Genomic DNA, 72,089 nt, shown 5'->3' with positions numbered 1-72,089 from the left:
GACAGTGTATGGTGGGTCACGTCATTGTCTCGTATTCTAGAGCCACAGAATAATAATCTGTTGATGTCGACTTGCCTTATGCCCATTAGAGAAGGCAGTGTGTCATCCTTCTCTGGTCAAGTTTCTGTTTAACTGCAAACCCACGGCAATTTGCTTTACTATTTATTGTCCTGTGGAACAGCTGAACCAGCCACTCAGTTCAAGATCGGCATAACATCCTGGCCTGACCATGGCTGCACACATCCCGTGAGGGCAGAACAAAAGGAATAGTAGCTCCCTTCCTCTGCCTGCATCCCATATTCCAACGGCTCATTTCCATTAATGTAGGTAGCCATTCACTATTTTAGATGTATCTTTGTGATTGAGTCTCTTCCAAGAGTGATGTCCATCTCCATGGTCACCTCTGGTGCTGGTTCTTTATTAATGCTGACCTCCAGATGTAAGGATGTTTTTAAATTCTACATCAGTGGCAGTGCATTGTAAATGAATTGTTTCCTGTGTCACACAAAAGAATTGGAGCCAACTAAGTGAGGGAAAGGAATTATTGTGATCAAACCTGAGAGTGTTGCTGAGGCAGTATTTGGGGTATTGTGGACAGATTTTCTTTCCTTTATATGGAGTGATCTCCTTATCACAGAGAGAGTGAAGAGGAGTTCTACCAGATTAATCCCTGGGATGATGGCACCATGAGGAGTGACTGAAGGTTGATCTTTAGGGCTGTGAGAGAATAAGAGGTGATTGCATTGATCCTTGAGAGGGATGGACAATCACACCTTATATTCTAAACAGTCAATGAGAAGGTGATAAATTCCATGCCTGCTATTTCACTCAGGATGCATGATTCGGAACATTTTAAGTGTCTGGGCGGATGTTACGACCACCCACCCCAACCCCTACTCCCCATTGAGAGAGATGGAGAGTCCAAGTTTTGAATAAACTCTCCCCACATTAATACAGTGCAGTTGGTGTGTGATCCTGCACTGAATGTTATATTATCCACCACCCTGACAGCAGCCACATTACCTTCATTCTAAAACAGTTGACTATTTCCAACAGTTTCTGACCTTCATGAAGAACATGAATCTATCTTCTCAGAGATGCAAGGTACTTCCTTCCGGTTTAGACCAGAAGACTATAAGACATTGGAGCATAAATTAGGACAGTTAGCCCATCGGGTCTGCTCCGTCATTCAATCATCGCTGATAGGTTTCTCAAACCCATTCTCCGACCTTCTCTCCATAATCTTTGATCTCCTGGATAATCAAAAACTATCGATCTCCGTCTCACATATACTCAATGACCTGCCCCCACAGCCTTCTGTGGCAATAAATTTCAAAGATTCGCCATTCTATTGTTAAATAACTTTCTCCTTATCACTGTTCTAAAAGGTGTTCCCTTTCATCTAAGGCTGTGCCCTCTGATTCTAATCCAATGGAAACATCTTATCAACACCCACTCTCTCCAGGTCATTCAGTATCCTGTCTATTTCACATTCCCTCTCATCCTTTCAAACTTTATCAAGTATGGGCCCGGAGTACTCAAACATTCCTCATGCAATAAGCTTTTCATTCCTATGACCATTCTCGTTAGAATCTTCTGAACACGCTCCAGGACCAGTACATCCTTCCTGAGGTATGGAGCTCAAAAATGAGCACAATACTCCAAATGTGGTCTGACCAGAGCAGGATACATTCAGTTCTTATATTCAATTTTTCTCGTAGTAAATGCTCCCAATCATAATTGCAAATACTCTCCTAAGTGCTGCCTCAACCTGCAAGCTGACCTTGAGAGAACCCTGCACTAGAACTCCCAAGTCCCTTTGCACTTCAGATTTCTGAATTTTCTCGCCATTTGGAAAATAGACTATGCCTCTATTCTTCATGCTAAAGTGCATAGCCTCACACTTTCCAACGTTGGAATACATCATACGATCTCTTTATCTGACCAAATCCTTGATCAGCATCTCCGCTTCCTCAATATGACCTGTCCATGTGCCTATCTTTGTATCGTCTGCAAACCTAGCCAGAATGCCCTCAATTCCTTCATCTACATTGTTAATGTAACAAGTAAAAATTTATGATTCCAACACTGAGCATTCTGGGTCACCACTTGTCGCCGGCCGCCATCCTGTGAAGTACACTTTTATCCCCACTCTCTGCTTTCTGCCAGACAGACAAGCTTCTATCCATGCCACCACCTTGCCTCTAACACCACGGACCCTTATCGTACTCAGTAATCTCCTGTGTGACACCTTGTCAAAGGCCTTCTTGAATTCCAGGTGGATACCATCCATTGGCTGTGCTTGCTAGAGCCTGCTCATTTCCTCTTCAAAGAATTCCAATAGATTTGTTAGGCATGAACTTCCCTTGATGAAATCATGCCGACTTTGCACTATTTTACCAAACACTTTCAAGTATTCAGAAACCTCATCCTTCACAATGGATTCCAGGATCTTACCCACGACAGAGGTTAAACTATTCATGGTGGGTTTTTTTTTGTCTTTTTCCTTACTCCCTTGTTAAAAAGGGGTATCACGTTAGTGGGTTTCCGATGGTCTGGGATCGTTCCTTACTCTAGTGATTGCTGAAAGATCTCCACGATTGCCTCCACTCCATCTTCAGTATCTTCCTTATAATACTGGGATGTAGTCCATCTGGTCAAGGTTATTTAACCAACTTCGAGTCATTACATTTTTATCTAGCATGTTCTCCATGGTGGGGGCCATCATACTCAGCTCTGGCTCCTCAATCTCTTAAATGTTTAAGGTATTACTCGTGCCTTCCACCATGAAAACTGACACAAAGTAATTATTCAGTGCCTTTTCCATTTTCTCGTTCCCCAATACCATCTCTCCAGTATCATTTTCCAGCAGTCCAATGTTCATTTTTGCCGCTCTTTTGTACTTTATATATCGAAAGAAACTGTTACAGTCTTCCTTTACATTACTGGCTAGCTTACCCCCATATTTAATAATCTCCCTCCTTATTTGATTTTGTTTGCCCTCTGTTTTGTCTTTGTAAGCTTTCCAATCCTCAGGTTTCCCACTGCACTTTGCCACATTATATCATTTCTCTTTTGCTTTTATGCTATACCTGACTTCCCTAGTCAGCTATGGTTGTCCCATCCTCCCTATACAAGTCTCTTTTTCCTCAGGATAAATCTCTGCTGTATCCTGAATTAGTCCAAAAATCTCCTGCCATTGCTGTTGCACTGTCTTTCCTGCTGGGCCCGTCTCCCAGTCAATTCTACCCAGCTCCTCACTCATGTCTGTGCAATTGCCTTTATTCAGGTGTAATAACGTTACTTCTGAGTCTAACTTCTCCATCTGAAACTGCAGAGTAAATTCAATCATATTATGATCACTGTCACCTTAAGATCCCCTCATCTAGTCTGCCTGCACAAGCTGCTCCAAAAAGCCATCACGTAGACATTCCACAAATTCCTTTTCCTGCCAACCACTATCAATCTGAATTCCCAGTCCATCTGTAAAATAAAATCCCACATGATCACTGTAACTTTGCCTTTCCTACAGATCTTTCCAGCTCCTGGTGTATCTTACACCCCAGCTCCCTGTATATAACTCCAACTGCATTTTTTCACTTTTTTGATTCCTCAATTCTACCGACACAGATTCTACACCATCTGACCTTATTACATTTCTTATTATTGATTATTGATTCGATTCCAATCTTAATACTGAGACAACTCTATCTCTCTGCCCACCTGCCTATCTTTTCGGCAGGATGAATATCCTTGAATATTCAGCTCCCAATCCTGATCCTCTTGCAGCGATGTCACTGTAATGCCCACTATGTCGTACCTGCCAATTTATGGATGAGTTACCTTATTGCTTATACTGCATGCTTTCTGATATAATAGTTCAGTCCTGTATTACCCGTCGCTCTTCTCATTGTCATTTGTTTGTCCAGCCGTTGGTACCTACACGGACCCTGACCACTGGATCATTCCCCTCCCGCTCCAAGTTCTGCAACCCAGATGATATATCCCAAACCGAACACCATGTAGGCAACTCAACCATCAGGACTTATAATCCCAATCACGGAGAACAGTATCTATGCTTTTAACTATACTATCCCCAATTATCCAGCATTGGCCAGCATGGTGACACAGGAATGCTGCCTCACAGTGCTTGGGACTTGGGTTCATTTCTAATCTCTGGACCCTGTCTGTGTGGACTTTGTAGATTTACCCGTGTCTGCATTGGGAGCATTAACTCTTTTTTTTCTCTCCACAGTACGTCTCTGTGTTTGCTTCAGATTTTGTACCATCTACAGTATTTTTGCTTTTGTTCGATGGAGAAATGCAGCAAATGTGACAGGTTTTTGTAAAAGCAGCCGTGGTTCGCGGGTTCCTCTGGGTCTTTAGGAATCTTGCCCGGCAACTTGTCTGAGTGCAGTGTCACTGGATGCCCATTCCATCTCTCTCAGTTCCCGCAGTCCATCGTCACTACATGCAGCATTTCCTTGTGCCATCCCTGGGACTCCCCACACCCCATTGCCTGGCACTAGATACTCCCTTCGCAGGACTGTGCACACAACGACACTGGAAACTTTCTGACCAGCTAAGGATGCTAGGTAAAGACCCTGCCATTGAAAGGACCAGAATAACTAGAATCCAATTGAATAGCAAAGCTGAGTAAACAGGCGGAATCATATCCATCTGCTCTGACGTTTTCTAATCTTCTGTTTATCCTCGTCCATCTGCAAATAGATGGTCCATATGTCCGTCTTGTCAAACAGGTTTGGTGGCGGGGATAGATATCAGATCCGGTGGTAATTGGACTGATTCAGTGGTCTCACTTTCCTGACGTCACACTTAAGTTTTTATTATCAAATCTAACCAGTTTAAAAAAAAGGCCTTGCTGGAGTTGTGCTGAAAGGATATTTGAATTCTGGAGACATTAGAATATGTCACGTGCGAATGAGGTACGGAATCGTAAGGTAACACAGTTAAATACACGATCAAAGAGCTGGCAGCGGAGGCAGCACTTCCGATATGTGGATCATTGGGATTCCCGTGTCGGGAGGATATACACAAAAAGGACGGTATGATCCTGAACTGGCAGCAATTTATGAAATGTGGATTATTGGGATTCACGGGTCAGTATGATACACACAAGAAGGACGGGATGCACATGAACTGATAACACTCTCCGATATGTGGATCATTGGGATTCCCGGTTGATAGGATATGAACAAGATGGACGGGATGGACTTGAACTGGCAGCAACCTCCTGGCAGGCAGGTTTGCTATCGTCCTTTACGAGGGTTTAAACTTATGTGTGGCGGCGGTGGGGGAGGGGTGTGTGGAACTACAGCAGTGGGTCCACAGGTACAGTGACTGAGGAGGAGTTGGAGACTAATCCCAGTACAACTAAGACCAACAAAACAAAACAGTGTACTGACCACAATGGCCTGGCATGTCTGAAGTGTGCTGATTTTAATATGAGGAATCTGTTTGTTTGAACAGATATTTCGATGTCGCTGCATGTCAGAAAATAGGAAGAGATAATGGTTAATTGTCCACTGTGTCCTTCACTGGACCAGCTTGTCTCTCCAGGCACCAAAACTTGTTACTGTGGGTCAGAGAACTTCAGAATAAATACAACACAGAAGGAGGCCATTCAGCCCACCATGCGTCCATGAGCTCTCCAACTTGACAACTTGAAAATAGAGATAATGATCGGAGCTAGACTGAAAGGGAGAGAAATAAACAGAGAGAAAGACAGTGAAGTGAGATAAACAGAGTGAAAAAAGGAGCGACAGAGTGAGTGAGAGCAAGGGGTGTCAGACGAATGTGAAGTTAGATCAGGAGACAGCATGAGGAGAAATACACAGAAACTTTTCTTAGAAACTCTCACAGACTGTCTGGTGCCATACCCTGTGAGCAAAATGCTGATTCTGGCTGTCATCCCAGATCATTTGTCGCCAATAACATCCCAGAGCTGAGTTGCTGACAGCTGAACACAATCCAATAGACCAATAGATTGGTTCCAGGGAGAAGGTGGATTAATTTATATATTCTGGGCCAACAGGAACATATAGCCCCTGTAGACACTGCGTGAGAGGCAGGGTGGAATCTCAGTGAAGGGAATCACTGGCAGGGGGAAATCAGGATCTCAGCTGTGGGTCAAATAATGATTGATAAAGTTTCCACACCACTTCCATGGTTTTGTAATTCACATTATAATTGATATAGCTCCACATAGTAAGTATATTTTAACAATATCGTCTTTTGTAGTTTTCATATTTTGGGATGTACAGAAACGCTTTTTTATCTTTGTATTTTGTGTTGAATAAACACATTTTATTACTGAGGAAGAAAGGACCTGCTCCGATGACACAGTGGTCATCTGAACCGTGCTGAGACCAAGTCCGAGTGAATCCTAACCGGGGCTGCAGACAGAGCTTTAAACTGATTAGGAGTGTGTGTGTGTGTGTGGTGGGTGTGGTGGGGGGGGTGCAGTTATAAGGTTTAATTAGAAAAGCCGAATTAAAAGAGGAGGCAAAAGTACAGAACTCAGTAGAGGTTATTAAAATCTCCAGCACAGGCACAAATAGGATAGAGCATCTGGAAATGTTTAACATATCAAACTTCAGGCGCACTGCACAAATGAATGACAATGAGAAGAGGGACGGACAATGCAAGACTGAAGAGGTTACAACTGAATGCATGCTGTACAAGGAATAAGGTAAATTAGCTTCTGGCGCAGAATTAAATCAGCAGGTAAGAAGCGAGGGGCATCAAAGAGATGTGGCTGCAAGGGGAGCTGAATATTTAAGGATATTTATCCTATCGAAAAGATAGGCAGGTGGGCAGAGGGAGTGGATTTGCATTGTTATTTAAAAAATGAAATTAAATCAATAGTAAGAAAGGAAGTAAGGTCAGATGGTGTAGAATCTGCGTGGGTAGAATTGAGGAACCACAAAGGTAAGACAACCACAGTTGAAGTCTTGTACAGGGCTCCAAAGAGTAGTCAGGAGCTGGGGCAGAAGATACACCAGGAGATAGAAAAGATGTGTAGGAAGGCAAAGTACAGTAATCATGGGTGATTTCAGTATGCAGGGGAACTGGAACATTAGATTGGTAGTGGCTCGCAAGAAAACAAATTTTAGGAATGTTTATGAGATGGCTTTTTGGAGCAACTTCTGGTGGAGCCCACTCGGGAACAGATGATACTGCATTTAATGACGCAGGATTCGTGATGGAGATTAGGATGAAGATAAATTTTGGAAGCAATGATCAAAACATGGTTGAATTTATTCTGCAATTGGGAGAGAGAAGATAGAATCAGAGGTAACAGTATTTCAGCTGAATAAAGGCAACTACAGAGGCATAAGGGAGAAGCTGGGTAGAATTGATTCGGAGAGGGGTCAAGCATGAAAAACAGGGGAACAGCAATAGCAGCAGATTCCAAGATTAATTCAGGAGTCACAGCAGAGATTCTTGCCGAGGAATAAAGGCATCGTACAGGGAAGATGAAGCAGCCAGGGCTGACGACGGAAGTCAGGGATTGCATACAAGCAAAAGAGCAAGCGTATAATGCGGTGAGGGGCAGTGGGAAAGTAGAGAATTGGGAAACTTACAAAGATTAACAGAGGGCAAAAAAAAAGGACAGAGAAGATTAGATATGGAGATAAGCTAACCAGCAACAAAGGAGACTGTAAGAGGATCTTTAGATATACAAAGTGCAAAAGAGAGGCAAAAGTGAATATGGACCACTGGAAAATGATGCTGGAGAGACAGCAGTGGAAAACAAAGAAACGAATGAGGAACTTTGCATCAATGTTCATGGTGGAAGACACGAGTAATTTCCCAAAATTGAAGAGAGTGAGAGGGCAGAGCTGGTATGGTGATCATCACCAAGGAGAACATGCTAGAAAACAGAACGGCCTGAATTTGGATAAATCACCTGAACCATATGGACTACACCCCAGCATTGTAAGGGAGATAGCTGAAGAGGTAGTGAAAGTGAAAGTAGTAATCTTTCAGGAATGACTAAAATCAGGAATGGCTGGAAAATTGCTAACGTGACACTCCATTTAATAAGGAGAGTTAGGCAGAAGATGGAAAATTACAGACTGATTAGCCTAACCTTGTTTGTGGGTAACACCCTGGAATCCATCGTGAAGGATGGGATTTCTGAATACTTGGATTTAGCAAAATAGTCCAAAGTCAGCATTGTTTCATCAATGGGAGGTCATGCCCAACTGGAATACTTTGAGGGAGTAACGAGCAGATTTGACCAAAGAGAACCAGTAGATGTTATCCACCTGCTTCTATAAAATCCTTTGATAAGGTGCCACGCAGGAGGCGATAGAAAAAGATTAGTGCCCCTGGTGTTACAAGCAAGGTGCTAGCTTGGATAGATGCATGGCTGTCTGACAGAAAGCAGAGAGTGGGGAGAAAAGTGTCCTTCTCAGGACGGCATCCAGTGACAAGTGGTATTCCTCAAGAATCAGTGTTGGGATTACAAAATTCGCTTTGTGCATTAATGGTCGGCATGAAGGAACTGAGTGCATTCTGACTAAGTTTTCAAACAGTGCAAAGATGGAATAGAGGGATAGGTAGCATCGAAGAGGTTGTTCAGCTGCAGGAGGGTGCAGTAGCACCGTCTAGCAACCCTTCTGATGCTCGGCTTCCAGACCACCAACCTCAGGATACAACGCATCATCCTCCGCCATTTCTGCCACCAACAGTAAGACCACACCACCAGAGATATACTTCCCTTCCCAAAGCTATCAGCATTCTACTGAGACCATTCCCTTCACGACTCCCTCGTTAGCTCACGAGTCCCACCTTCCACACCCCAACAAGCCACCTTCCACTCCCAGCACCTTCCCTTGTCATTGCAAGAGGTATGAAACCTGTGCCAACAACTTCCTCCTCAGTTCAATCCAAGGCCCAAAAGGATTCTTCCACATCAGGCAGAGAAGATCCTGTGCATCCAAACACCTCATCTACTCTGTCCATTGCTCCTGGTCTCCTCTACACTGGGGAGCCAGGGCGTCAACTTGCAGAACGGTTCAGGGAACACTCTCCGTCACATACCCAACAACCCCACTTCCCTGTGGCTGAATACTTCGCCTCTCCCACCACACCTCCAAGGACATGCAAGTTCTTGGCTTCCTCCACTTCATTCTAGCCACCAGACGTCTGGATGAAGAGCGCGTCGTCTTCCAACTTGGAACCCTTCAACCACATGGTATCCAGCGCAATGTCACCAGCTTCCTCATCTCCTCTCCCTCCACCTTATCCCAGATCTAACCCTCCAACTGAACACCGCCTGTTGAACTGTCCTACCTGTCTATCTTCCTTCCCATCTATCCACTCCACCTTCCACTCTCACCACTCACCTCGATTTAGACATCGTCTTCCAAGCTACCTTCCTCCCAGCCCCCTCCCATTCATCTCTCAATCCCTTCCCGCCCACCCGCTTCATTCCCGATAAAGGATTTATGTCTGAAACGTCGAATATCGTGTTCCTCAGAGTCCGTCTGACTGGCTGTGCTTTTCTAGCACCACATTTTTTGACTCTGATCTCCAGCATCTGCGGTCCTCACTTTCTCCTGCTGAAGGATTTGCACAGGTTAGGGGAGTGAGCAAAAAAGTGGCAGGTGGAGTATAACGTGGGCAAGTGTGAGGTCATGCAGTTTGCCAGGAAAAATAACGGCATGGACTATTTTCTAAATAGCGAGCTAGTTCAGAAGACTCGGGGCGGGGGGGGTGGGTGGGGGGGTGCTAGTTGAAAGGTAAACCTGCAGGTTATCAGCAGTTGGGAAGGCAAATAAAATGATTCCATTTATTTCAAGAAGGCTTGAATATAAATGCAGGGATGTACTTCTGAGGCTTTATAAGGTTTTGGTCAGGCTACATTTGGATTATTGTGCACAGTTTTGGGTCCCATATCTCAGGAAGGATGAACTAGCCCTGGAGCATTTTCCAATAAGATTCACAAAAGTGGTCCCAGGCATGAAAAGCTTAAGATATGAAGAACATCTGAGGGCTCTGAGTCTATATTTGATAGAGTTCAGAAGAATGTTAGGAGGTCTAATTGAAACTTATAGAATAATGAATGACTTGAACAGGGTGGATTTTGGGAGATATTTCCAATGGAGGGGAGACTCGGACCCAAGGGGGCAGAGTAAAGAGAAGACCTTTTCAAACACAGATAAAGATGAACCTCTTCAGCCAGAGAGTGGTGAATCTAGGGAATTCACTGCTACAGAAGGCTGTCGAGGCCAGGTCATTGAGTATATTTAAGAGTAAGACAGATAGGTTCTTGATTGTAAAGGGGAAGAAGGGTTACAGATAGAAAGCTGAAGAATGGTGTTGAGAAGCTTAACAGCCATCATTGAATGGCGGAGCAGGCTCAATGGGCTGAATGGCCAAATTTCTGCTCCAATGTATTCTGGTCGTATGGTTAATATTGGATCTCCTCACTCCTCATTGGAGATGCATCCGGCAATTTGATTTTCTTATGATTTATAAAGAGTAACATCCCAATACTGATGACTGGGAAATATCATGTTCCCTCCCTCCAGTCTCTGCAGCCATGTCCCCAATAACATAATCACACTGAAATTGAAAACCAATGCATGGTACTTAATCACAGTTGATTGACATCGACAACATTAACAGCATGACACTCACATGCCCTCTCTGATCCTCGACTAACCATCTGAATTGTGTGTCATATCATATTCTCTGCTAACACATCGATGCCATTTGTCTGTTATACTTCATGTTGTCGAAGGCACATTTGCCTGTCAGATTATGGACTAGAAAAGTTCTCTCCATATTTTACTGATATTATAATCACTGATCAGTAGTTACAGACTGTATGATTCCATTTATAAACGGAGAAACTTGTTTATGTTCTGACAATCCTTTGACATTACTCCCATATCCAAGGCAGATTGAATGATTACACGCAATCAATCTACCATCTCCAATATTCCTTCTCTCCGCCACCCCTACATATCCCAAGCTAAATGAGTAAATTTTAAACGTTCTTTTAAATTTTAATAAAATCAATATTGAACTCAAAGAGGTTAAATTGAGTTATTTGTTCAGTGACCGTGATTAATGTAAATCTCCGTGGATCCTAATTATCCAAGTGGAGAGTTTCCATCGTTGGAAGATAAATGGGCTCTGTTCAATGTGCTATTCCATAGTGTGAGTAGGAGCATCACTTACAGCACTAACAGGGATCAGCAGCTCGAGAGAGAGGGAGGGGAGAAATCAGAATCTGCGAACATTAGACAGGAACGCTACAATAACGGTTCATAATCTGAGGACAATGGATTAGAATGTTCCAACAATGGATCCGAATCTGAGAATATTAGACTGGAATGTCCAAACAATGGACAGGAGTTTATCCGAGGGTCTTTATTGGCTTTCTCAGCCTTGGATATCATTAGCATGGCGGATCCAGGATATCCTTTGTATTATTCAAGGTGGTTACTATCCCATTCTCGCGATAATTGGTGTTCCTGGTAAGTCTTTATATTTGTCTACTAAACTGGGTTGAACTGAATTTCAGCTCATGATATGTATATTTTGGAAAGTGCAAGTCAATATCTCCAGTTCCAAACAAAAATTCATTTCCTTATATATTATAACCATCAAACTACGATTTTTAAATTACTCACTGATATGCGAGAAGGAACCAGACTCTTCTCAAACTCCATAATCCATTTTGTCCTTCACAGATTTACATCTCCATGTCCTCCCAACTCACCAATCCTGTCCAATACCACCATCATGATATTCCAGTCTCGTCCTCGGTCTCAGTGCAATATCTGAATAAACCATTTGTGCCTTTGTTCAATCCGGATGCAAAAGTTTCACATTCCTAGTAACCATGTCCGTCACTAAATAATTGCTATTGAGAATGTTTAACTTGTTCTCTGCACATAAGGGAAGACAGTTTATAGTGGTCAAGCCATTGACTCATAATCTAGAGCCACAGAATAATGGTCTGTTGATATCTCATGAAGGAAATTGGGGAGTTTAAAAAGCAACCAAGAAGTTGTAAATAGTCGTTCGTTTATTATTCTCTGTTATACTTTAAGAAACAAAGTTGTTATTTTTTACTTTAAATAGATTTGGACTCTAGAATTATCACAGATTACTGCATGGGATAAATTTTTTCTCTGTTGCTGGTTTTAATTAAGCAGGAAGATTTATCCTCTGTTGTGACACTAAAAATCCAAAGCTTTGCGTGTTACTCTTTATGGTACTGTGGAACAGCTGGACCAGCCACTCAGTTCAAGATCTGTATAAAATGCTGCCCTGACCAGGGCTTCATACATCCTGTGGGAGAAGAATAAAGGTAAAGAAAGCTCCTTTGTTCTGCTTGTTTTCTGTATTGCTACATCTTATTTCCATTCAGGTATGTGATCATCCCCTATTTTAGGTGTATTCAATCTCATTGAAATTCTCCCCGAGAGTGATGCACATCTCCATAGGAATCTCTGGTGCTGGCTTTATTGATGCTGACGTACAGATCTAAGGCATTTATAAATTCCATGTCAGTAGTTGTGCACAGAGAAGGAATGGCTTTTTGTGGCACATGAAATAAATAAAGTCTAAATGAGAGAAAAGATGTTTTTGACAATCCCTGAGAGTGTTGTTGAGGCAGTAATTGGGGTATTGTGGATAGACTTTATCTCAAGTTTAACCAGACTAATCCCTGGGATGATGGCACCATGAGCAGTGAGTGAAACTCAGTGAGAGAATAAGAGGTGATTACATTGAACTTTAAGGGGGGTGGACAATCACTCATGATGTTCTAAACAGACACTGATACAGTGATAAGTTCCATGGCTTTTTTCACTCAGATTACATGATTCTCGATAGTTTAAGAGCCTCGGAGAACGTTCCACCCAACCACCCCCACTCCCTATTTCAACTGAGACAGAGATAGAAAGAGAGGAGAGAGAGGGAGGAGGGGTGGTTTCAGGCTTTTGAATAAAATCTCCCAACGTTAATAGAGTTCAATTGGTGCGTGATCCTGCCATGAACGTCATGTTATCCATAATCCCGACAGCAGCAACAGTACCTTCATTATAAAAGTGTCAACTCTTTCCAGCATTATAGAAAGAAGGAAAGTCTTTTTTTATGCCACAGGAAAGAAACGGAGATGTCTAAGAGGAAAAAGAGTTATTGTGATCATCGCTGAGAATGTTATTGAGGCAGCATTTGGGACACTGTGGACAGACTTTCTCTCCTTTATAAGGAATGATGGCCTTGCCACAGAGAGTGTGCAATGAGGTTTGACCAGACTAATCCCTGGGATTATGGTACCACGAGAAGACAGTGAAGATTAATCTCTGGCGTTGTGAGAGAATGAGAGGCGATTGCATTGAAACTTGAGGATGAGGGACAGTCACTCACGATGTTCTAAATAGACACTGATACAGTGAAATATTCCATGGCTTCTTTTTTATTCGGGTTACATGATTGTCGATAGTTTAAGAGCCTCTGAGAATATTCCGCGCACTCCACACCCAATCCCCATGTCGCATGAGAGAGACAGAGGGCCAGTCTTTGAATAAACTCTCCCCACATTAATACAGTGCATTTGGTGTATGGTCCTGCACTGAAAGTCTCGTTATCCGCAATCCCTACAGCAGCCACAATACCGTCATGCTAAAACAGTTAACTATTCCCACCAGATTCTGACTTCCATTGAGACGATGGATGTGTCTTCTCGGCGATGGAAGATGCTTCCTTGAGACTTGGCACAAATCATTTGACTTCCCTCCTCATTGCCAGCAAACTATGTTAAAGCAACACACGTTCTACAGCAATGGAACCATGATTAACATCATGGGGCCCTCTATCAGTGCCGTCTCGGTTTCATTGTTTTGTCATATTGGAATATCAGTGACCCCCTCATGTTCCGTATTACTGTCTCGTAGGGATGAATAGCCTCCGCCTGGTCTCATGGAACAGGTTTTGGGTCTGATTGGGCTCTGCCTGTTCCTGTTTAACAGCTCGATGCACTGAACAGACCACTTTCCTTCCTGTCTAACAGGCAGGAGTATTGAACGTACGTCACTCTTCCTGATCCTGAATGCTATCTCATACCCGTGTGCAACCAGCTTGAGATGCTGAATGATCTCCTTTTCTAACTGTGGAAATGTGCAGTGTCTGGCCGTGCTGTTACATAAATGTTACCGACACTTTAACAGCACAAACCGGAATGCTGTCCGGGTGTTGCTGCACATGGACACAGAATGGTTCAGGAGCTGGTGGGGGACAAAATGTTCTGAACATTCTGTGATCTTCAGTCATCATACCTACTTCAGATCTTATGATGGGAAAAGACATTGATGGAGCAGCTGAAGATGTTTGTGCTGAGGGGGCTTACCTGTGGATCTCCTGCAGGGATGTACCGGGACTGAGAGGATTGTTGGCGACTGACCCCAAACCTCTTTATTTGTGTTCTGAAAGACTCCATCCAGTGGGAAGGTTACACCTGATCCACATTCAGATCAAGTAAGTAAGTGGCCCCGATGCCATTCTCAGTCAAATACTGCCTTGGTATCAAAGCCATTCGCTCTTTCCTGAGCCCCTGTGTTCGCCTCTTGTTCATATCAATAGGTATTGGTGCATGTGTAAGGAGGGCTTTCCTCTCACAGAAGGTAATCACTGTCAGGAATTATCTGGGCGAGAGGGTTAGGGGAGCTTTATCTCCGAAAGCATTTAAGGAGGGCGTAGATGGATTTTTGACCTGTCAGAGAGCTAAGGGGTGAAGAATTGGGCATTAAAGAGGAGTTACTGTCAACAGTGGATCAGCCATGATGTTATGCAATGGCTTGATCATCCAAATTACCTGATTCTGTTCCTTTTGTCCTCATATTCAGTAATTGCAAAGTTAATGGCTGTAATTTTCCTGAATGTTCTTTTATTGAATGTTGCAAACAGAGAGAGTAAAGTATTGTGTGAGTTATCTCTGGTTGAAGTATGGGGACTGTATTCACGGTGAATCTGGGTCTATAATATCACCAACAAATGAACCACAAGTTGCGGAGAGGAAACACTCTGTAAAGAGACCAGAAGCATCTGTGGAAACAGATAACATTTTCCAACCGACACCAAACCATGTGTGACAGTCTTGAGGGACTGAATGAGATTCTGTATTACTGTTGACCATGTATATGGAGCAAGTGGCCTCCATCTGTTCCTTGCAGGAGATGTGAGGGGTTGAATAGAACATAGCAACACAGGACTGAGCAGCAGGAGTGGGCTATTAAATACTTTTTGACCGCTTCATGTGCTTTTGCTCAAAGCAGCGCATTTCTGTCTGTATACCATTTTACGACATACCAAAACAAATTTGAATAAATGCAAACATCCAGGCACCACAATCCTCTGGGGAAGGGAATTTCCACTTGAACAGCCCTTTTAGAAATTCTCATTTGTGTTCCAACAAATGTTGGAGGGTCACTATGTCCTTTTTCAGTCCCACTTCTCCACTGGTTACACCCATTTTAAATGCAGCCAGTTTAGTGAGGTGGCCAATGATTTAGATTTCAGACTCCGCCATTTTCTAGAAAAATGTGAGACACAGAAAGTTGAACTCATAACAAATGGTAAAATGATAGAGTTCCCCAAAATGTTATTCTGCCTTTGAAGTTATTCTGATCACACCATCTACTGGTGGTGGGATTTCTTTCTGGAACAGTGGGATTTGGCTGAATTCCCTTCGTTTCAGGCAGTGGAGAGATTTAAATGAATCCTCACCAGGAATCCTTTACAAGTGGTAAAGGTGACGTGAGGATTTTATGATCTCACACTTTGCTATGGGGCGGAACAAAGTAAGAGAGAGGGGCCAATCGGCTGCTCCTTCTCAGACAGGGAACATATTTCTCCCTCTCTGTGTTGGAACATGCAATTTTGTCAACTGAACATCAAACTGGACCATGTGCGATCTCCTGGAATATTCTCTGGAAAACCTGATTCTGGATTATATGCAGGTGCGTCATTGCTCTTGTTGTACACAATTTCTTCCAATCGCACAAAAAGTCCCCACTTTATAATTTGAAGACATGCTTACATGTAAATATCAGTAGGTGTCTTTATAGTATGTGAGTTAATATCAATACATATATTTTTTAAAGTTTATTCTCTAGCTTTAGTCTCCCTGACAGGAGATAATATGCATCCAGCTGATACACTTTTCAGAAAGTCATGGATGTTTCAATACTATTTCTCAGCTGAGATCAAAACTGATAATCCCCCATAACAAAAGGCCGGCATTCCAGGAATGAGTAAAGGGAAACCTCTTTGAAAATCTTCGAAAATAATTATATCTTTTTATTTTGGTGTTAGGGGATCAATCCTGCACACAGGACATCGGGTGGGGTCTCAGCAATTCCCTGTCCAGATGCAGTAAAACATTCCTGTAATTAAACCTGATACCTTTTGCCAAAAACAGCATCATTCCACTTACTTTCCAAATGATTTGCTGCATCTGACTTCATATGATTCACGTCATAAGAACATGGAAACTGCCTGTATCACGGACTTCGGCAATCTCTCTCCATTTCAATTGTTTTCCATTGTTTCATCCTTCATGCCAAAATAGACAACTTACCTTATGTTATTTCTGCAGAAGGTTTGCTCACTAACCTTCCCTGCCTGCATCACATTGCAGACTCACTACCTCCATTTAACGACACATTGAATGACCATCTTGGTGTACGAGCTAATTGAGCTCCAAGCCATTCCCTCCCCTTCCTCCAGATCTGATCTCTGAGGCATTCCATCAGTTACAGCTTTGCAGGTTGAAAATAAACATTTATCTCTACTTTCTGTTTCCTGTAAGCGACAGCTTCCCTGTTCCCGTGTAGCGGCTCAGGTGGGTTGAATGGCCTCCTCCTGCTCTGTGTCGTGTACTGAATGAGCTGAATTACTTCATTCTATACTCCTGTGTAATACCTTAGAGGGGCTGAATGATCTCCTCCTGTGTCATTGTAACTATCCTGTCTGACTGAATGGAGTTTTCCCCAATCCTGTAACAGCATCGAGGGGTGGATTGAGGGAACAACACATGGGGTAGGGACAGCAGTATATCTCTGTAACAGCTTCGAGGGTGGATTGAGGGCACAACACATGGGGTAGGGACAGCAGTATATCTCTATAAGAGCCTGGAGGAGTGGATTGAGGGAACAACACATCGGGTAGGGACAGCAGTGTATCTCTGTAAGAGCCTCGAGGAGTGGATTGAGGGAACAACACATGGGATAGGGGAAGAAGTTGCCCATTCGGCTTTTCCATTCAGAATATTCATGGCTGATCCGAGTGCGTCTGACCATCCATTTCATGTCTGTTCCCAATAAACACTGACACTTCTGTCCAGTAAAGATCAGTCGATATCAGCCTTGAATATCTTCAATAACCGAGTCTTCACTGCTCCCTGAGGATGAGAACACCACAGGTAGCACAACACTACAGTGAAAGGGACGTCCTTATTTCATTGTGGGTCTGTTATTTGAAAACTGTGTTAACTGAACATCAAATCACCACCTCTTTTCAGACATAAGGACAGAATAATTAGGAATATTTAGGGACATAATCCATTCCGGACTCCAAACCTATTCCACATTCCCACTGCCACTTTCCAATGAAATAGGTATCGCACCCAGCCTCTGCTGCTGTCTCAGGAAGAGAATGCCTGATAGCATAATACCGCAGGAGCATTAAGGAAATGAGCAGATTGAGGCCATTCAGCTTATTGAGTCGGAACTTCAGTTCAATAATTTCTTATATGTACCTCGACCTCATTCTTCCGCCTTCTACCTGGAATCCTTGATCCCCTTACAAATCAAAAACATATCGAATTGTGCCTTAATGACACTAGTGTCTGGCCTCTGTGTATCTGTGTATGAGCAACTGTGTGTGTGTGTGTGTGTGTGTGTGTGTGTGTGTGTGTGTGTGTGTGTGTGTGTGTGTGTGTGTGTGTGTGTGTGTGTCTGTGTGTGTGTCTGTGCTTCTGTTTGTGTGTGTACCTGTGTGTGTGTGTGTGTGTGTGTGTATTTGTGTCCATGTGCTTGTTGTCTGTGTGTTTGCGTGTCTACATCAGTCTGTCTGTGTTTCAGCCTGCGTTTCTATCTATATTTGTGTCCATTTGTATGTGACTGCATATGTATTTGTGTGTTTATTCGTTTATGTATGCCTATCTCCTGGTAGGTATTGTGTGTGTTCATCGATGTCTTTCTGTGTCTGCATCTCTGTGCAGGGAGGTATCTGTATTTTTTTTGGAAGTGTAAGGATTGTTGTTGGAACTGTCAGTGGGTTTAAAATGAGAATCGTCTTTCACTGAACATTGATCCTTAACTGGTCAGTAGGACGTGGATGTTTCGGATACTCCACACGAGGTGTCCTGGTCCTGTCCACTATTCAAGAGTTCTCCCCACATGGAGGGGGAGGGGAGTAAGGGAACGGATATCGGATACTCCACTAAACGGCTTGGCCCTTTCTATCCTATTCAGGTTGTTTCGCCTCGAATGGGAGAAAGGGATGGAGAGAGAGAGAGTGGGAATGAGTGACCCGGCTGTTTGTGCTGGTATAATTAGGGGGAGTTGTGAGGTGTTTGGAATGAGTCAGTCGGCAGTTTTGAATCCATATGGTATGATTAGTTGCTGAATTCAATAGTGAGAGTGGTAGTGCCTGAGCCTTATTTGGAGACAGAGCGTGAACCTTGTTTGGGATTAGGTGCTATAACAGATATACAGTGAGTGTGAGGGAGCAGAGAGTATATGGTAACTCTTATCTTAACAGAGTGAGGAGGATATTGTTGCTTGTCCAGTATTGTGGGCCATTTCTTCATATCATCTCAGCGTCGAGGTAAGCATCCCTGAATGTCTTGTCCAAATCTGTCACTAATAACAACACAGACCTGTCCCTCAGCTTCCAGAGAATCAGTTTAGGTAGAGTTTACAGATAGCAAGGAGAAGCAAATATCGGTGTGTTATATATCGAAACCAAAACGGTAGCAGAAAATCTGAGCATCATATGCTCTGAAAATTAGATAGGCAAGTATTGTGGGTATCGCAGTCTTATTGAATGGTCTCAAGTTGCATCTAAGCTGTGTTGACTATGACAGCTGAAGCAGTGAGAAATAAGTTCCGTAAGTGTATATGAGGTGGGTTGAAGAGTATGTTGTGAAGCAAAGTAGAGAGCAGGTTATTTTGAATCTGATGTTGTATGGTCAGCATGATGAATTATTAACCTTGGTCTGAAGCAGCTTTTAAGAGATAATGGCATTTATAAGATGCATTTTACAAGGTGTCCGCATGCAATATAGAATGCTTGAATATTCTAGTCAAACATCATGGAAGACTGGAGGCTAGAGTGTCAAGATATCTTCAGTGAATTTGGAAAGTACAACATAACATTCAGTGGGAGACAAGCAATGGTTGTTAGAGTCATAGAGTCCGAGAGCATAGATACAGGCCCATCAGCCTAAACTGGTCCATTCCGACCAAAATGCCCATCCACGCTAACCCCATTTCCCTGCCATTGCCCCTTATCTTCAGATTAGATTAGATTACTTACAGTGTGGAAACAGGCCCTTCCCACACCGACCCACCGAAGCGCAACCCACCCATTCCCCTACATTTATCCCTTTACCTAACACTAGGGGCAATTTAGCATGGCCAATTCACCTGGCCTGCACATCTTTGGACTGTGGGAGGAAACCGGAGCACCCGGAGGAAACCCACGCAGACACAGGGAGAATGTGCAAACTCCACACAGTCAGTAGCCTGAGTCGGGAATTGAACCCAGGTCTCTGGCCCTGTGAGGCAACAGTGCTAAGCACTGTGCCACAATCCTTCTAATTCTTTCCTATCCGTGTGTTTTTCAAATGCCTTTTAAATTTTGTTAATGTATCAGCCTCAAGCACTTCTCATTCCATATGCGTAACAGCCCCGTGTTAAAAAGTTGTTTCTCAGATCCCCTTTTATTCTGTCCCCGCTGACCTTAAACTGATGCCCTCTAGTCTGTGATTGCCCAACCGTGGGAAAAAAGACTGGGTGCATTCACTCTATCCATGCCTGTCATGATCTTATAGACTTCAATATGATCCACCCACAGTCTCATGCACACAAAAATAAATTGTCCTGGCTTGTCCAACCTGTTTCAATAACTCAGACCATTGAAACCTTGGCAACATCCTTGTAATTCTTTTCTGCACTCTTTCCAGTTTAATAACGTCCTTCCTATAGCAAAGTGAACAAAACTGACCATAACACTGCCAATATGGCCTCACCAGCATCCTGTATAACTGCAACATAGCTCCCTAATTTTGATACTTAGTGATATAAACGGATTAAGGCCAGTGTGCCAAAAGCTCAATTCACTGTCTACCTCGGAATCAACTTTCAGAGAACCATTCACCTGAAATCCAAGGTCCCTCTGACTCACTACACTGCTTAGGACCCAACCATTCACCATGAAACTCCAAACTTGATTTGACTTTCTAAAATGCAAGAACTTATACTGATCAATATTAAAATCCATTTGCCATTTTTCAGCCACTTCCCCAGCTGATCAAGATACTGCTGTAATTTCTGAAATTTGTGATAACCTTCCTCACTCTCCATGATGCCGCATGTTTTAGTGCCGTCTTCAAACTTACAAATCATGCCTGTACATTCTCATTTAAATCATAGATATATGTAATATGTAGTGGTGCCAGCATCGACCCCGAAGGCATTCCACCATTCACAGGCCTCCAGTCTGACCATTATTAATCTCTGCTTTGTAACATCAAGTCAATGTTGTACCTAATTTGCCAGCTCCCCCTCAATTCCATGCGATCTAACCTTCCAGAGCGGCGTACCATGTGGAACCTTATTGAAGGCCGTACTAGATTACATATATAACCCGGACCTCCTCAATGTTGCTGGTCACTTTAGCAAAGAACTCCAACAAAATTGTGAGTCATGATCTCCCTTACACAAACTCCCGTACTGAATTTGATGAAGGGTTTTTGCTTGAAACATGGATTTGCCTGCTCCTCGGATGCTGCCTGACCTGCTCTGCTTTTCCAGCACCATTCTAATCTTACTCCGAACCACACCCTGTCTTTCCAAGTGCATGTATATCCAATCTCTCCGAATCTTCTAAAATAACCTACCCACTAGCTTTTAGGATTACTGGTCATTAGTTCCCAGATTTATCTTTGCAGCATTTCTTGAATACGGGCTCAGCATTTGCTATGCTCCGGTCGTCCAGGACCTGACTCTTTGGCCAGCGATGATAGAAAAGAGGCAAGCAATGCTCTCGCAATTTCTTCTCTATGCTCCTATCCTCCTGCAGTGTTCCTGAATATAACTGGTCAGGACAAGGAGGTTTTAGAAATACTGCAAAGTCTGAAACATACGTCTATTTATTTCAGGTACGAACACGAAAGAGTGAGAAAATGACTCAATGATGGTTAACATAACAAATTCGAAAACATGTTAATCAGAAGAAGTGACTTCAGAAGAATTCCAGCTATTGTGAAAGCCTGAGAATTCTCAGAAATTAATGATCCAAAAAAGGAAGGCCATGAAACTGAAAAGGAAATCAACAAGAGAATATACCTGCTTACAAACAGGAACACAAAGACTGCGTCAATCTGCGATCTATATTTCAAAGGAAACAAAATAAAAGCAAGATCAAATGTGGAAATTTATAATTAGGAGAGGCGAGGTCATTGTGGACAACAGGGAAATGGCCAAGAAAACAACCAGTTACTTTCCATCTGTCTTCATGGAGGAAGATCCAGAAAATCACCCAGTAATACCAAGTGATCATATCGTACTCCTGGAGCTAAAGAAATAAAGTCAATTCATATCAGTAACAAGGTAGTACTTGAACATGTAGCTGGATTGAGCATTGCTAAGTCTGACGAAACAGATGTACTTCCTATCAAAATGTCGGAAATAAATCACCAATAGTACTATTAATTGCACTGTCGATGACTGTGTTTTATTTTCCTGCACATTCTGCAGAGGACAGAAACTATTGTGGATAAACGTGAATCAAGCTCTATAGATGAATGGAAGGAATCCAAACAGATAAAGGGAAAAAGAGGGTGGAGAACTGCAGACCAGTTAAATTAAGAGTTGTCGTGAAACTGTTGGAATCCATTACACAGGATGACATTTTTTGTTATCTAGAAACTAACAGCTACAATGGAGAGAATCGGCATGAATTTCTGATAGAGAAATCATACTTGATAAACTTCGGAATTGTTTGAAGTAATTTCTTACAGCATCGATAATGGGGAATCAGTAGAAGTGGCATATATTGGATTTTCGGAAGGGTTTCTAAAAGATCTTAGTGAGTTCTTAAATACAATGAATGTGAAGGGTATTTGGAGGAATACATGTAAGTGGGAAGTTAAAGTTTGGTTCGCCTCCATTTAAGAGAGTCAGAACATTGATGTAAAGACATGTTGAAGCAGTTTCACTGCGTGTTGGTGGGACTGTACCTGGAGTATTGTGTACAGTTTTGGTGACCGAATCTCAGAAAAAAAAATGCTGACCGCAGAGGAAGTGCAATGGAAATTCTCCAGATTAATCCCTCAGATGGTGAGATTGCCTGATGAGGAAACTCGGTCTGTGGTCTCTAGAGTTTCAAGCAATGAGAGGTGGGTCACAGTGAATTTAGAAAATTCACAAAATATATGACAAGTTGTTAATTAACAGAGCGCTTCCCTCGCTGTCTATTCCACATTCAAGGCAAATAATGGCAGGATCTGGGACAGGCCAGTTAAGACTGCAATATGGTGGAAAAACTTCACTTGGAGGGGACTAACTAACACAGGGGCATGGAAACCTACTGACAGGCAAGATTAGTGAGAATCTCCAGATATTCTCCAAGTGTGTCCAGCGGAACAAAATAACCAGGGAACAGGTGGAACTCATTAGTGAATTGCCAAGTCGCAACCAAATCAACTTTAGTGGTAGGAGACAGAGGGTGATGGTAGAAGGCTGATGTGCGATTGGAGGCTAGTGTCCAATGGTGTACCTCGGGGATCAGTGCTGTGTCTCTTAGTATTTCTGATTCGGAAGTGTTGGTGTTGGACTGGGGTGGACAAAGCTAAAAATTGCATAACACCAGGTTATAGTCCAAAAGATTTATTCAGCGGCATTAGCTTTCGAAGTGCTTCATCAAAGCGCACAACCACCTGATGAAGAAGCAGCGCTTCGAAAGTTCGTGCCTCCAAATAAACCTGTTGGACTATAAGCTGGTGTTTCTTGATTTTAAACCTTATCATAAAGGATGCATCTGTGAATATAGACGAGGGGTGGGGGTGCAGAGAAGACTAAGGGAGGCGTGAATCAGGAGGATAAGATTGCGAGGGACATGGACCGGGTGGACAGACAGCAGCTGGTCCTTTTAGTCAAAGGGACACACTTTTGAAGTGAAGAGTTTGAGGCTGAGTGAGAATGTGAGGACTGTTTTCCACACAAAGTATGTTGGGGTCTGGGATGCACTTCGTGAGAGGGGAATTGTCATGGTTACGTCAAAACCTAGAAAATGCATGGTTGTGCACTTGAAATGCCATAAGATTCACAGCGACCGGTTTTGTATTGGAAAGTGGGGCTAATGTAGACCGTGCTGTATTTATGATAGTGCAGAGTCTGTGCTTCTGTGATTCTATGGCTGTGAAAGGTCAATCATTCAGTAGATTAAGATAGGAATTAATCAGTTTCTGAAGAATATCTTATCACAGTGTATCGGAGTGAACTTGTAATATCTTCTGAAAATACGTCAATGGCAAAATTAAGAGAAAAAGGTGTAGCTTCCTTACAGTCTGATACCAGGCAATTGAGGACAGGTATATAGCAGATCAATGGAGCAAATACTTCAGTTATGCCTTCACAGAAGAAGAAAGAAAAACAAAAATAAAATTTCCTCACAATACTAGGGAACTTTAGCCTGGTGAGAAAAAGGGAATGGAATGAAATTATCCACTAAAACGTTCAATAGAAAATATTGGACTGAAATTAATGGGCATAGACAAAGTCAACAGAGGTTTATGAAATAGGAATCATATTTGAGAAAGTAGCTGTTAGCAAAATTATGGAGAAGGTATCAACGCAATACGATTGGAATCTCAGAAAGATTTTTGATAAAGCCCCAAGCCTTTGTGCAAATTCGAATCCTATGGGACTGGGGCTAATATATTGTTTGTATTTTAGAATAGGAGAGCTGGCAGGAAACATTGAGTAGGAATAAAACCATGTTTTTTGAATGGAAGGCTTGGAGGATATAACAAGGATCGAGATTTGGCATCCAGCTATTACCAATACACATCACATCTTTGGTTGAGGGACTCAATTGCAATATTCCCAAGTCTGCTGACAACACTAAATGATGTCAGCTTGTGGTGGATGAGGAGGATGTAAAAAAAGGCTCCGAGGTGATTGAGACGAGTGCAGTGACTAGGCAAATACCTGACAGATGGAGAGCAATGCAGAGATGAGAGGTTATGTACTTTGATAGGATCAATTGAATGGCAGCCTATCATTTGAAAAGGGATTGATTGAAACATGTTGATCTATAAATGAACTTAAGCTGCATTTTTGTTTATTTCTGCGCAGCCTTCTGAGTCCATGTAGGGCAGAGAGTTCTGAACACGGAAATCAATACTGGAAATGGCATTGGCACGCTGTATACAGTGTACATAGACCCAGCATGTGGGAGCTGTAACATTGAACAAAATCTGGATCTCCCTGTACACCAGTCACTGAAAGCAATATTGCAGGAGCAGAAAACAAGTAGGAAGATAAATGGTTTATTCACCTTCATTTCAGGGGGATTTAGAATACAGAAGTAAGGGTCATTTACTGCAACTGTACAGGGCCTTGGTGAGACCCCATCTCGAAAATTGTGCACTGTTGTGTGCAGTTTTGGTATCTTACCTAATAAAGGGCAACCCTGCCATTGAGGGAGTGCAGTGAAGGATGGCCAGACTGATCTCTGGGATGACAGGTTAGTTGTGGGAGCAGAGTTTGGGGTGACTGGGCTTTAGGAAAATGTGTGGAGAGTTCAGTGAGATATATAAACCTCTGACAGGGTGTGACAGCTTTGAAGCAGGGATGATAATTCACTTTATACAAAACGGTTCACGAATCGCATTGCAGTCAAATCGTACTTTTTGTCAGAGAACTCCCTATATATTGATGGTCCAAAGGCGCTATATTTCATAATGTTTAAACATATTTTGAGATATGAACATTGTGGGGTGAAAACTGCATTGAGGAGATGTTCGGCCATGAACTAGCATGGAGAAAGCTCAATGTGCTGAATGACCTCCTCCTCTCCCGATGTTTCTGTGCAATCTGTGGGAAAGCTCTGTGCAAAAGCCGTGGCGGCACAGTGATTAGCACTACTGTCTCACAGCGCCAGTGACCCGGGTTCCATTCCCGAAACATGCGACTGACTGTGTGGAGTTTGCACATTCTCTCCGTGTCTGCGTGGTTTTCCTCCGGTTTCCTGCCACAGTCCAAAAATGTGCAGGTTAGGTGAATTGGCCACGCTAAATCACCTGTAACGTTAGGTGTAGGGGAATGGGTCTGGGTGGGTGCGATTCGGCGGGTCGGTGTGGACTTGTTGGTTCGAAGGGCCTGTTTCCACACTGTAAGTAATCAAACCAAATCTAAATGCCATCACAAGCTCTCAGATGTTAGGAAGGATGTCTATGCAGGGTCAACAGGACTGTGTTTCCCATTCCCTTTCCTTTAACGAGGTTGATGCCGGGTGTTCTGTCAAGTTTTATCCTTTAAGACCTCAGAGTAGTTTGATACGAATGAGTGTCTCACTTGGCCGATTCAGGGACCATGTCTGTGCGTCTGGAGTCATTTTTCGGCCTGACCAAGAAAGCACAGGAGATTGACTTCCTGGAAGTATATTGGTGAAGGAGATCGATGTTTACAATCAACATTGGACACAAGATCACTATTACTGACACCAGATTTTAGGTCTCGATATTTTATTAATTATTTTTAACTTCCACCAGCTGCCAAAGCATTGGCCTAGTCTGGATTTGCAATCCAATGATATATCCACTACAGCACCATCTCCACATGGGGATCTATCGGAAACCACACTGACCTGATTACTTCGGTGCTACTTGACAGCTCTAAGAAAAAGTATTCCCACCAATTTGACTGTCATGATTCGACTGAGGGTGTGGTAAAAGGTCCGATTGTAATTATTCTCCTATTCACGGACTGGGCATAGCTGAGTAATTTTCTATATTGCCAGAGAGATGTCAGAGTTGGAGCTGGAATGAAACAACTTCCCCAGGAACACGGCTTGTTGTGCAGCACAAATCTTCAGTCCTATTGCAGGAATGGGGTCAGGGCCCATTGCCTTTGTCGTATCTACTGTGTTCAGCTGTTTCTTCACGTCACGGGCAGAAAATCGAATTGTTTGAACACTACCATCTGTGATTCTGTGGGAAACATGATGAGTGTAAGGTGGATCATCATTCACTCAACACGTCTGGCTGAGGATAGTGCAGACACCACATCCTTGACTTTTTTCATTGACGTACAGAGCTGTTCCGATATTTAGGATGAGAATATTTGTGGAGTACTCTGCTCCAGTAAATTGTTTAATAGTCCATCGACATTTATGTTTGCATTTGGCAGGACGACAGAGCTTAGGTCTGATCTGTTAGTCTTGGGATCATTTCCCCTCTCCATCAGACATTAGTTCTGCTGGTCGGAATTTAACCAGTTGATTGCAGTAGCTTTAATGGGTTGTCAACAGGTTTAGGTTCACGTGATTCGACCCTGGCATGTTCACCCACACTCATCACTGAACTATGGATCGGCTTGATGGTAATGGTAGAATTATTATCAGGAAAATGTTACAGATTGTCGTTGAATACAATTCTGTTTCTGCTGCTGCTGTGGTCTACAATATCTACAATTCAATTCTACTGACTGTCCCCCAGTTCACACCGAGACCCATTCACCCATCAGCCCTGTATTCAGTGACCTAACCTGGTTTCTGATGCGGTAACACTTGCATTTTCATATTCTCATTCTGCTGAGGGCCTCTCCCTGGTGTCACTCCTCTAATTTGTTACTTTAACTGAATCCATTTAAAGTAATGATCTAAATCGTTTCTCTTCCACAACGTCAACTTCTGTATTTGAAGTGAATGTGTTCCCCTCTGTTATTCTCCCTGACCATGATTAGGAGTTCTGTAGTGTCAGTGATGCCAGATTTATGAAGTTTCAGAGTCAAGGAACTTGTGCACCATGCGTTATTGTTCAGTTCCCAGTGTACGGCTCTCCATGTTGGACAGGATGGTTCAGCATCTTTGACGTACTTCTTTGGAAATTTTCCAAAAACAGAAATTGCTTAAGAAATTGCTGAAGATGTTGCAGCATCTTCTGGAATGAATGCAGTGTTAAACTTTCAGATCCAGTGACCCTCGACAAAGATCTCCGTTTCTCAAGCAATTTTGGTATTTTTATTACCAGTATCCATAGTTAGTTGTTTGTGAAAGTTTGTTCTTTGCCTATTCACTTCTGAGGGAGCTCAGCAGGTCTGTCAGCATCTGCAGAGACAGAGAAACGGCATTAGAATTTCAAGCCCAGTGTGACACTTCTTCACAACTGAAAAGCATTGGAAACTTGGCTTTTTAATACCTGGCCAGAGGTGGGGGATAGGTGACAAGGAAAAGAGGGCGTGACAAAGATAAACCGGCTTTTAGCAGTGGTGAAAGTGAAGATGATATAAAATGGGTTTAAATTAAAGTGTGAATGGGGAAAAGAGTTCTCTGTATTGAGTGCAAGATAAAGAAGACACAATCACACAAGGTCATAGGAGGCCAGGAGGGAGAATGTTGACTATGTGGCATTATAAAGACCTGGCCATAAATACGTTTTCACTGTCGAGATCATCACCCCCTTTAGACAAAGGATATCAGGTGCTTGACTTCTTATTGGCACTAGTAAGCGTTTCATGCTGCCTTAGTATTGTAATAGGGAGAAAAAACAAATCACAGTATGAAGTGTGGGCTGAGTATTGTTTACCCTAGTTTCAAATTTGCAGTATTTATCTTTAAATGCTTGTTCTTAAAGTTAGTATTGGATGGAGTGTAGAAGGTTGAGGGATGACATTATAGAAGTATCTAAAATTATGAGAGATATGGATAGGGTGAATAGCCAAGGTCTTTTCCACAGGATGGGGGAGTTCAGCCCTAGAAGGCATTGGTTTAAGGTGAAAGAGGGAAAATTTACAAGGGACACAGGGGCAGTGTTTTTCCACAGCGGGTGGTGTGGGTATGGAATGAGCTGCCAGAGGAAGAGTGGTAGATCCATGTACAGCTGCAACATGTAAAACTCATTTCGACAAATATACGGATGGGAAACATTTTGAGGCATATGGGCCAAATGAAAGCAGATGGGACGAGGTTAATTTGGAAAACCTGGCCTGCACGGACATTTAGAACAGCTTCACGCAGGTTCACAATGGTTTTGTGAAAGTGAAATTATACTTTGCCCTGTAAAATCATGCAAAGTATTTCTGCAGAGGCCTGAGAATGTAACAAGCGGACTTGATAAAGGGGATCTGGCAGACACCAAGCTTTCCAGAGTTTTTCCGCAAGTTTTACAAAATAAAATTCCTTACACAAGATAGAAGCTCGTAGGATGATGGGGAATGTATTAGCACGGGATGATGATTGGTTAGCACATAGAAATCGGAGAGTCAGGAGAATGAATCATCAATATAAAGGTGGATCTGCTGGAGGACCACGGCTATCAGTCCGATGGCATCAGTTATTTACACTCTATACTGATAGTTTGAAGGAGAGAGCTGAGTGAAATATACATCCGAGTTTGAGAACAACACTGAGAATCAAAAGGCAGGCTGTTATTTAATGGAGAGGACTTCCACAAAAAGAACAGTACAAAGGGATTGGAGTGTTCCTGTGTATGAAACATAAAGTCAGCATGCGGGTGCAGCAAGTAACTAGGTTGTTTCATTAGCCGGCTTCCAGGGATGAAAGGGCTATGTTAGTGAGAATCTCTAAGATTGTAAGGCGATTATTCATTGGGGTTTAAATAAATGAGGAGTGATACTGCTGAAAAATACAAGACACAGAAGGGACTTGAGAAGGTAGATGTGAGACGTCGTTACCATTCCTGAGTGGAGTCTTGAACTCGAGGACATAGATACCGAATATGGAATATCAATTTCTATCTGAGATACAAAGTGATGTCTTCTGTCAGACGGTAGTGAATGCCTGGAATTCCCTAACCCGGAGAGGTGTGGAGAGATACAAGGAGTCGGCGAGAAAGTGGAGTTAGACCTGGAGTAGATCAGCCATATTCGTATTAAATGACTGGGCAATCTTGAGGGGCCGAATAGCCTACTCTTGTTCCTATTTATTAATTTCACGTGCTATGCTTTTGAAAAGTTACTGGTTATTTTTCCGGAAGTTGTGTTGTGTAATGCTGCATTTGGGTGAGCAGAGGATTTGAGTTAACACTGGGTAGGGTATGGGGGCTGTATTCACAGTAAATCTGGCTCTGTAACATGACCCACATCTGGAGCAGACTTTGCAGAAAGGGGAAGCCTGGAAACAGGGATTGGGAGTGAGTGTCACTTCCTGACCCAGCCTGGATTTTCCAAGTACATTTCCAAAACTGCACCCAACCATCAGAGTGTGGCCTTGATCTGCCCCTGTGTAGCACATCCCAAGAGCTGAATGGAACATCAGAACATAGGGCTGCAGGACACGAGGGGGCCATTCAGCCCTTTGACACTACTCCACCAGTAAATAAACTCGTGGCGTATCTCATTGTGGACCCAGCTGCACTTTTCTCTCCATGCACCATTATCCCTGATTCACCTGTCTATGGACAATCAGACGAAGCCAGCCTCGATATAATATAACGATTCAGCCATCCCAAACTTCTGGGAAAGCGAATTCCCACTTGAACGAATTCGCACTTTGTGATTTTTTTTTCTTACTCCAGTTGTGACTGAGGATGGAGGATGTAACTCTTTCCTTTCCTAGTCCAACTCTTCCACGGCTCACAACAAATGTTAAATGTAACCAGGTTGGTGATATTGCCGATGGTAAAAGTCTCAGACTGGGTCAGGTTCAGTGATAAGAACACGTCAGGCAGATTTCTTTAGTCAGCCACAAGTTATTAACAGAACTAACGGAGGAGTATGTTGGATCTGTGGGTAACACTGCTGCCTCACATCACCAAGGAGCTGGGTCTAACTCCAACCTCAGGCGACCCTCTATGTGGAGTTTAAACATTCTCTCCGTGTCTGTGTGGGTTTCCTCCCAGTGCTCCAGTTTCCTTCCACTGTCCAATCATGTGCAGTTTGAAGTGGATTGCCCATAGTGCCCAGGGATGCGTAGTTTAGGTGGGTTAGTTATGGGAAATGCCGGGTTACAGCAATAAGAGTGGGGGCCAGGTCGAGTTGGGATGCTGTTTGGTGGGTCAGTGTGGACTTAATGGACGGAATGCCCTGTCTCCACACTGTAGAGATTCTATGAAAATGACAATAAATTTGAACTATACAAACACCCAGTGGGTACATACCTAATCCACTCTCCTCGAGGTCTTGTATGTTTCATTTTCATTTCAAGAGTAACCTGTTAAAGCCTTCATAATATAAGCCCTTTACCCCAGGAATACGTGAAATGAAATATCTCTGAACTGCTTTCAATGTAATTACATCCTATCTCAGATAAGGAGACAAAAATACTAATCTCACAGTCAGATCATAATGTTTATAATTGTTTTCTCAAAGTGGTGTGTGAGTCTTTGGAACACGCTTCCCCACAGAGCATTGGAGGCAGAAATATTGAATATTTTTCAGGCACAGATGGAAGGTTCATAAATAACAACAGAGTCAATGATTATTGAGGAATGGGCAGCAATGTGCAGTGTGGGGTAAAATGTAGACAGTGGTATGAAATAACACAGCTTCAGAACCTCCAGGAATGTAATGCAAAATGAAATGATAATATTGATAAAATGTTAAGGGAGAATACAAGATGGTGGCGATCCAGAAGGTCTGATTGCTGGGCGCTGCATCAACACACGGGCAAAGTGCTTCTCTAATCCACCCCATCCCAACCATTTACTTAAAATTCAGCACTAAAAGAGCGACAGAATCTTTACGAATCCCGATTTGTAAAACGGAAATGACAAAACATGGGGAAAGGATCGAGTAAGTCCCAACAAGTGGTGCACCCGTCAGAAGCATCGAGCATGCCTGAGGCCGCTGCTGCAACCCACTCTGCTCGTTCGATCGACCCAGTTATCTCACCAGGCCTTGGTCACTGAGTTCACCAAGTTACGTGAAAAGATTGAAGCCATGATTGAAGAAGAGTTCACCACAGCCACTCTCAGCCGTGCTCCAAAAACATGAGCAGCAACTTGACAGCCTTGGACACAGAACAGACGATGCCAAGGGCCGAACCACAGTGACAGAGACCGTGATCGATTCCTCTCGGGAGAGGATCCTTGCCCCTGAAAAACAGATCTGCACCTTAACTGAACAAGAAGACGACCTCGAGAACAGGAGTAGGATGAAGAATATTTACATCGTCGGATTGCTGGAGCGGACAAAAGGTGGTCAGCTGGTGCGTTTGTTCAAGAACTGGCTGCAGTGATTCCTTCACTTGGAAACTGAGGAGGGACGGGAGAAGACTGAGACAGTTCATTGGGTTACAGCACGGAAGTCAGACTCAGACTCAGACTCAGATCCTGTCCTTGCGCGATTACATAGTTATGGGGACAAACAAAGTCTGATGGAAGCTTTCAGAACCTAGTGGAAGGATCCAATGTCTTTATGTCACGAGAGCTCCAGGATTATGTCCTTTCTGGATTTTTCAGTGGCGGTGATTCAGGAATGAAAATCTTTTGATGACATCAAAAGAGGAGTAAGGGAACGCTGAATTCAGTAACCCTTACGGTACCCAGCGGTGCTCCGTATTGCTTTCAATGGATCCACGAACTCGTCTGATTCTCCAGAGAAAGCAAAAACTTTGTGGACATTTTAAAGTAAGCTGGATATTTAGATAATCATGTTTATCCTTAAAGAAATTTTATTGGATTTTTCTGGTATTAACCAGTGCTACATTATAGTCGGGGATGGGTAGCGTACTCATTTTTAATTCCTTCATTAGTATTAGTACACTTTTTTTCTTTCTTTGCTTGTGTCTGGGGTGCAGCTCAAGGTGGAGGGAGTTACAAAGGTAGTTGTGATGACTTAGTGCCGACTGAAGGGCAGTTTTTGTTGTTAATTGCCTTGAATTCCATATTGGTAGCGGGCAGAAGATAACGTTTTAAGATATGTCAGCATCCCCAGTTTGCAGAGATGGGGTCCAGGAGAGGTAACTTTCCCTTTCGAGTGTCATTGGAACTTTGGATTTTATTTCGTTGTTTGTTTTTTTATGTGTTTAGCTTTGGAAAGTTTTGAGAGCTTGTTAGTTGTAGTGGTTTTAGTTTGTAAAGTTTTAAGGCTCTACGAGTTTTTTTTGCATTAATGATCAACGATGTGTAATTCGATGTGAAACTCTAGAGTTGAAATGTTGCTACAGTGTGTTATGGATAATGATGTGCTTAAATGGGTACCTGGAACATTAATGAGGGGGGGTGCAGCTGCCACTCAAGAGGAAAAATGTACTTTCTCGTCATAAAACAGAGAGGGTGGATGTTTTCCTATTTCAGGAGATGCACCTTGATGACAAGGAACAGTTGACGTTACAGCAGGGCGAGTTTGATTGGGTTTATTTCTCGTCTTTTAATAGTAGGAATAGGGGAGAAGCCATACAACTTAGGAAGAATCTTCCATTTAGAACATAGAACAGTACAGCACAGAACAGGCCCTTCAGCCAACGATGTTGTGCCTACCACTGATCCTCACGTATGCACCCTCACATTTCTGTAACCATGTGCATGTCCAGTAGTCTCTTAAACGTCCCCAAAAGCCTTGCTTCCACATCTGCTGCTGGCAGCACATTCCATGCTCTCACAACTCTCTGTGTAAAGAACCCGCCTCCGACATCCCCTCTATACTTTCCTCCTACCAGCTTAAAACTTTGCAATACCTCCCACACAGTTATAGAATATTCTTGAGATTGCTGATTATGGAATGTTCCAGATAATGTTCCAAATAATTCCCAGTTTCAGGAAAATGGCAGTGTCCCAGTGTGTAACACATTAGAGGAAGGAGTAGAGATGTACATTTTTTTTAAATCACACACAATTCAAACCATGCTGAGGCCATTCAGCCCTTCAAGTGTGCTCTAGCATTTAATAATATCCCGGCTGATCTGATGGTTTTCTCAGCTCCATGTTACAGGAACATTCAGTCATTCAACCCCCTGGGTTCCTGTCACTGACCAGACAGCACTCAGGCACTTTTACCCCAGTATTTTTTCAATCGCCTTTTTGAGGGCATTTCCCATAGGGACGGACACTCCTAACAATATATTCCATCATCTTTATACTTTCATGCAACGGTCAGCATGCTTTACACAGGCCAAACAAAAATCTACACTTATTTTATGGTTATAAGTATCCCATCACACTTAGTAATTCAGGTTATTTCACTTTTCCCAAAATGCTCCCCCACTTTATCTCATTCACCTGTCCTGCCCTATTTCCCAATTGTAGGTCAAGTTTGTCCCTTCCCGAGTGGCTTCTCTATATATTACTTGTGGAAACTTTCCTGAACAGACTTAACAAATTACATTCCTTCTAAGTCCTTAACCATCTGGAAGCCCCAGTCTAGGTTAGGAAAAGTGAAATCACCTATTATAACAACCCTATTGTTCCCGCAAGTCTCCCCAGTCTCCCTGCATATTTCTTCCTCTAATTCCCATTGATGATTTGGAGGCTTATAGAGCAACCACTATAACATCACCATCCCCCTCTAACTACTTTGCACCATTCACCAAACCTCATTGGATATTATCTAAGTTATTTCAACTTTAAATACAGGTGTGGTACCCGCCTTAATCAGTACTATTGGCATTTAAACTGTTTCCATTTACATCTCTCCATCGCCGTGATTTCCACATCCACGGCACCCCTTGTCAAGGTACAGTGGAGATATGGAGCTGTAAATGGATGGGAGCTGCACATCCTGTCACTTACAACATTGGCTGCAAGTTCCCCACACTGGGCAGCGATCTAACACAGTGTTACCGAACAGTGAAACAGCCTGGTTTTTTGTATGAATGAACCAGTGCGGTCTGCACAGCTCCCCACGCTGGACCTTTAGACCAGGATGATAGATCAAGCATTGGTGTGGGCTGCACAGAGTTCCATTCTGGATATTGCTGGGTTGCATTCAGCAGTACGGTAGCCAGATCTACACAGTGCTCCATCCTGAAAGTATCATGGATGGGCTGGTTTTGTGAGTTGGATTGCGAATGTGAGAGAATTAAACATCTGGCAATACCTTTATTTTGTGTTTTCATTCTTGTGATTGGACCCTTCAAATCCTGACTCATCCGGTTAGACCCATCCTTCTGGATAAGTCATGGTGACTGTTGTTACAGCATCTGGGTCTGCAACATGACCAACAAATGGAGCACAGGCTGCAGAGAGAACAGTCTCCGTAAAATGGAATGAGGGAATCATAATTAGATCAGCCATGGTCTTAGTGAATGGTGGGGCAGGATTGAATGGACCACTAATGCAACTTATCATACATTTCTGTTTGTGCCATGCAAACCCACCTTCTCTCCCATTGTCCCATACTGGTGGGGAGTGAGGCACCTCCTCCTTTTCCTGCGTAACAGGATCCTCGGGCCTTACTAGCCTCCAGATTTCCCTGTTTCCCAGTTTCTAGCAGTTGAGTGATTGCCTCCTGTTCCTGTGTCCCAGTCTCGAACAGTTGAATGACTCCCTCCTGTACCTGTGTCCCAGACTCGAGCTGTTGAATGACTGCCTCCTGTTCCTGTGTCCCAGTCTCGAGCAGCTGAGTGACTCTCTCCTGTCCCTGTGTCTCAGTCTGGAACAGTTGAGTGACTCCCTCCTGTTCCTGTGTCCCAGTCTCGAGCTGTTGAATGACTGCCTCCTGTTCCTGTGTCCCAGTCTCGAACAGTTGACTGACTGCCTCCTGTTCCTGTATCCCAGTCTCGAACAGCTGAGTGACTGCCTCCTGTTCCTGTGTCCCAGTCTCGAACAGTTGAATGACTCCCTCCTGTTCCTGTGTCCCAGTCTCGAACAGTTGAGTGACTCCCTCCTTTTCCTGTGTCCCAGTCTCGAGCTGTTGAGTGACGGCCTCCTGTTCACGTGTCCCAGTCCCGAGCAGTTGAGTGACTCCCTCCTGTTCCTGTGTCCCAGCCTTCAGCATCCGAGTGACTGCCATCTATTTGTGAAAATTGATGTCCTCCACCTGTTCCTGTGTAACAGGCTCCAATCTCTCTGTGCTCACCTGCTGCTCCGGTGGAATGGAGTTGAGGGACTGAATGGACTCTTCATATTCCTTACAGCTTCTCTTGACTAAAAGCCTTTCTCCTGTTTGTGGAAAACACCATTAAAATCTGAATGATGTATTTTTGTATTTGACTCTCAGTAATTGAGCAAACAAGCTGACTGACAGAATTCAGAACCTGAATAACCTCTTCCTGTTCCCGTGTTATACACTCAAAACTCAACAGAGTCTCAGTGATGTACAGCACGGAAAAGGACCCTTCGATCCAGTCGTCCGTTCTAACCAAATATCCTAAATTAATCTCGTCCCCCTTGCCAGCACTTGGCCCATACCCTCTAAACCCTTCCCATGCATGTACCCATCCAAATGCCTTTTAAATGGTGTAACTGTGCCTGCCTCCACCACCTCTTTTGGGTGCTCAGTCCATAAACACAGCAGTCTCTCATTGAATGTGTTGTACCTCATTTCCCTTTATAAATCTTTCCCCTCTCACCTTAAACCTTTGTCCTGTAATTTTGGACTCGCCTATCCTGGGGTGACTGTTTACATTATCTATGCCCGTCATGATTTTATAAACCGCTTTAAGGTCACCTCTCAGCCTCAAAACTTGAAAATACTCCCAGCCTATTCAAACTCTCCCTGAAAATCTAACCCTCCAACATCTGCAATATTCTTTTAAATCACTTCTGCATCCTTTCAAGTTTGACAACATCTTTCCGACAGCAGGGAGACCAGAATTAAAGGCAATATTACAAAAGTGGCCAAACCAATGACCTGGACAGGGGCAATGTGTCATGCAAACGCATAGACTCAAAGCACGCACCAATAAAGGGAAGATCACCGAGTGTTTTCTTCACTCCGCCATCTACCTGTGAGGGCACTTTCAAGGAACGAAGAACCTGCACCACCAGGTGACACAGTATCTCAGTGGCTTACATTGCTGCTTCAGAGCGCAGCGATCTGGGTTGAATTCTATCCTTGAATGACTACCTGTGTGGTGTTTGCACATTCTCCCTGTGTCTGCGTGCGTTTCTTCTGGGTGCTACGTTTTCCTGCCACAGTACGAAGATATACCGGCAAGTGTAGATTGGCCATGCTAAATTGCCACAAGTACCCAGGGATGTGTGGGCGAGGTGGATTAGCCATGGGAAATGCAGGCTCAGAGGGACAGGGTAGGGGTTTCTCCAGTAGGATACTGTTTAGAGGGTGGGTGTGGCCTTGATGGGCAGAATAGCCTGTTTCGTCACTGGAGGGATTCTATAATTTCATTGGAGTTCCCTTTGAGTGGCAACTTTTGACAGAACTCTACCTACATATCTTGCCCTGATTTGTCTTGCCAAAATGCAACAGCTCACATTTATCTAAATTTAACTCCATCCACCACCCCTTGGCTCACCTAATCAACTTTCTCTCTGTTCGGAGATATCATTTTTCACTGTCGACTACACCACCAAATTTGGGATTATCTACAAGCTTACAGACCATACATCATATACTCAAATACAAATGATTTGTATAAGTGACAAGAGGCAGTGAACTCACTGTTGACCTTTGTGGCACACCACTGGTCACAGGTCTCCAAGTTTAATGAACAAATATCCAGTGTCACGCCCTGTCTCCAATATTCAAAAAAATGTTGGATCTAAATGGCGAGCTCTCCCTGGATCCCAGGCAGTCTGACCTTGCTAACCAGTCTACCATGTAGAACATTTTGGTTTTCTTACTGAATTCCCTAAAGACAACCTCCACTGTCCTGCCTTCATCAATCATCTTCATCACTTCCTCAAAAAATTCCCCGAGTCAGTGAGACGTGATCTCCAATGTACAAAGCCCTCTTCAGTCCTTGTCTTTCCAAATGCATATACATCCTTTCCCTCAAAACCCCCTCCAACAATTTAGTCACCATTAGCGTCAGGCTCATCGATCTATAGTTACCTGTTTTTTTCCTTACTTTCTTAAATGATGACACTACGTTAGCAGCCCTCCAGTACCATGGCACCTCACCTGTGGAAATCAATGTTACAAATACATCAGCAAAATGCAGAGCAATCTCTTTCGTAGCTTCCCACAAACGTCTGGGATACAACTGATCAGGTCCCAGGGATTTGTTCACCTTTATGTGTTTTAAAATGTCCAACACCTCCTTGTAATATAGACACTTTTCAAGATATTATTATACATTCTTCATTCTCTCGCGCTTGTAACTCCCTCCACATTAAATACTGAGGAGAAATACTCGTTTCATATCCCTCCCATCTCTTGTAGTTCCACATATAGGTAGCCTTACTGAGCTTTAAGGTGCCCTATTCTCTCCCTTGTTAATCTTTTGCCATTAAAAGATTTGTAGAATTTCTTCAATACCTCGTTAACCCTATTTCTGAAGCCCCAATTTGTGTTCACATTTTTCTGGCCTGATTTCCCATTGACTATACACTTACTGCCCTTATACTCCTCTGGGGATCCACTTGATCTCAGCTCTGTTTACCTGACATATTCCTCCTTCCTTACCTTGACCAGAGCATCAATATATCTAGCCATCCAGCACTCCCTGCACCCACCAGCCTTGCCCCTCTCACTAACAGGAACACGTTGGCTCTGGACTCTCTAAAACCAAGTATTGATGGCCTTGCATTTTCCAACCATCCCTTTACCTGTGAATAGGATATTCCAATCAGCCTTTCACAGGGCTCACCTAACACTTTCAAAATTGGTCTTGTTCAAAGTTAGAACTTTATTGTTTACATCAGGTCTTTCCTATTCCATAACTAGTTTAAAAGTAATATTTATGCGTAACAGACTTGAAATGTTAAATAAACACTTCCTGCTCCTCTGTAACAGGCTCGAGAGGCTGCATGGGATCCTCCTGTCCCTTTATAACAGCCACAAGACATTAAATGACACATCAACCCCTGGATTATAAGCAGCCAATAAACTGTACCTGATGGAGGTCCATCCCTTCTCAGTTACAGAAACAATGAACTCCAGGTGCCCTCTCAGTGACACCTCATACAGCTGCAGCAACAAATCCTTTTATTTTGAATGATTTTGTTGGCAAAATGCGCTAATATTCCAGAGTTCCACCTTTTCAATTAGCAACAGGCTAATATGGACTGAATGGCCTTCTCCTATCCTTCTGTAAGAGACCCATAGGGACAGAATTGCTTCGGCCTGTTCCTGAGCAGCAGTCTCAGTGCTCTGTGTCAAGATTATAAAAGGATTTGAAAACAGGGCACTTAAAACCCAGCGTAGCCTCACACTGGTCAATAAGTATCATACTGTAGGTTAAGGCATCTAGAAACTTGCCCATCCGATTTTTTTTTATGTAGCTGATCTGTTATTTTATAACTGCTTCCTTTCCTAAACAGAGTGGAACACATATACACCCCTGCAGTGTTCTGTTAATAATATTGTATGCAAGGAAAAGTAAATAAAAATTAAAGATTTATGGTCCATCCCTCAGCAACCATCATCCAATCCATCCAAAACCGGGAAATGTTCCCTTTTATAGTGATATGAAAAGTGATGTATGGAACTGGTTAACTGATTCTATTTTTCAGTGACTGTGATTAATGCCAATCTCCATAGATTCTAATTGTCCCAGTGAAGGATTTACATCTTTTAATGATAAATGGGCGCCATTCAATGCGTTATCCCATAATATGAGCGGGACCATCACCGACAGTACTGACAGGGATCAGCAGATCCAGAGAGAGGGGGAGGAGAGATCAGAATCTGAGACTGGAATATTCCAACAATAGACAGGAGTTTATCCGATTATATTTGGTATCTTTCTGCATTTTATTGGTTGTCATTATCATTGCAGATCTATTACGCTCTTCTCTTTATGCAATATTTTTATTATCCCTTCCTGGCTATCGTTGGTGTTCCTGGTAAGTGTCACTATCCTTTTTTTTCTATAAACTGGTTATGACTGTATTACTGTTCTTTCATATTTTCTACACTTCTGTCCACTATTATTGTTCCTGTTGAAACTCTGAATCCAGATATTTACTCTACAGACCACTACTAACTACATAAATGAAGGTGTTCAATTACTGCCTCCCTCTGCTCTGGCACTGTTACTCATGGGTCTCGATGTTGACCTACTCAGTTTCAGCGGAGAACCGCAATGTATTGTATCTTTGCCTTTGTTATTTAAATATTAAGAGCATGGAGGTCACTGTCTACTGTTCTGGTTACAAACTCCACTTCCTTCCAGTGTTTCCATCCCATGCCTGGCCAATATCTGCAGCTGAAGCAGATGAGTCACAACTGTGGAAGATCCCTTTGATCATGAGCTGATTCCTGACACCATGCCCTGACCATTTCTAACTTGAAATACTCACACTCCACAATGTATCTCACTGGCTTATTCCATCTCCTGTTTGAACCTTGAGTTATAAAATACAGTCTTAATGAAGTTAATAATCTGCTGCTGACGCTCTCGGCTTCAACCCTGTTGAAGCAAATCTGATTCGAACACACACCAACCTCCCATCTGTCATTCATGTGCACGTGGACATATATTGCTATTTTCATGGCAATGCCTTTATTTGAACATTTTCAAACACGTTACCTCATCTGCCCATGAATATTCTCTCATTCTCTCTCTGTCGATTATCCAAAAGCCTGCCAGTTGTTCATAGTTAAAATAGTTTCCTCCATGTGCGTTCCTTCTCAAACAATGAGTTACGCATTCAACCACGTCTATCGCGCACACACACGCACTATCTCTCTCACTCTGATGAACACACACGCACTCAGAGAGAGCAAACCCTCCCATTGGAAACAGTAATCTAATGCGAGTAAAGTTAGCACATGCTCTCCATGCTGGGCAGATAGTGCAGTTTACTGAGCAACACACTAGCATGGTCTACACAGCTCTCCATGCTGGGCTGTCATCTTGTCCCAGTTTATGTTGTTTGTGGTGTTCTGTGAAGCAGATTCAGAATTTGATGTAACAAACCATTTCAGATGATCTGACAATGCCTTTATTCAATGTTCTCATTCTTGTAATTTTACTCTCGAAGATCTTACTTCTCCAGTTAGTCCCACTGCTCTGTCTTTTTCCCCATATTTCCACAACCTCCTTCCAGTTAATTAACTGTCTGTTTCTGTCTGTAATGTGAATCTCTCTGTCCCTCTGTATCTTTCCCTGGCCTTGGGTTTTGGCTATATTTTGTATCGATAGCTGGCATTGTGTAGCTCAGAAACAGTGAAATGGTGTGTGTCAGGCTGTTTTTCACTTCTCGGTATGTCCCATGTGATGGCCCATGGACAGGCGTGTTTCAGAAGTTATGCGACACATCCTTGTAACTTGGTCTGTACCTGTATTTGCCAACTCAGGTGACCTTGCGATCAGTAACACGGGGAAGCTCATTGAGTAAAGGACCAGGCATCTAAATTGTCTGACAATGCTGTCACTTTTTTTAAAAAAAAGGTTATTTTATTTTTTTAACAAGAGATCTTAAAGTCCAAACTGCCTACTGTAAACATCTCAAGTAAATAACTTATGAGACTTTTAGGGTTTTTAATAAATAGTAGTAACAATGGCCAGCTCGCATAGACCAGGCTTTCTAGTTTTTTTTTCCTTATAGCTGTAAGTCACCAGGTGCTTGTGTCCCAGAAGGGTTGGAAGTTTTAGTAAATTATCCCTAGCTGCTATTCTCTCTGAAGCTTCACTTGATGCTGTTTCCTCCTGGATTGGAGAACTGCATGTCTGAATGCTCCTTGTTACCATGGGGTGTGTTTAGGTGATGTTAGTATATTGGAACAGTTCATTTGTAGACGGTTTTGTATCCATTATTCGGTTAAGGTTTCCAATAGTTAAGTTATTCTCAAATCCTCTTCATTTTGTATGGATTTTCATTACAGTGTTTATATATATTGTGTTTTAATTAATGGTGAGTGGTTTGGCTAGTAGCATCATATCTGGAAATCCCACTTCGCATCCAACTTTAAAATAAGAAAATGTTGGCATCCAAGCTACCTTCTTGAAATAGTTTGAGGCAGTCTGGTTGGTCTAACTGTGGACTCTTGTCTGGTTCTAAATTGATAATACCAAATTGGGTTTACAATTACAATCCCCACAATGTGCAAACAGGCCATTTGACCCAACAAGTTCACACCGACCCTCCGAGGAGTGACCTACCCAGAAACATTCCTTTACCCTATTATGACATATTTACCCCAACTAAGGCATCTAACCCCACATCCCTGAAAACTACAAACAATTCACCTGATGTGCACATCTTTAGATTGTGGGAGGAAACCAGAGCATCCAGAATACTCTCATGCAGACACTGGAGAGTATGCAACAGAGACTATTGGGTTCAAAAGTCACATATAGTAGTTGTTGCGGATGTTGAATTCGGTTGGTTTAAAACGTGTTTTGTGTATAAAGATTCTTTCAGTCACTGAGAGTTCTCTGGGTGTGGACGAAGTGAAGTTGGGGGTTATACAAAAGGTAATGAAGGCAAAGCTGTAGGAATTGACAGACAAGCTGGAGTTGGGGTTGTGTTTGTCTGTGAGAAAATGAGAGATAATTACAGCTATAGCTCGGCAATTACATTTGGTGGAACCGCCATCAAACTCTTTGGAAATGGCTCGAATTCAATTTGAAATGAGGCGCCTTGAACATGAGAAGGAATTGAAACCATTTAAATTAAAATGAGAAGTAGAAATAAAAGAAAAGGAAATGAAAAGAAAGAGAGAAAGAGAGAGAAGAAAACCAGAGATTTTCAACTTCAAAAGTTAGTAATTAGGAAAGTTGACATAGAAGGTGGAGATGAAGGCAGACGGTAGGTTGGATGAGGAGGATAGTGAGGATGAGCAATCCTTTAGTAGCCAAAAGCCTGATGGGGTTCTGTTTAAATACGCTCAGGCATTGTCTAAATTTGATTAGAAGGATGGGGAAGACTTTTTAATTTCATTTGAGAAAGTGGCTAAACAAATGCAGTGATCAGTGACCATGTGGATTTAGTTGATGCACACAGAGCTGGTAGGTATTTGCATCCCGATCAGTGGGGTATCTGGCCAGTATGAGGAGGTGAAGAAAGCCATCTGAAGGGCATATGAACTTGGGCCAGAAGCTACAGACAGCGTTTCTGGAATCTAAAAAAAAGCTCCCTCGTTAAGCGTACATTGAGTTTGAAAAAATGAAACAAGTAATTTTGAAAGGTTATAGAATGGTATTAAAAACAGAGCAAAGCTATGGCACTCTTAGAGAGATTCTTATTTTGGAGAAGTTCAACAATTCACTTCCTGCAGTCGTGAGAACTCATGGGGAAGAGCAGAGAGAAAAAATGGCAAGATTAGAAACTGAAATGGCTGATGATGATTGAGTTCAGAAAGCAAAGTTTGGTTTCTGTGAGAGATTGTGAAGAATGAGCGAGATCTTCTTAAAACATATACCTGTGAAAGTAAGGTTTACCGGCATAGGCCAGGAGTAGCAGGTAAAGAGGTTATAGCATTAAGAGGTACAGAAGTATGTAATTCTTTTATGCTGAGACATGAGGAGTTAGGTCATTCAGAGGACTATTGGAGAGATGAGGAGTGCTCCATTATATAACGTGTGGTTGGAGTGTCCAGGGCAAACATCAACAGATTTATTCCACAATGGGGAAGGAGGCCTTGAGCTTGATGTTGGCGTTACAACATTTCAGCATTTAAATTGCGAATAACATACATGAGACAAATCTTTATCACTGATCGTGACCCCTTAAAACTTTGGGGGCATTCAGGTGAAAAAATACCAGTCTGTTTCGATTGAATTTATTATTGCTGCCATTCAATTTGAAATTATACAATTGACAGGGCGAGAAAACTAAGTTTTGACACATTCTGGGGACGTGGATGAAGAAAGACAAAGGCATTTTGTGGCAGGAGTAAAATGACTGAAATCGAATCTCGTTGTGAACATTTATATGCTCAGAGTCAATATTATATGTGTGTGTGTGTGTGTGTGTGTGTATGCATTGCAATCACAGAATCACAGAGTCATAGAGGTGTACAGCATGGAAGCAGACACTTCAGTCCAACCCGTCCATGCCCCCAGATATCCCAACCCAATCTCGTCCCACCTGCCAGCACCCGGCCCATATCCCTCCAAACACTTCCTATTCATATACCCATCCAAATGCCTCTTAAATGTTGCATTGTATCAGCCTCCACCAAATCCTCTGGCAGCTCATTCCATACACGTATCACCCTCTGCATGAAAAAGGTTGCCCTTTAGGTCTCTTTGATATCTTCCCCTCTCACCCTAAACCTATGCCCTCTAGTTCTGGACTCCCCGACCCCAGGGAAAGACTTTGCCTATTTATCCTATCCATGCCCCTCATAATTTAGTGAACATTTATAAGGTCACCCCTCAGCCTCCGACTCTCCAGGGAAAATAGCTCCAGCCTGTTCAGCCTCTCCCTATAGCTCAAATCCTCTAGTCCATGTAAATCTTTTCTAAACCTTTTCAAGTTTCACAACATCTTTCCGATAGGAAGGAGACCAGAATTGCATGCAATATTCCAACAGTGGCCTAACCAATGTCCTGTCCAGCCGCAACATGACATCCCAACTCCTGTACTCAATACTATGACCAATAAGGGAAAGCATACCAAACACCTTCTTCACTATCCTTTCTATCTGCTACTAGTAGAGGAAGATTAGGAGGTCTGAAATGAATCCATCTTTGTATATTGACAGATCATTTTATTAAAGTGGAGTTGTGAGGATACTATCACTATAAAAAGGTTATTTTCTCTTGTTTTTTTTAAGAGAGGTTTTAAAGGCAGAGGTGCAGAACTGCTGTCTGAAAACAGTTTAAGTAAATAACTGAGGAGGCCTTTAGGTTTTATTAAAACGGTGATAACAATGGAAGGGCAGTGGCCAGCTCTCCCAGACTAGGGTTTCTCGTTTTGTTTTTGGCTGCAGCATTCAGAAGCTGTTGGAGATCCCATCAGGGTTCGAAGTTTCAATACCTGATCCCAGCTGCTTTTCTCTCTGAGATGGTTGTTGATGTTGATTTTTCCTAGATCAAAAAACTGCATGTAAGAATCTGTATTTGAATTGATCTTTGTGCCAAGCAGTGTATACCAAGAAGGTACGGTATCTATTGTTTGTGTAAGTGTACCAACATATAAGCTCTCCCAAAATTTTCTTTGATTGTATTTTAACTAAAGCATTTGAATAGATTATATTTGGCTTAATGTCGAGTGTTTTGACCAGTCACAACATATCTGGAAAACGCACTTCACATCTCTCTTTCAAATAAGGAATGGTTTGGGTCTAAGTGGCCTTCTTAAAATATTTTTCGGGGATCTGGTCTGGTCCACAATATTTGTAGCCGAGGGGTTTCTGACTGACTCCTGTTGTTGAAAAGTTAGTGGAGGTGCTGGGCATGGTTTGCTGGGGCTTGTGCTGTGAGCTGCCTCAGACATTCAGGGAGACCGGAGGATTTGGTGACCCAACTTTGGATGGAGCATGGGGACTGTGGTAACAGCATCTGGGTGTGTAACATGAACACCAAATGGAGCAGAGGCTGCAGACAGGGGAAGCTCTGAAACCACGGAGTGAGTGTGTGTTGGGAAAGGGATCTGCTGTATCCATCCAGGTTTTCCAGGAACAGCTTCCCAAGTTACACTTAACCCAGGAGCAGATAGTGAGGGGATCTGGACTGAACACGGATCTGGTCACAGAGCGGTGTCACCTTCTTCAACATGACCTGCAGCTTCACGCCAGGGGGAAGACGGTGCTGCCGGTGGCTATTAGGGTCACAGTTTCATTCAGCTTCTGTGATCCGAAACTTTCCAGGCCGGAGTCGGTGACAGCTCCGTCATCTCCCAGTATCTCAACATCAATGTCACCATTCGGTGATGGAGGATGTATATGGTGGATGAGATCAATACATTGCTTCTCCCTCAGCGGGAAGCTGCCAGGTGTATCCTTATTTTCCCAGTATAGTGAGATTCCCGAAGGTGTACATGGTATCTGTAGAGTAGCCATTACATGGGGAGAGGTAGAGGAACTGAAGGAGCTCTCAATCTATTAATGTTACAGTGTGTCCATGTACAGTATATTATGTTGGTGAATACCCCTGTCCTGAAAGCAGCCATAGTTCCTTCATTCAGAAGCAGGCAGCCATTCCCATCGTCTACGGGTCTCCATATAGAAAGGAATAATTGTATCTTGGATAAAGGCCATCCCCTTACTACACTTTCAAAACACCATCCCTACCACCAAACAACCACATCAAAAGTATTCCATGTGTACAGAGAGCAATGGGGTCACTCGGATTGTCAATGAGCAGACCATCAGGGAGGGAGAAAAACCTTCCATGTCTGAACGGGTCTGAGTGAACCCCCCAGTACACAGTATCACGAAGTCCTGTAATCCCTCTCCATTTCAGTAAGATACTGCCTTCCATTATTCCTGTAAATGAAATTACAGGTTATATTATGTTGTATTGCACCTGCCAGATTATTATCCATTGTCTTTAACTTTCTGTATCTATTTGCAGACACTCCACCCTCTATTGATAATTTAATCTCTTGCTTATCCAAGCGACATCACCAAACTCAGTATCTGTATATCTGTTCCAACCTCCTGATCATTGATGTAGATTGTAAATAGTTGAGGCCCCCGCACTGGTCACTGTGTGCCTCCACTGGTGACGTTCTGACAAACTGATTAAGACTGACTTATCTAGAGAGCCTGCTTCCTGTTTGATAGACAGTCCTCCCTCTATACTGTGTAACACGGTCGAAAGGCTGATTATGGACGAGGAGCATCAGTCAGGCATCGAACCCCTCAAACCTGCTCCGCCATTGAATACAATCATGGCTGATGTTATCGCGGCCTCGGTTCCACTTTCCTGATAACTCTCCATCCTAAGACACCTTATTTGCAGGAATCATTTGAGGGAACTATCTCTGAGCTCCTTCCAATATAACAATACACTTTCTTCATTGAGTAGAAAAATTCTTTACACACTACTCCAATGTGATCTCACTAAGATCCTGTACAGAGGCAGCAAAAACATTACCAGGCTGCTGAAAGGTTGCCGCTGAAAATGTGTTGCTGGTTAAAGCACAGCAGGTTAGGCAGCATCCAAGAAATAGAAAATTCTACGTTTCGGGCATAAGCCCTTCATCAAGAAGGCTTATGCCCGAAACGTCGAATTTCCTATTCCTTGGATGCTGCCTAACCTGCTGTGCTTTAACCAGCAATACATTTTCAGCTGTGATCTCCAGCATCTGCAGACCTCATTTTTTACCCTTTGCTGAAAGGTTCCCATCCAGTTTAGAGCAGTCTCAGCTCTCTAGGGTAATACACAGCATTGTTTAAAATCATTGTCCTTCTCTACTCCACATGCATAACGGGAGATCTAAAGAAAATCTCACAATAATGCTTGAGAAGAGCATGTATAACGTGGCGAGATGACCTCTAACATTAATTTTATTTAGAATCTGACCATAGGGGAGGTGCCAGAGTGCTGGAGAACGATTAATACGGTCCCACTTCACAGTAATCGTGATTTGGAAATGCTGGTGTTGGACTGGGGTGTCCAAAGTTAAAAATCACACAACACCAGGTTATAGTCCAACAGGTTTAATTGGAAGCACACTAGCTTTCGGAGCGCCACTCCTTCATCAGGTGATTGTGGAGGGCACAATTGTTAGGCACAGAATTTATAGCAAAAAATTACAGTATGATGTAACTGAAGCTACACATTAAAAATTACCTTGATTGTCTGTTGAGTCTTTCATCTGTTCGAATACCATGATAGTTTAGCTTCTTCCGTGTGTAAATCAAAAAATCATTTTTTAAAAGTTGCATTCTCAGGTTAACTGCAACAATTGGGTTAGTTACACAATATGTCGAAGGTGTTAGCACGCTGTGTTCTCTGTCTATGCCATGCTTTTAGATCGATTCTAACCTAAATAGTCAAATAACAGAGTTTTACTGTATTCCTGCAGTTTTTGAGCAAAGTACAATGTAACTCTGCAAGTACAAATTCACCCCACAAAATATTTGTGTGCATGTGGGTCTTTGTCTGTCTGTGTGTGGTGTTTTTGTCTTGGTTGGGGGTTGTGAGTGTGAGAGGGAGTGTATATGTGTGTGTAGTGATGTAGGGTGTTTTAAGTCTGTGAGGGGGTGCATGTGTGAGCGTGGGAGTGTGTGTGTGTCTGGGGTGGGGGTTTGCAAGTGTCTGTGAGAGACAGGGTATATGTGCCTGCATGAGTGTAGAGTGGTCTAAGTCTCTGAGAGCATCCATGTGTGAGTATGGGAGTGTGTGTGTCTGTAAGGTTGTGTGCGAGTGTCAGTGTGCGTGTTTGTGTATATGTGTCCAAGTGTATGTGTGTGTACAGGAGTGACTGTGTGTGTGTGTATAGTGCAATGGCGGTCACCTGTAGTATAATGAAACCAAGGACCCGGTTGAGGCCCTCACTATGGGTACTGAACTTAGCTATCAGCCCCTTTTTGGCCACTTTTCGCTATTGCCTGTCCCGAAGTCTGCCTTGGAGGATGGTCACCCGAAGGTCCGAGGTCGAATGTCCTGTACCACAGAAGTGTCCCCAACAGGGAGACAACACTTCTGTCTGTTGATTGTTGTGTGGTGCCCATTCATCCTTTGCTGTAGCCTTTGCTCAGTTTCCCAAATGTACCATGCCTCCGGGCGCCCTTGCCTGCAACGTATAAGATAGACAATGTTGGCTGAGTCACATGAGTACCTGCCACGTACATAGTGGGAGGTGTCCTCATATGTAATGGTGATAACCATGTCCACACTCTGACACGTCTTGCAGCGCCTACCATGACAGGGTTGTATGAAGTTGTCCTGAGAGCTGGGCAGCTTGCTACGAACAATGGTCTGTTTGAGGTTTGGCGGTTGTTTAAAGGGAAGTAGTGGAGGTGTGGGGAAGGTCTTGGCGAGGTGCTCAACCTCATTGATAATGTGTTGCAGGTCACGAAGAACATGGCATAGTTTTTCAGCTCCTGGGAAGTACCGAACAACGAAGGGTACCCTGTTGGTTGCCCCAGCAAGGTACCACAATGACTTCCTTAGGAGATAGACATGTGCTGCAACCGACAGGGTACCCTTCGTTGTTCAGTACTTCCCAGGAGCTGAAAAACTGCACCATGTACTTGGTGACCTGCAACTCAATATCAATGAGGATGAGCACCCCGACAAGACCTTCCCATACCTCCACTGCTTGCCATTAAACAACCGCCAAACCTCAAACAGATCATTGTTCAGAGCACATTGCCCGGCTCTCAGGACAATTCCATACAACCCTGTCAAGGGAGGCGCTGCAAGATGTGTCAGAGTGCGGAGATGGATACCACCATTACACATGGGGATACCTCCCACTATGTACGAGGCAGGTTCTCATGTGACTCAGCCAACGTTGTGTATCATATACGTAGCAGGCAAGTACGCCCTGAATCATGGCATATTGGGGAAACCAAACAAAGGCCACGGCAATGGATGAATTGTCACCGCACAACAATCAACAGACAGGAGTGTTGCCTCGCAGTTGGGTAACACTTCAATGGTCCAGGGCATTTGACCTCAGACCTTCAGTTGACCATCCTCCAAGCCGAACTTCGGGACAGGCAACAGGGAAAAGTGGCCGAGCAGAGGCTGATAGTTAAGTTCCATATCCATAACGAAGGCCTCAACTGGCACCTTAGGTTCATGTCACACTATAGGTGACGACCATTGCACTATATACACATCTACACACAGACACGTCTACACACACACACACACTACACAAACACAGAGCCACTCCTATACACATATATACACACGGAAGGCACACACACACACACACACTCCCACACTCACTCATGCATCCTCTAGAGACATAGGCCACTCTACACTCAAGCGCACACATATACCCTCTCTCTCACAGACACACACAACCCCCCAGCCCAGACACACACACACACACACACACACACACACACACACCTACACCCCTCACAGACTTAAGGCACTCTACACTCACTACACACATATACACTCTCTCTCACACTCACAACCTCCAACCCAGACAGACACACAGACTGACACAAAGATCCACAAGCACACATATATTTTGTGGGGTGACTTTGTAATTGCAGAGTACATTATACTTTGCTCAATAACTGCATGAATTAATGTAAAACTCTGTTATCTCACTTTTTAGATTAGAATCATCTAAACATCATGGCATAGAGAGAGCGCTAATACCTTCGACATATTGTCTAGCTAACACCAATTGTTACATTTAACCTGAGGAAGCAACTTTTTTTTTAAAAAAGTTGTTTTTGATTTACACACGAAAGAAGTGAAACTATCATGGTATTCGAACAGATGAAAGACTCAATACATGGTCAAGGTATTTTTCAATGTATAATTTCAGTTACATCACACTGTAAATGTTTGCTATAAATTCTGTGCCTTACAGTTGTGTCCTCCACAATCATCTGATGAAGGAGCGACGCTCCGAAAGCTAGTGTGCTTCCAGTTAAACCTGTTGGATTATAACCTGGTGTTGTGTGATTTATAACTTCACAGTATGGGTGGTAGAGATAGACCAGGGAAGTATAGTTGAACGAGTATTAATTCACAGTTAAGGAAACTACTGGAGAAAACACAGAAGGGTAAAATTGAACTCCAATCAGAGAAGCAAGATCGGATCAGGGATAATCATCATGATTTTATCAGAAGGAAGTCAAATCTAATGAATTTGATTGAATTAGTTTGAGGAGGTCGCTTATTTAGTATTGCAGCAAGGCCTTTGGCAAAGTCCCATATGGGAAACTTTAAAATAAAGTAAAATCTCATGGAATCAAGGATAACGTGACAAGTTACAACGAAAAGCTTCTTAGTGTCAGGGGTCAGAGGGTGGTGGGATAATGTTGTTTGTGTGACTGGAGACCAGTGTCCCCTGGTGTACCACAGGGATAAGTGCTGTGTCCCTTATTATTTGTGGTTTTCATAAATGGTGCAGATGTGAATGAAGGGGTTGGGTGAAAGGGGTGGGGATTGTGATAAGCAAGTTTGTGTTTGCCTGGTTGATTGGCAATGAGGAGAAAGGTCTTATGTTACAGAAAGGTACAGATGGAATGGTCAGATGGTCAGATCAATGGCAGATGGAACGTAACCCTGATAAATATGAGGTGATGCACAGTGGAAGAAGGAACCAGACAGGGGAGTAATCAATGAATGGCAGCACATTGGGAAGCTCAGTTCGTTCTTCTCCACACATCACTGAATGGGACTGAGCAGGGTAATGGACTAGCTAAGAACTGGATCTTGGGTGTTCTGTTAATCAATCGGGGTGTAGATTATAAGAACTATACACAGCATTGGTTAGGTCAAGATGGAGTACTGTATGTAGCTCTGGAAGCCACTTAAAAGAAATGGTATGGTTGTACTGGATGGTATGCAGAGGATATTCACCAGGATGTTCCCTGGGATGGAGCATATCGCTATGGAGAGAAACTGGATAAGCTCGGGTTGTTTACATTGGAGCAGAGAAGGCTGAGGGGGATGTGATTCAGAAGGCAACGATTATGAGAAGCATGGACGTGGGTGGATAAACAGCAGCTGTTCCTTTTAGTCAGAGAGTTGAGAACAAGCGAGAACACTTTTAAAGTGAAGAGTTTGTGAATTAGAGAGAATTTGAGGTTTGTTCTTCGCCCAGAAGCTGTTAGGGTCTGGAATTCACTTCTTGAGAGCGGCGGTATCACAGGTAGCCTCATAACGATCAAAAAGTTCTTGGACGAGCACTTGGAAGTGCCATAACATTTCCTCCTATGGGTCTGTTGTTTCAAAGTGGGACTGATATAGGTTGTGCTGTATTTCTGTTGGTCTATGCTCCTGTGAGTATATGGTGTGGAAGGTAAATTATTGAGGAGCAAAATGCAGGAATTGATGGGTTTCTGAACAGTATATTCACAAAGTTTATAAGAGTGAACTGTAATAGCTCGACAAATCATGTCAATGTGAGAAGTATGAGAAAACAAGTGCAGCTTCCTTACAATCTGAAACCAGAGAATGGAGAATGGGTAACAGAAATGGCAGAACAATGAAACAGCTACTTCAGGTCTGTCTTCACAGAACTTTCAAACAATACGAGGAAAACCAAGTCGGGTGTGGCAAAAAGGTTCGAGTACATGGGGCATAGAACATAGTAAATAAAAGATTTAGGAGAAATTATTGGGACTGAAAGTAATGGTCACAGACAACGCTAACACGGATTTATGAAATGGGGATTATGTTTGAGAAACGGTCTGGGAGACAAGTACTTGGATTTTCAGGAAGGTTTTGGTAAAGCTAGTTTGCAAAATAAAATCTGAGTGGATTGGGGCGAATATATGACCATGTTTCCAGAATGGGACAGCTGGCAGGCAACGGTAAATAGAAATAAATAGGCTCATCAAGCAACAGCCTGAATTGTCTGTAAGATATGATTCTGTGAGTATGACTATATCCCAGACACCCCATCACCTTCCCGGATATCTCCTGTCTCACCAGCAGAACAGACAGAGAACAGCCAGGGAATTCCTAGAGGCATGGCACTCATCCACAGACACAACCAATGAGCACATCGACCAGGACCCAATATACCAGCCACTGCAGCGGACAGCTGGAACTGACAACCGGAAGCGGCAGAGACAAACCACTACAAATGCCGGAGGAAACATCACAGAAGCGCTTCACAGGAGGCTCCCAAGCACTGACGATGTCACCTAGAAAGGGGATGAAACATCTGCAACACAAATTCCCAGCTCGGCGAACAGAACCACAACAACAGGCACCCGAGCTATAAATCTTCTCACAAACTTTGAATTAGTAATTATTAGTGGTTATTAGAATTAGTAACAGATACAGCAGAAGTGATGGCAGAGTGGGATACAATTGGAAGGGAATTGCTCTGGGAATCCTCAACAGTGACTCCGTGTCCCATGAAGTCTCGTGGCGTTAGTTTACACATGGGAAAGAAAACCTCCTGCTGATTACCATGTACCAGTCTCTCTTAACTGATGAATCAGTACTCCTCCATGCTGACCAACACTTGGAGGAAGCCCTGAGCGTGGCAAGGACACAAAGTTGTACCCTGGGTGGGGGATTTCAATGTCCACCACCAAGTGTTGCTCAGCTGCAGCATTACAGATCGAACTGGTCGGGTTCTAAAGAACATAACTGCTAGACTGGGTCTGCCGCAGTTGGTGAAGGAACTAACGAGACATATTTGATTTCATTCGTACTAATCTGCCAGTTGCAGAAGTATCTCTCCATGACAGTATCTGTAAGAGTGACCATCGCATAGTCACTATGGAGACAAAGTCACACCTTCACATTGAGAATAGCCTCCATCATATTGGGTGGCACTATCACTGTACTAAATGGGACAGACTTCGAACAGATCTAGCAGTTCAATCCTGGGTTTTTATATGGTGTTGTGAGTCATCAATAGCAGCAGAATTGGACTCCCGCACAATCTCATGGCCTGGCATATCCCCCTTGCAACAATTACTATCAAGCCAGAGAATAGACCCTGATTCAATGGAGTGTGCAGGAGCAGCATCAGACATTCCTGAAAATGAGGTGGCAGCCTGACGAAACCACCAAACAGGACAACATGTGGCCAAACAGCATAACCAGTATGAAAGAGACAGAGCTATGTGATCCCAAAAGCCGCGGATCAGATCTAAGTTCTGCAGTTCTTCCACATCTCGTGGAGAAATGGTAGGGACAATTAAACAAGTCATTGGAGAGGAGATTCCACAAATATCTCCACCATTAATGATGCAATATCCTAGCTCTTCATTGCAAAAGATAAGGTTGATGCATACTCAACAATCTTCAGTAAGAAATGCTGAACGCATGATCCATCTTGCCCTCCTTCAGTGGTCCTCAGTAATTCAGTTACCAGTCATCAGCAATTACATTTAATCCACGCAATATGCAGAAACGGTTGTAGAGACTGGATACTTCAAAGGGTACATACCCTGACTACATTCTGGCAATAGCACTGAAAACATGTGCTCTAGAACTTGCCACTTCCCTAGCCAAGCAGTTCCCATACAGTTACAACAACGACATTTACCCGATTGTGTGGAAAAGTACCCAAGTATCTGCTATACATAAAGAGCAGAACAAATACAATCCGCCCAATTACCAACTCATCAGTCTACTCTCAATCATCAGTAAAGTGATGGAAGGTGTTAGTGCTTTCAAGCAGCACCTGCTCAGCAATACCCTGGTCAATGACGCCAGTTTGGACTCTACCAGAGCCGCTCAGCTTCTGACCTCATTCCCACAAACATGGACAAAAGCGCTGAATTCCAGAGGTGGGGTGAGAGTGACAGGGCTTTAAATCAAAGCTGCCTTCGACCAAGTGTGGCATCAAGTGACCTTAGCAAAACTGGAATCAATGGGTATCTGGGTTAAACTCCCCGCTCGTTAGAATCGTACCTGACACGTAGGAAGATGGTCATGGCTGATGAAGGTCAGTCAACTCAGCTCCAGGACAAGTCTGTAGAAATCTCTAGAGCAGCGGCTTAGGCCGAAGCATCTTCAGGTCTGCTTCATCAATGGCTTGCCTCTATTATAATGTCAGAAGTGGGGATGTTCGCCAATGATATCACAATGTTCAGCAACATTAATGGCTACTCAGAACTGAAATAATCCATGTCCAAATGAGACAAGATCTGGACAGTATCCAGGCTGACAAGTGGCAAGTAATATTCAGGCCACACAAATGCCAGACGGTGACCATCACCACTAAAATACAATCTAAACACTGCCCCTTGGCATTCAATGGCGCTACCATTGATAGTACCAAAATCCTGGGGGATAATCATTGCCTAGAAACTCACTGGACTCGCCCACATAAACACAGTAACTACAAGAGCAGGTCAGAAGCAAGGAATACTGCGGCGAGTAACTAACATCCTGACTTCCAAAAGCCTGTCCATTATCTACAATGCATAAGTCAGAAGTGTGATAGAGTACTCCCTATTTTCCTGGATGATTGCAGACCCAACAACACTCAAGAAGCTTGATACCATCCTGGACATAACAGCCAGTTTGAGTGTCGTTTCATCCACAATACTCCACCACCAACGCTCAGCAGCAGCAGTGTTTTACAATCTGCACTGAAATGGTTCACCAAAGATCCTCAGACACCTTCTTCCCAACTCACCAAAAGGACAAGGGCAGCAGATGTATGGGAACACCACCATCTTCAGTTCCCCTCCAAGCCATCCACCATCCTGATTTGGAAATATATCACCTTCCCTTCACTGCAACTGGGTCAGAATCCTGGGATTCCCTCCCAAATGGCATTGTGGAATAGGTGGACTGCAGCAACCCAACAAGGCAGCTCACCACTACCTGCTCAAGGGCGACTAGGGACGGGCAATAAATGCCGGCCCAGCCAGTGACACCCAGATTCACGAAATAAATAAATCAGAAAAATAAAATGAACACAGGAAGGTTGCTGAGGTATCGCAGGGATCGGTGCTCGGGCCCCGCTGTTCACAAAACGCATTAAGCATTTGGTTGCGGGTATCAAATCCCAGTCTGCGAGCAGCACTAAAGGATGTGGGATTGTGAGTGGGCGAGGAGGTTGTAAGAAAAGCTCCAAGGTGACTGAGACAAGTGGAGTGAATGGGCAAATACGCGGCAATGGAGAGTAAGGTGGGTAGAGGTGACGGTGGGCCCTTTGGTGGGAACAAGCGATTGGCAGCCTATGTTTGAACCATGTTGATCTACAAAGCGATGTATACTCTTTTTTGTTGTTTCCTTCTGAGCGGCCCTCCAAGGTCCCTGCTGCACAGTGAGGTCTCAACCCAGAGGTCAACTCCAAGGGGGGAGTTGTAATATTGAAAATGATCTGGATCTCCCTGTACACCAGTCACTGAAAACAATATTGCAGGAACAGAAAGTAGTTAGGAAGGTAACTGGTGCATTGACCTTCATTTCAGGTGGATTTGAGTCCAGCAAAAAGGGTCTCTTACTGCAGCTGTACAGGGCCTTGTTGGGACCCCATCTCGAACATTGTGCAGTATTGTGTGCAGTTTTGGTCTCCTTACCTAATAAAGGACAAACCTGACATTGAGGGAATGCAGTGAAGGATGGCCAGACTGATCTCTGGGATGACAGGCTTGTTGTGGGGCAGAGTTTGGGGCAACTAGGCCTGTATTCCATGGGCTTTAGGAAAATGAGTGGAGATTTCAGTAACATATATAACACTCGGACAGGGTGAGACAGATTGGAAGCAGGAATGATAATTCCCCTGGCTGGTATGTCTAAAACAAGGGGCCAAAGTATTAGATACAGACAGGACACTCTGCATTGAGATGAGAATAAATGTCTGCACTCAGACACTGGTGACCCTGGGGAATTCGCTCACACCTGGTAGCCAAGACACTGTATATAAATAAGGATTTAGAGACAGGAAAGGGATGGTGGGAGAGCAGGAGTACGGTGTGGAAATAAAACGCCAGCCATCATTATGCTGAATTGGGTAGCAAACTTGATGGACCAAAGGGAGTACTGCGTTTCCTATGTTATAGCTCTCCAAGGTTACTCACATTAATGGATATATTCATAGTGTGGGATAAATGCATTGAGGAGATGTTTGAACATGACCTAGAATGGGTGAGGCTCAATGTGTTTTACAACCTCCTCCTTTACCGGTGTTTCTGTGTAGTCTGTGGGAAAGTTGTCACAAACTCTCAGATGTTAGGAAGGAGGTCTCTGCAATATCGACAGGATTGTGTTTACCGTTCCCTTTTCGAATACCGAGACTGGTGCTGGGTGTTCTGTCTGGTTTTATCCTTTAAGAGCTTGGAGCAGTTTGAAACAATAGATTATTTTGCTTGGCCGACTCAGAGACCATTGAAACGTTTATCATATATCTGTGTGTCTGGAGTCACGTTTAGGACAGACCAGAAAGCACTGGCGATTCACTTCCTGAAAGTCCTTGGGGAAGCAAATTCGTGTTTGCAATCGATATTGGTTTCAAGGTCATATTACTGACATCAGATTTTGCATCTTAATATTTTATTAATTATTTTAAACATCCACCCGCTGCCAGACCATTAGCCTGGTCTGGATTAGTAATCCAATGACATTTCCACAACATCCTTCTCTAAATGAGGACCTATCAGAGACAACACTGAGCTAGTTATTTCTGTGCTGCTTGACAGCTCTGTCAAAAAGAACTCCCACCAACTTGACTATCGTGACTGTCCCGAGGGAGTGGTAATTGGTCAGATTGTAATTATTCCCCTCTTAGGGGACCGGACATAGCTGTGTAATTTTTCACATTGCCAGGGAGATGTCAGAGTTGGAGCTGGAATGAAGCAGCTTCCCCAGGGACACGGCTTGTTGTGCAGCACAAGTCTTCAGTCTGATCGCAGGAATGGGATCAGGTCCCATTGCCTTTGTCGTATCTACTGTGTTCGGCTGTTTCTTCATGTCATGGGCAGCTAATCAGATTGATTAAAGACTGGCAACTGCACCACCATTCAATATGATCATGGCTGATCATCCTTAATCAGTATCCTGTTCCTGCCTTATCTCAATAACCCTTGATTCCATAATCCTTGAGAGCTCTATCCAACTATTTCTTAAATGAATCCAAAGACTGGACCTCCACTGCCCTCTGAGGCAGAGCATTCCACACAGCCACTACTCTCTGGGTGAAGAAGTTTCTCCTCATCTCTGTCATAAATGGTCTACCCCATATTTTAAGCTGTGTCCTCTGGTTCAGCACTCACCCATCAGCAGAAACATATTTCCTGCCTCGAGAGTGTCCAATTCTTTAATAATCTTATATGTCTCCATCATATCCCCTCTCAGTCTTCTAAACTCAATGGTATACAAGTCCAGTCGCTCCAGTCTTTCAGTGTAAGGTAACACGCCATCTCAGGAATTGACCTCGTCAACCTACGCTGCACTCCCTCAATAGCCAGAATGTCTTTTCCCAAATTTGGAGACCAGAATTGCACACAGTACTCCAGGTGTGGTCTCACCAAGACCCTGTACAGCTGCAGAAAAACCTCTTTGCTTCTATACTCAATCCCTCTTGACATGAAGGCAAGCATGCTATTCGCCTTCTTCACTACCTGCTGAACCTGCATGCATACCTTCATTGACTGGTGTACAAGAACACCCAGATCTTTCTGTACTGCCTAAATTGATTCCAGTTAGATAGTAATCTGCCTTCCTGTTCTTGCCACCAAAGTGGATAACCATCCATTTATTCACATTAAACTGCACCTGCCATGCATCTGACCACTCACCTAACTTGTCCAGGTCACCCTGTAATCTCCTAATATCCTCATCACATTTCACCCTGCCACCCAGCTGAGTATCATCTGCAAATTTGCTAATGTTATTGCTAATACCATCTTCTATATCATTAACATATATTGTAAAAAGCTGCGGTCCCAGTTCTGATCCCTGTGGGACCCCACTGGTCACTGCCTGACATTCTGAAATGGAGCCGTTTATCACTACTCTTTGTTTCCTATCAGCCAACCAACTTTCAATCCAAGTTAATACTTTGCCCCCAATACTATGCGCCCTAAGTGTGCTCACTAACCTCCTATGCGGGACTTTATCAAAAGCTTTCTTATAGTCCAGGTACACTACATCTACTGGATCTCCCTCGTCCATCTTCAGAGTTACATCCTCAAAAAATTCCAGAAGATTAGTCAAGCATGATTTCCCCTTCATAAATCCATGCTGACTCTGACTTATCCTGTTACTATTATCCAGATGTGTCGTAATTTCATCCTTTATAGTAGACTCCAGCATCTTTCCCACGACTGAGGTCAGACTAACTGGTCTATAATTTCCTGCTTTCTCTCTCCCATCTTTCTTAAAAAGTGGCACAACCTTAGCCACCCTCCAATCGGCAGGAACTGATCCCGAATCTATCGATCTCTGGAAAATAATCACCAACGCATCCACGATTTCTCGAGCCACCTCCTTCAGTACCCTGGGATGTAGACCATCAGGCCCCGGGGACTTATCAACCTTCAGACCTAACAGTCTCTGCAACACCAATTCCTGGCAAATATAAATTCCCTTCAGTTCAGGTTCTTCAGCTACTGTTACCTCAGGGAGATTGCTTGTGTCTTCCCCAGTGAACACAGATCTGAAGTACCAATTCAATTATTCTGCCATTTCTTTGTTCCCCGTAATATTTCCCCTGTTTCTGTCTTCAAGGGCACAATTTTAGTCTTAACCATTTTTTTGCCTTTCACATACCTAAAAAAACTTTTACTATCCTCCTTTATATGATTATCCATCTTAAATTCGTACCAATTTTTCTCTCTGCGTATTTCCTTCTTGCTAATCCTCTGTTGTTCTTTCCAGTCCCCCGTTTTCCCACTTATCTTTGCTATGTTATACTTTTTCTCTTTTAACTTTATATGATTCTTAACTTCCCTCGTCAGCCACAGCCACCCAATGCCTCCTCCTAGGATCTTTCTTCCTTTTTGGAATGAACTGATCCTGCAACTTCTGCATTATGCACAGAAATATCCGCCATTGTTCCTCCACTGTCATCCCTGCTAAGGTATTGCACCATTGAACTTTGGCCAGCTCCTCCCTCATAGCTCCATAGTTCCCTTTATTCAACTGAAAAAATTATCACTTCCGACTGTACCCTCTCCCTCTCAAATTGCAGATTGTATTATGGTCACTACTTCCCAATGGCTTCTTCACTTCGAGGTCCCTGACCAATTCTGGTTCGTTGCACAATACCAGATCCAGAATTAACTTCTCCCAGGTCGGCTCCAGCACCAGCTGTTCTAAGAATCCATCTCTGAGGCACTCCATAAAGTCTCTTTCTTGCGGTGCAATACCATCCTGATTCTCCCAGTCTACCTGATGTTGATATCCCCTATAACAACTCTAGCAACATATTTGCGACAGGCCAATTTCAGCTCCTGATTTAACTTACTTCCGACATCCAGACTCCTGTTTGGGGGCTTGTAGATAACTCGCAAGAGGGTATTTTTACCCTTAGTATTTCTGAGCTCTATCCACACTGACTCTACATCCCCTCATTCTATGTCCCGCCGTGCAAGGGACTGCGTATCATCCCTTACCAACATGGCCACCCCACCCCCTCTGCCCGTCATTCTGTCCTTACAATAGCACGTGTAGCCTTGAGTATTAATTTCCCAGGCCCTGTCCACTTGAAGCCACGTCTCAGTTATCCCCACAATACCGTATCTGTAAATTTCCAAAAGAGCCTCAAGCTCATCCATCTTATTTCTAATGCTTCATACATTCATATATGGTATTTTTAATTTGTTACTGCCCTGACCCTTCCCATCAACTCCTATTTCACTCAACCTTACAGCATGATCTCTTTCTGAGTTTCCTGCCTCATTGATACAGTTGTCTTTCTTGACTTCCCTTGTTCTAACTTTCCCTCCAATTTCCTTCTTAAACATCCAGTTTGTCCCCTCCCCACACCCCCTTCCCGCTCGCAACTCAATTTAAACATAGCTGAGTTGCAGTAGCAGACCTGCCTGCCAGAATGCTGGCCCATAACCTATGATGGTGCAAATCGCCTCTCTTGTAGAATTTATGCTTCCCACAAAATATACCCCAGTGATCCAAGAATTTAAATCCTTGCTTCCTGCAGCAGTTCCCCAACCACACGTTCAAGTCCATTATCTCCCTGTTTCTGGCCACACCAGCCTTAGGAACTGGAAGCAAACCGGAGATAACCACCTTGGACGTCCTGCTTTTCAGCCTTCTTCCTTGTTCTCCTAAGTCCCGCTGTAGTATGTTCCTCCTCTTCTTCCCGACATCATTTGTGCCGACATATACCACCAACTCTGGCTCTTCACCTTCGCCCTGGAGGATTTCCTGCACTCTGTTTGTGATGTCTTTAACCCTGGCACCAGGAAGGCAACACATCATTAAGTCCCGTCTGCTGCCACAAAAACCCCGGTCAGTTCCTCTCACTATGGAGTCCCCTATTACCACGGCTCTGTGTGACTCTTCTGCTCTGCCTCCATGCCAACTTTTGATTGACAGACCTGGCCGCCTCGTGGACTGGCAGTGTCATCTGTCTCTACTGTTTCCATAAGTTTCAACTTGTTCCTGACAGGTACTTCCCCCGGGTCTCTTGCACCCGTCTCCTCTCTGCCTTACTCATTGTCTGCTCTCCTCTGCTCTCTTCTGGTACGATTAGTGTAATAACCTCGCCGAAGGTCTTGTCCAGAAAGATCTCGTTCTCTCGGATGAGCCTAAGGTCCTCGAGTTCTTTCATCAGTGCTGCAATACGCTCTGCCAGTAGCTGAACGTGCACACACTTTCCACACTAATACAAGCCAGACACACCAGAGTCGTTGACCTCCCACATCAAGCACGTAGCACACTGAACCAGCTGGGCAGTCATGTCTTCACCCTCTTCAACTGTGGCGTAATCACTTCCACTTAAATAACAATCACTTACCTTCCCGACCGGCTTGGCGTTCCGACTTCACTTCCTCCCAGCTCCTGCCTCTCTGATGCGAAAAGCAGGTTTAGGTTCACGTGGTTCTGACCCTGACATGTTCACCCACAGTCACTACTGATATATAGATCGTGTTGATTGTAATGGCAGACTGAGGAGATTATCCCTGGGTAAAATATAAAAGGTGGTGCTTGAATGGTATTCTGCTTCTCGTGCTGCTGTGGTCTCCAGCACTACATGAATATGCAGTTTTGAGCCGCAATATCTGAAATGCAATTCTGCTCTCTGTCCCCTAGTTCACATTGAGACTCATTCACCCATCAGCCCTGTACTCAGTGACCTACTCTGGTTTCTGATGTGGAAATACTTGCATTTTCATATTCTCATTCTGCTGAGGTCATGTTTCCAATCTGACACATTCCGTAAGAACATTTAACTGACTTTAATTCAATTGTTAAATTCACCTGAATCTTTTCCCTTGAGTAATACCATCTTCTGTGTTTAAGTTGAATGTGTTTCCGTCTGTTTCTCTCCCTGACAATGAATAAGAACTCTGCAGTGTCAGGGATGCCAGCCTGATGTAGTTTCAGAGCCAATGAATTCTCTAGATTCCCAATCCTCTTCACCACATTGTATGTTTCCTCTTTTGATTCGAAGCCTTGTCACTCATGGATGCCTTGTCCTCCCATGAATATGATTCATCTTTTTGGGAGAATTTCTAATATTCTCCGAATTATCCAACATAAATTCCTGCCATTGTAGCTCCGTGGTCTTCCCTGCTTCGCTCCCCTTCCAATTAACTTTAGCCAGCTCCTCCCTCATATCTTTGTAGTGATATTGCTCAATTATAATCACATTACATCAAGAAGAGAGCTATAGATATAAATCGAAATAAGGTGTTTTGAGAGATGGGACATAAAGAATAATTGGCAATTTTTTTGACTAGATACAAAGAGAGAGGATATAGATGGGGACATGTGAAAAATGAGTAAACTAGGTTATTGAAAGTAATAGATGCACATCCCTCAATGTTTTGGCAATTCCTGTGTGCTGTGGTACTTTCTACAGTGCATTTATAACAGAGTAATGTGTTCAAATGGTGGGTCTGATGCCAGAATTTTTCTCTCCAATGATATGACAGACACTAGCTTTGGAATGCACCCAGCAGGCCAATATATTGAAGTCCCAGTAGAAAGGGGATTAACGGAAATACGTTGGGACACCAGAAGAAAGAATGTACAACACACAACCTGATAAGAATGTGAAGTTAGAGTAGAGAATTCCAGAAAAGGATGGAACACTGCGAGAAGGGGAACATGTCACATTACATGAGCATCAAATAATGTTTTATAAATTTTATACATCATGTGCATCATTTTTCAATAACTGTGTCTCCGTTGTTCATTTAGAATGTGTTGTGCACATATGAAAAATATCTGCACACACACATTGATTAAACAATGTATACAAAATCATTTTTCTGCCATTGTAATGGTCCTGTTGTCGTGTTACCAGGATACATGAACACCAACTGGCCACCAAAATACATGACGCACTATCACTATATTCCATAATACAGACAGAGAAGGGCATCACTTTGACTGGAACAACACACACACATACGAAGACACGCAAGGACGTTCTCAGAAGAATGGCATTCTAACCAGAAGTCCATCAATAAATGCATCAATTTGGATCCTATCTACCTTCTCTTCTAATAAACAACCGGAAATGACATCACCCACCTTCGGGAAGGAAAACCCATAAATAGAGAGACAGGACAAACCACCAGCGCTTCAGTGGAAACTCTCACTGATGATGTCACCTAATCATGGTGACGAAACATCTGAAAACAAATATTCATGCTCAGTGAGCTAACTTGCATACATATAAATTATTATTTTTCGTTAATTAGTGGAATTTAGGAGTTCTCTGTCACCCACCTTTTATCAGATTATGATGCGAGGCGAGCTTTTCTGGGTGTGTTGTTTTAATTAACAGAGGGGTTCGACATTGATGTCATCACAGTTTGGGGCCTTGCTGGGGACTTGGACAGACTTGAACAGATTTGTGGTACAAAAGGTCCCAGCAGATTCCAATACATTGCAATTAGTGACCTGGATCTTCACATAAAACCGTTAGGAAAATTCATTTAATTTTGTTAACTTGTGGTTGGTTAAAGTGAAAGTGAAAGAATTGCTTTTTTTAACATAACTAAAGAGGTTCCCAAATTTGCCAAGGAAGTTTACAAAGTCAGAGCAAGGAATATGTTTATAATTAGCAAATAGGTTGGAATTGGGTCTAACCAGGGACAAAAGGGAAGCTGACATTGTAACGGAGATGGTCAAGCACTTTGGTGTGTCAGAGAAACAGGCAACTGCAGTAGGGTTAGAAAGAAACTTAAATTGCAAATCTGGCAACTGGAGTTAGAAGGTGAAAATAGGGACGGAAACCGAGAGAGAACAAAGGGAATGGGTAAGAGAGGAAAAGAGAGAGATAATTTGAATTTCGGAAGTTGGGAAGTTAAATGAACAGGATCGAGATGAAGGGATGTATACAGCTATGATAATACCTTGTCATATTTCGGTGAGAAAAATGTAAATATTTTTATTTCATTTGAAAAACAAAATGGCTCAGCAGATGGTGTGTCCAGTGAACTTGTGGGTAACGCTCATTCAGACCATGCCGGTGGGCACAGGAGTGAGGTATTTGCAGCACTGCCAGATGAGGGGTCAAGAGATTATTCAGATGTCAGACTGGCTATTTTGATTGGTTATGAATTGGTACAAGAAGAATATAGGCAGAGGTTCAGAAATATAGAGACGGAACCAGGTCAGGCTTATGCTGAGTTTGAAAGAATTAAACACAGTCATTTTGGTAGACAGGTGCGGACCTTAAAAATGGATAAGACATGTGAGGCTCGAAGGGAGATTATTCTGCTGGAGGAGTTTAAAGACGCACTTCCAGAGATGGTAAAAATTCATGTGAATGAATAGAAATTTCAAGAAGTGAGAAGCGCGGCAGAAATGGCAGGTAAATACGCATTGGTGCATGAGATGAAATTTAGCTTCTGGGAGGATTTTCACCCTGTGAAGGATAGAAACTGGGAGAAGGGGAGATCACACACTACAAAGCGAACAATAGCGCTCAATAGTTTACTATAGGTGAAAAAAGAAGCCCAAGGGAGTTGAAAGGAGGTGAAAGGCCTATTGTGTTCTCACTATTAGGGAGTGAAACACATACCATTACAGTGCCGATGGTTTAAGAAAGGCACTGGGAAAAGGAGCATTCACTGCAGTAAGCTGGGACACACCGTGCTGGGGGTTGAAGGGAGACACTTTGGGAAAAGGTGTGGTAGAAGAGGCTAAGCCAGTGGCATTAGTGAAACTGTTAAAGAAGACCCCAAGTCTCCAAGGAGCTGTAGGAGAGTGCACAGCCTAGGTACAGAGTCAGTGCCTGGTCTCTATAAAGAATTCGCCTCTATGGATAAAGTTTACTCAGAAGATGGGGGGGGGGGGGGGAGGTTCCAGGGGAGGACGATAAATTATAATTTTCTGAGATAAGGAATCTGCGCAGTTGCTAATAGTTGAGAAGTGAGGTGCCAGAAAAGCACAATAGATCAGGCAGCATCTGAAGAGCAGGACAATCGACATATCAGGTATAAACCCATCGTCAGGAATGTGGTGGGGGAACAAGGGGGCTGAAAGATAAATAGGAGGGTAGGAGCTGGACTCGCGGGAGGGTCACTGGGAGGGTGATAGGAAGATGTAGGTGGGAGTGATAGTGATATGTCGGAGGAGAGGGTGGAGTGAATAGGTGGGAAGCACGATGGATAATTAAGACAGTTCAAGAGGGCGGAATAATTTGAATGGTTGGATCTGGCATAAGGTTGTGGGAGGAGAGATTTGGAAATTGGTGAAGTCGATGTTGATGCGGTATAGTTTGAGGGGTCCAGCTGTCCTACCACCTATCCACTTCACCCTCCTCTCCGACCTATCACCATCACACCCCACCAGCATCTACTTATCGTCTTGCAAGCTACCTTCCACCCAGCTCCACCCCCACCCGCCTATTTATTTCTCAGCCCCCTTTCCCTCCCTTACCCCCCCCCCCCCACTTATCTGATGAAGAACTTGTGCCTGAAACGTCAACTCTCCTGCCTAAGATACTGCCTGATTTGCTGTGCTTTTCCAGCCCCCACTATTCAACTCTAATCTCCACCGTTTACAGTCCTCACTTTCTCTCAGCCCCTAATAGCAAGAGATGGAAGGATTTTCACTCTTTCTGACATGTTACTCAAGAGTGTGATAATTTGAGGAATTGGGACAGAAATTCAGGTTGGGGACAGAAACATCACATTGGAGTGCCAAATCAGGATTGGGGAAGTAACAGTGAGAGTGAGTGACAGAGTGTCAGTTCCAGGAATACAGTTTGTTCTTGTGAACGATTTAATAGGATCAAGGTGGGAGAGACCTCTTATGGTGGAGAAGTCAAATGAAAACTAGGGAACTGAGGAGTTAAAAGAAATATAACCAGGAATTTTCCAGACTGTGTAGTAACAACATCCCACTGTCATAAGTTACAGCAGGAAGGAAAAACGGAAGAAAAAGACAAAGGAGTTGATGTTCAGGTAACTGACACCCTGTGAGATGTCACGGTGCAGGAAACACCTGAACGTGGAGAAAAACGGTAGGTTAGTGCAGAAGGGAAATGGGCCAAGTGCACTCGATCGTTTGACTGGTAGCATACTGTGTTATGGGTAGCACACGAACTAACTGCAGGTGGTCACCTAGGTGTAAGGAAGACTCAAGCTTAGGTGCAGAAGCATTTCTAGTGGCCTGGAATGCTCAAGGATGTGGTTAATTTTTGTTTTACATATCATACATGCCAAATGGTCGGTAAGTCACAGGCAATAAACAACAAGCATCTTTGTTGCCAATTCCTGCATTCGAAGAACCTTTCACGTGGGTTCTGATTAATTGTGGAGCTCCCCTTTCTAAAGTAAAAGTGGAAACCAACATTTGCTGACCATAATGGATGTGTCGACCAGATTTCCAGAGGCAATTCCATTATGGAGTGTTAAGGCAAAAAGGGAGGTAGAGGAGTTGGTAGCTTTTTTTACCTCGCTGTGGCCTTCGGAGAGAGATTCAATCAGACCAAGGGTCTCCTTTTACCCCTCAGCTGTTTAAGGAAGTCATGGATAGCTTAGGCATACAGCACTTCAAATCAAGTGCGTCCCATCCTGAATCCCAGGGAGCATTGAAAAGTTAGCATCAGACACCGAAGACCATGTTAACAGCGTACTGTCAGGATTGGCCAAATGATTGGGATAAAGGTGTCCCAGTAAATTGCTTATCATCGAAGATGCCCCAAATAAATCTACTCCGTTTACTTCCTTTGAGTTAATCTTCGTACATGAAGTGAAATCCTTTGAAATTAATTAAATCTAAATTGACTGGACCGAAGTCGGAGATCTCACACTTGGATTATGTATGTGAGGTGAGGGAGAGATTAGACCGAGTAGGTGAGTGAACTAAACAGCACCTGAAGAGGACACAGCATAGAGTGAAGCAGGTGGGGGTGACGTATTAGTAGTTTAAATAATGCTCAGGATACCAGAAGCCAACTGAATTAGAATACTGTTGTTTGGACAGCTGGAAAGCAATCACATTATGAGAATTATTGTATCATGGGGAGTAAGTGAACTCGGCATTTGGAACACTAGAGAGAGAGCTACTGCCATCCAACAGCAGAGTAACTGCTGTAAAGCAGGAGTGCTAGCTGGCCATCTCAAACACACTCTATCAAAGATACATGTTCATGACAAACCTACTTGCAGTAAAACAAAATGTGACCCAGGGAGATCAGCAGCTGGATGAGTGAGCACAGTGGGGAAGATAGAGAATGTGTGGTCTTGAGATTGTAATGTTTAATATGGGGTTGGTGGAACAGCATATTTTTACTGAGTTGGAAACAGATAGTAAGTAGCTAAGAAAAGAGGGGCTTGTATTTGTGAATAGTTGTTGTTCAGTGTTCACTAGTAAAGTTAAGAAACTAATTTGTGAATGTTTGTTTAAATAGTGGAATGTAGGAGATTTGTGTCGCTCATATTTTAACAGTTTACGAGGTGAGGCTAGCCTTTCTGGGTGTTTGGTTTTAATTAACAGAGGGGTTCGACTCCACCTTGTAAATTTCCATCCACGCTAACCCCATTTGCCTGCAGTTGGCCCATATCCTTCCAGTCCTTTCCTATCCACATATTTATCCAAATGCTTTTGAAATGTTGTTAATGTACCCCCTTCAACCACATCTGCTGGCAGCTCATCCACGTACCAGCCTCTGTGTGAAGAAGTGGCCCCTCAGGTTCCCTTTTATTCCTTCCCCTCTAACCTTAAACTGATCCCTTCTCATCCTCGATTCTCTACACCTTGGAAAAAGACTGAGAGCATTAACCCTATCCATACCCCTCATGATCTTATACAGCTCTATAAGGTCCCCCCTCAGTCTCCTGCACTCTATAGAAAAGGTCCTAGCTTGTCCAACCTCTCCCTATAACTCAGACCATTGGGTCCTGGCAACGTCCATGGGAATTTCTTCTGCACTCTTTCTAATTTCATAAAATGCTCCCTATAACAAAGTGATAAAAATTGAACAGAATACACCAAGTGCGGCCTTACCAAAGTCCTGTAACTGCAACATAACTGCAACATAAATTCCCAACTTCCATACTCAATGTCCGGCCTGATGAAGGTCAGTGTGCCAAATGCCTTCTTCACTGCCCTGTCTACATGTGACTCCACTCTCAGAGAACCATGCTCCTGAACACCAAGGTCTCTCTGCCCACTACACCCCTGAAGGCCCTTCCATTCGCCGTGCAACTCCTACTTTGAGTTGAGTTTCCAAAATGCAAGACCTCACGTATCTATATTAAATTCCATTTGCCATTTCTCGGCCCACTTCCCCACCTGATTAAGGTCCTGCTGCAATTTCGGATAAACTTCCTCACTGATCATGCTCCCACTTATTTTATTGTCATCTGTAAACTGACTAATCATACCTTGTACATTCTCAACCAAATCATAGATAACAAACAGCCATGGACCCAGCCTCCAGTCTGACAAGCATCCTTCCACTAAACCATCTGCTTCCTACCATCAAGCCAACTGTGTATCCAATTGGCCAGTTCCCCAGCATTCCACGTGATGAACTCTCCAGAGCAGCCTGCCATGTGGAACTTTATCAAAGGCCTTACTGATATCCATAGAGACTATGGTTACCACTCGGCCCTCATCAACCTGCTTGGTCACTTCATCAACGAACTCTAACAAATTTGGGAGCATGATCTCCCACTCACAAGTCTATGCTGACTGCTCCGAATCAAACCCTGTGTAAGTAATGGGTGCAGTCAATGGTATGCTGTCCTTCATTGTAAGATGATTCAGTACATAAGTAATGCCATCTTCCTGCTGTTGTAGGGCCTTGCTGAGAGCGTGGTTGGGACACTCCCTACGGATTTGATCTCCTTTGTAAGGAATGATCTCCTTACCACAGACACGCGTGATGGTATCACGAGGATAGAGTAAAGAAGCTGAGTGTTTAATCACTAGAGCTGTGAGAGAAGAAGAAACGGTGACGTTAAACACGAGGAGTGACAGCGATCACTTACTTCCAAAAGAGATATTGACAGGGTGAGAAATTCCATACTTTACCCAGGATTGATTGGTTTGATTTATTGTCACGTGTACCTCAGTACAGGGAAACACTTTATTTATGAGCAGTGGAGGCAGATCATAGTAAACATGGCCAGACAGATCATAGGGTGGAATTATGCTTGTACAGAGTAAGGCATACAGGTTACACTGAACAGCACGTGCACTAGACAAGATCAACATGAACAAGATCAGCATTATTTGAACTTAGAGAGTCCATCCATCAGTCTAACGTGACTTTCCTAATAGTTTATATGCCTAAATTAACTCTCCCCACGTTATTGTGCAGTCGGCATGTGAACCCGTACTGAACGTCATGTTCCTCACAGTTCCCAACAGCAGCCACAATACCTTCCATCTGAAACAGGTAGCCATTCCCATCCACGTCCACCCTACACAGAGAACACCAGGCTGGCTTCTCGGAGATGGAAGCTGCCTTCTTGTGACCTCACACAAGACATATGGCTTTCCTCCTCACCACTAGAAAACGCCGTTAAAGTCCCACGTGTGTATCATGACAGACGGAGCTAAGAGGAACAACGTGGAGCAGTCTGTCTGTGCAGCCTCTGCTCCACTTGTTCACCATGTTAGAGCATCAGTTAGGAGACAGTGAGGCTTGTTGATGCTGAAGATCAGAGTAGACCGTAGTTTGGTGGAAAAGCACAGCAGGAGAATCGACGTTTCGGGCATAAGCCATTCATCAGGAATCAGCATTAATTAGCTCATTCTGTCCCTGTGTAAGTGCATTGAGGTGGGAATGGCCTCCTACTGTTCCTGTGTAAGTCACTCAAGGGACTGACTGGCTTCTTCCTCGTCCGATTGGACAGAGCCAAGGGCCTGATTGGGTTACCCCTGGTTCCTGTATGACAGCTCGATGTGCTGACTGGTGTGATGATGCTGTAGCTTTAAGACGTTATTTTGTTCTGGTTTCTTTTACGAGAGATTGAATGACCGTTACCAAGCTGGCTAGTTAGGACCACTTGAGTGAACAACTAGTGAGGCCTTAGGTTTATTTTAATGCAGATGGAATGGGTGTGGTCAGCTCTCACAGATTAGGATTTCTGGGTTTTGGTTCCTCAGTACCATCAGAAATTATTGGGGTCTCCACCGAGTTGAAAACTTTAGTGAATGTCTCCTGGCAGCTACTCTCTATGAATTTTCTCTTGGTGCTGTTTTTAAATCCTGAATTGGAGAAATATTTGTGTCATTCAGTGTCTGAATATTCTTTTTGCCAAGGGCTGTGTTCATGTGATTTTCCAGTATTGGAACAGTTCATTAGTAATAGTTCCTAGAACTATTATTCTGTTAACTCGTCCAATATAAATACGTTATTCTAAATTCTTCTTTCTTTGGTTTTATTTCATCTATCGTGTTTAAGTAAATGGTGTGATGCTTCACACCGAGCTGTTTGACCACTCACATTGCATCTGGAACAGACACTTTACATTTTCTTTAAAATAAGAAAACATTAGAGTCTCGGCTACCACCTTCAAATATTGTCGAGGGGCTCTGGTGTGGCCCATCACACTAGAATCCTTCTCTTCCTGAGTAATATGTTGGAGGCACTGAATGGGCTGTCCCTGTTCTTCTCCAATAGTGTCAATGGGCTGAACGACTTCCTCATATTCCTGTGAAACCAGTGTGAGGTGCGGAATGATCTCTTAGTTTACTGTGGCAATGTGCAGTGTCAGACAGTCATTTATATGAATGTTACTGACTCTTTAAAGGCACAAGCCTCAATGGAGTCCATGTCTTGCTGCACATGGACGCAGTCCAGTTCAGGAGCTGATGGGGGCGTCAAATTATTCTGAACATTGTAGAATCCTCAGTGACCATCCCCACTTCTGATCTTATGGTGGGGAGGGTGAGAGTAGGGAGACATTGATGAAACAGCTGAAGATGTTTGTGAAGAGGAAGCTACCCTGAGGATCTCCCACAGAGGTGACCCAGGACTGAGATGATGATCATTTTCCTTTGTGCCATGTTTGACTCCAAATACTGGAGAGTTTTCTCTGATTGCCATTAAGTTCAGGTTTGTTAAGCTCCTTGATGTCAACAGAAGCCTTGATATAAGGGCCAGTCATTTTTACCTGACCCCTTTTGTCAACCTCTTTTGTTCATATCAATAGGCCATGTATAGGAGCAGCAAGGGTTTCTTCAAACAGGTGGCATTGAATGTCAGGGTTTCTCTTCTCAACAGTGTTCGGGGAGCCAGATGACTGAAAGTAATTGAAGAGGAGGGAGATGGATATTGACCTGTCAGAGAGTTGAGGGCGATGAAGAATTGAGTATGAAAGAGGATTTGTGACCAAGAGCAGATCAGTCATGATCTTAGTGAAGGGCAAGGCAGGCTTGGGGAGTGAACGACCTGCCCCTGTGTCTGATGTTCTCACATTCTGTTATTGGAAAGTTACTGGGTGTTATTTTCATGGATGTTCTGTTATTGAATGTTGCTGTCACGGAGATAAGAGGATTTTGTGAGCCATCGCTGGGTGAGGTATGGGGGCTGTATTCACAGTGAATTTGGGTCTACAACATGACCAACAAATGGAGCACAAGTTTCAGTGAGGGGAAGCTCAGTAAAGAGAGATGAGGGGCCTCTTTCATACCCAGCCTGGGTTTTACAATTACAATTCTCAAATAACCTCCAAGTGTGTGGGACAGTCTTGAAGGGCCGAATGATCTCCTTTGTTTCTGTGCACCAGGTTATAGGAGTAAGTAGCCTCTAAATGCTCCTGCCTAACAGGTTTAATGGGCTGAATGGAACACAGGAACACGGGATTGAGGGACAGGAGTGAGTCATTAGACACTTTGAACCTTCTCCACCAGGCACTAAGATTGTGGCTGAGCAGGTTGTGGTCTCAGCCCCACTTTCCTGTCTGCGTCCCATTATCCATGACTCAGTTCCCTGTCAAATATTTCACTAACGCAACTTTCAATCAATGTGAACATAGAGGCATGATAAATTTCCAGTGAAGAGGATTCGGATTTGAAAGGTACTTTCAGAATTTTTCGTCATCCCTCTTATAGAATCAGAGTCATGCAGAGTAGAAACAGACCCGTTAGTCCAATCTGTTCACTCCGATCAGATATCAAATCTGATCCAGTCCCATTTGACAGCATTTGGCCAATATCCCTCCTCTTTCAGATAGTTTTTAATGTGCGATTGTAACCGCCTTCACCACTTCCTCTGACAGCACTTTCTGTACACACACCACTCTCTGTGTGAAACATTTAACTTCAGGTCCCTTCCAAATTATTCGTCCTCTCCCCTCCAACCTGTGCTCTCCTGATCTGGGATCCTGGGGAGCAGAACATGGCTGTTCAGAATAACACTCCAGGGGGAAACACTTCAAACTAATCAACCTCTCCCTAAAGCTCAAACCTCCAGTCCTGGGACATCCGCG

Source organism: Hemiscyllium ocellatum, unplaced genomic scaffold (genome assembly GCF_020745735.1).
Source record: "Hemiscyllium ocellatum isolate sHemOce1 unplaced genomic scaffold, sHemOce1.pat.X.cur. scaffold_565_pat_ctg1, whole genome shotgun sequence".
Lineage (NCBI taxonomy): Eukaryota > Metazoa > Chordata > Chondrichthyes > Orectolobiformes > Hemiscylliidae > Hemiscyllium > Hemiscyllium ocellatum.
The sequence above is the reverse complement of the archived record's forward strand: the minus strand, read 5'-3'. Positions refer to the sequence as shown.